Raw genomic sequence first — 64,730 nt, forward strand, 5'->3', positions numbered from 1 at the left:
AAGGAAATCCTTGTACATTGTTGGTGGGAATGCAGACTGTTGCAGCCACTGTGGAAAACAGTATGAAGTTTCCTCAGAAAACTAAAAATGAAACTGCCATTTGGCCTAGCAATACCACTGCTGGGATTATATCCTAAGAACCCTGAAACACCAATCCATAGAACCTATGCACCCCAATGTTCATAGCAGCACAATTTACAATAGCCAAGTGCTGAAAGCAACCTAAGGGCCCATCAGTAGATGAATGGATCAAAAAACTATGGTACTTTTACACAGTGAAATATTACACAGCAGAAAGAAAGAAGGGGCTCATACCCTTTGCAACAGCATGGATGGAACTGGAGAGCATCATGCTAAGTGAAATAAGCCAGGTAGTGAAAGACAAATACCATATGATCTCACCTTTAAGTGGAACCTAATCAACAAAACAAAGAAGCAAGCAAAATATAACCAGAGGCAGTGAAATTAAGAACAAATAGACAGTAACCAGAGGACACATGGGAGGGGATAATGAGATGAAAAGTGTGAAGGGTTTTCAGGAACAGCTGTAAATGACAAATGGACAAAAATGAATGGGGTATGGAATCAGTGGAGGGAAGTGGGGATGTCTGGGGTGGGGGGGAGAGGTGGGGGGGAAAGGCAGACAAATGTATTTGAACAACAATAAAATTTAAAAACATGGAAAAAATATAAATTCTGTGTTCCAAAAAATAAAAATAATAAAAATAAAATTTTAAAAAGACTAACAAAATTAACAAGTCTCTAGTAAAACAAATGTTACAAAAACAAGTCGGAAATAAATATTATGAATAGAAAGTTGACATAACTACAATAAAGTAGACATTTAAAATAAAAGAATATCTATTGCCATATACCAATAGATTTGAAAACTTAGATAAAAGAGAAAAATTCTTAGAAAAATATAATGTTCTAAAATTGATGCAAAAATAAAATTTCTGAATATTTCTATAAATCTCAAATAAATTGAAGAAGCAGTTAAAAATCTTCCCATTCAGTGAAAAAGAGTGCGGGGAGAAACATAAAATTTTATACACATGTTCTACCAAACATTCAAAGAAGTTATTATTTTAATTGTATATAAAATTAATAGGGGGGATATTCCCTCTTCTTTTATACTCCCTTATTTATTCTAGGAAGCTATTATAACTTAAGTCCAAAAAAGACTTGGAGACACAATAAAGAAAAACTATATGCCTATTTCACTCATGCATATTTATTCAGAAATTCTAAGCAAAATATTAGCAAATTCTAACAGTATATAAAAAAGATAATACACCAATGACTAAGTCATCAGGTTTATCCAAGAATGCAAAGTATTTTAATATTAGAAGATATTTAATGTTATTTACTCATCAATGGCTTAAAGAATAAAAACATACTATCATTCTAATTTATTATACAAAATGGTACAGAAGATTTAAAAAGGCACCAAAATAAAATTCTGGAGTTGAAAACTAAACTGAAATAAATAATCTCATGGCTTTAACAGCCATTAATACATAGCTGCTGGAGAAATTAATAAACTGAATTACAGTTAAAAATAAATGAATAAATATTCACTTATGTACATACATACAACCCCAAAGAAGCATGAAAGAAAAACACAGAAGAGAGGAGACATAAAGAATACATTGAGGTCTAACATACATTTAACTAGAGCCCTTGAAAAGTGAGAAAATGGAACTGAAGCAGTATGTGACAAGATAATGGCTCCAATTATTCTGAAACCAATTGAAGGGCTTAAATTAAGTTTCAAAAATCTCAACAAATCCCCGGCAAGATAAATAGTGCCTCTATACACAGGCACCTCAAAGCATTTCCAATCCACGCTACACTCCTGACTTGCCTGGGAAGGTCACTCGACCGGTCTGCGCCTTAGTGTTGTTAATACACAATCATAACAAAATACAACCTATTTTGTAGAGATGATAAAATGATTAAATGAGATAGCACGTGAGAAGTGCTTAATATGTTGCCTGATGCATACTTTTCTGTAATTGGTTGTAAATATTGGCTATTCTCATTTATCAACACTTTCCATACCAGGTTGAAATCCTGTTTACCTGGCTGTTAAGGCGGCTAAAGCAAGTTGTCTCCAAACACCACTGCACCCTTTTGCACCCCAGCAGTGGGCGCACCTTAGGAGATACAGACATCTAGAAAGGGAAATTCCTCACCCTCCCTCATTACACCAGGCACTGGGCTGGGAGTGGTAAGGAGGATCCTCAAGCTCCACCCTCACCCTCCCTGACCACACCCAGTCACGCCCACTCCTAAGGGCCTGAAGCGCAGTTGCCTAGCAGTGTGTGTTGCGCTGTAGCCCAGGCAGGCGGCCCAGCCATGCCTAAGAATGCAGTGGTCACCTTGCGCTATGGCCCATACAGCGCAGTTGGCCTGTCTGTGGAGCACCGCACGTTCCGCCTGGAGGGCCTGCAAGGTGGGCAGCCAAGCGCCAAAGGGCCACCAACACCAACCTGCGTGTGCCCAGGTATACCCTAGCCTCTGAGCATTTGTGCAGGGTGTGCCTTCTGTCTAGACCTTCTTCTGTTCTCAGGCCCAGACCCACCTCTTTTGAAAAATCTCCTCTGAGCCCTCACCACCCTGGGATGATTGAGCATCTTTCTCTGGCTCCCTCTGATTCAATATAAGAGTGGGAACAAAACAAACGTGTGAGCCCACTGGGTGCTAGGAAGTTTACACAAGTTATCCGGTTAGAAAGGTTAGAAAGGATTACACACTAAGCTTTACACTGTGGGAAACTCAGGATCAGGAATAGTAAGTGACTTTTTCAAGGTCATATTGCTGGCTGGAGAGTGGTGGGATGTCTGTCCCCTGATCATTCGTTAACAACCTTTTTTAAAAATATATATATTTATCTCTAGAGAGGAAGGAAAGGAGAGAAGGGGAGAAATATCGATGTATGGTTGCCTCTCATGAGTCCCCTGCTGGGAACTGGCCTGCAACCCGGACATGTGCCCTGACTGGGAATGGAACCACGATCGTGTGGTTCACAGGCCTGTGCTTAATCCACTGAGCTACACCAGCCAGGGCTGTAGCAACCTTTTTATGAGCAGCTAATATGTGCCAAACACTCCTCCAGTTACCTGGGACATACTAGTGAACAAAGATACATGTCCTTGAAGTGACCTTCTTATTGTTAACTACTAATGGACAGTATTGCTAAGACTCTGATAGAGAAACATAGTCATAGTGGGCCCCACAACTGGCCATAATTGGAGGAGGAGGGGAAAGATCTGGAAAGGTTTCTTACATTTGAGTTCAACTTTTAAAGAGTAAGCAAGCAGTAATTAACCAGGTAAAGAGAAGAAAGAGCATTCTAACTGAAGGAACTGATATCTGCAAAGGCTGCAAGCATGAACAAATGATGTGTTTGTTGAACTGATGGGAAGATGAGATTGGAGAGGTAGACAGGAACCAGATCCTGCAGGGCCATATGAAAGTTTTTTGTGTTTTTTTTTTAATTTTTATTTATTTATTTATTTATTATTTAGAGGGGAAGGGAAGGAGAAAGAGAGAGAGAAACATCAATGTGTGGTTGCCTCTCAAGGACCCCACACTGGGACCTGGCCTGAAACTCAGGTGTGTGCCCTGACTGGGAATTGAACCAGTGACTATTTGGTTCCCAGGCCTGTGCTCAGTCCACAGAGCCACACCAGCCAAAGCAGCCATATAGAAGTTTTAAGCAGGGGGATAAAACTGTGGCTGCTATGAGAACAGATTAGAAATGGTCAAGAATGAAAGCATGGAGACAAGTCAGGGAGATATAATAGTAGCTTGTACCAGGATAGCCATAAAAGGGTGGTAGATGAAAGTAAAATAATGTATTCCCACACTGACTGGTCTAGCTCAGTGGATTGAAAGGGTTGCGAACAAAAGCGTTGCCAGTTTGATTTCCAGACAGGGCACATGCCTGGGTTGCAGTCCAGGTCCCCAGCATAGGGCACACGAGAGGTAACCACACATTTATGTTTTTTCTCCCTCTCTTTCTCTCTCCCTTCCTGTCTCTCTAAAAATAAGAATAAAAATGTTTAAATGGTACTTCCTAAAAAAATACAGAGTAGAGGCAAGGGTCAAGAGGCTTCTCTCTGGCCCTGGCTGGTGTAGCTCAGTGGATTGGGTGTGGGTCTGGGTTGCAGGCCAGTTCCCGGCAGGGGACACACAAGAGGGAACCATACATTGAAATTTCTCTCCCTCTCTCCTTCCCTTCCCCTCTAAAGATAAATAAATTAAAAAATTTTAAAAAGAAGCTTCTCTCTGGATCCAGTCAACTCTGGCTTGAGTCAAGTGCTGATGGATGTAAGTGCTCTATACTAAAACTGAGAACACTAAGGATGTTCAATTGGAGGAGCATGCTCCATTTTTGAAATTATTAAATTTCAAGTGCTTTCAGTTATGTAGGTGGAGCTGCTTAGCTCTATTGTTCTGGAGTTCAGAGAAAAAAATCTGCCCTGAAGATAGGAAGGTATGAGTCATTGACTTGGGGAGGACATATAGAAGAAGAAGAGAGCCTGAGACTGAGTCTTCATGAACTCCATTATCTGACCTAAACCCAGAATTTTCCAGGCAAAATACCTTGGGAGTGCAGAAAACACAAAATTAACAATCAGGGAAGCCTTCCAAGAGAAGGTAGCATTTGAGTTCTATTTAGTTTAGAGTGTGGGGAGGATTTCAGTCATCAGAAAAAAATGTTTTCTCTGAGAGAAGAAATGATTGAGACGTTTCTGTTGTAAATAGCTCAGTATTATTTGGTAATCCTTAAAATGTTTTGAAGCCTTGGCTAAGGACACTGCCTAAATAACTGATTTTTTACTTCTTTGCCATCTGATGAACTAGGCCTATCCACAAAACCTTGACCTCATAACCACTTTTAGTAAAATAATGAGACTAAGCAACTGCAGCAGTTTTAGTAGATCTAGCTTCCAGTCAAGATGGTGGTGTAAGTAAACACAGTACTCAGAAACTTCCACAACCACATCAAAATTACAATTAACTACAGAAGAACCATTATTTAGAACTGCCTAAAATATAGCTGAACAAAGCCCTATAACTAAGGTATAAAAGATAAACCTCAGAATAAACACTAGAACTGGTAAGAGAGATAGAGATGCAGAACAGGCTGGTCCCACACATACACATAGCAGTTAAAAATCATGAGGACTATCTCAGATGCTGAGGTCCTCCCATGGGTCCAGTCCCACACCAGAACCCCTAACCCAGGGTTCCAGTGCCAGGAAGAGAAGTCTCCAAAACTTCTGGCTGTAAGAACCATCCAGGATTGTAGCTCAGTGAGATAGAGGGCTTCTGGAGTCCCAACCTCTTAAAAGGCCTGCACATGGACTTACTCAGTCTCAGTTGCTCTGAGTTCCAGCACTGGGGCAGCAGCTTGAAAGGCATTAGGGACTTAAGGGAGAAAGTGAATTGTCTATCTTCAGGTCGAAGACTGGGGCGGCAGCTTTCTCCCAAACAGAAGTGCTAGCAGAGGCCATTGTTCTTTTGCTAAATATTCCATCCACAAAACTGGCAGGCAGTGCTATATTTGAGTCTCCAACAACCTGGCTAACAATGTACATCCCACCATAGTGATTTCCTGAGACCCTGCCCCACCCAACTTGTGGTACAACTAAGACCTTTCCAGGGGCTTTCCATACAAACAACCTGTCTTGGCTCATGCTGCTGACTTTCCTAAAAGCTCTCAAACAAGAAGCACCTTGCCTCTGTGTACCCTGTACTTCTTGCTAAGTGGCATCAAGCCCAGCACTAACAGCAGTTAGGCATGGTTCACAGCTTGACCTGTCCTGCACAAGTAGCAGCCATCTGCAGGTTGCTTTATAGCTCATGCTGGGTGGCCCCAGACAGAAAAGAAGTGGCAATTGATCTTGGCCTGTATCTCCCAGAGGCAGTGCACCCAGTGAATGGCTTCAGACCATGCCAAAGTACCACCCAACCACCCAATGAACAATACACTCCAGGGGTAGACTCAAGGTACTTGAGTACTGGTAAAGTAAGTTCTGTTCCATGAGGTAGGTCCTGCACTGCTAATTCTCCACACTGGTTACAGCCAGTCCTCACAGGCCTGGTGGTAAATCTATGCCACTGACATGACAACAGCAATCAAGGCTCAACAACAACAGGAGAGTATACATAGCCCACACTGGGGGCTTATCTGGAGCACCCAGCTCAGATAAGGTGACTGGGCAGGCTGCATGACACCTACTACAAAAAGCCACTCTACCAAGCCTAGGAGACATAGCAGCTCTATTTAATACAGATAAACAAACACAGGGATGCTTCCAAAATGAGCAGACAAAAGAACATGTCCCAAATGAAAGAAAAGAACAAAACTCCAGAAAAAGAACTAAACAAAATAGAGACAAGCAATCTACCAGATACAGAGTTCAAAACACTGATTATAAGGATGCTCAACTTAGCTCAGTGGATTGAACACAGGCCTGCGAACCAGAGGATCGCAGTTCGATTCCCAGTCAGGGCACATGCCTGGGTTGCAGGCAAGTTCCCTGCAGGCCAACTCCCAGCAGGGGATGCATGAAAGGCAACCATACATTGATGTTTCTCTCCCTTTCCTTCCCCTCTAAAGATAAATAAATAAATCTAAACAAATAAAATCTTTAAAAAAAAGGATGCTCAACTTAGGGAAACAGTAGAAGGATTTAGTGAGAACTTTAACAAAAGAAACTAGAAAAGAAGGAACAAACAACATCCAAAGTGTGTAGAAGGAAGGAAATAATAAAGAATAGAATGTAAATAAGTCTTAAAAATACAATAGAAAAAAATCAATGAAACCAAGAGCTGATTCTTTTAAAAAAATAAACAAATTGAGAAACTTTAGCCAAATTCACCAAGAAAAAAAAAAGAAAGGGCCAAAATAAATAAAATCAGAAATGAAAGAGGATAAGTGAAAACTGACCCACAGAAATACAAAAGATTATGAGGAAATACTATAAACTACTGTATTCCAACAAATTGGACAGCCTGGAAAAAATGGATAATTTTCTAGAAACAAACAATCTTCAAAGACTGAATTAAGAAGAAAAAGAAAATCTGAAGAGACTGATAAATACTAGCAAAATCAAATCAAGTAGTCAGAAAAGTCCCAACAAACAAAAGACCTGGACCAGGTAGCTTTAATGGCAAATTTTACAAAAGCATTCTAAAAAATTGGAGAGGAAGGAAAACTCCCAAACTCATTTTACAAGGCCAGCATTACACTGATACCAAAACCAGACAAAGACACTACAAAAAAAGAAAACTATAAGCCATTATCCCATATGAACACAAATGTAGAAACCCTCAGCAAAATATTAGCAAACTAAATTCAGCAAAACATTAAAAAGATCACACATTATGATGAAGTAGGATTTATTCCTGGGATGCAAGATTGGTTCAATATCTACAAATCAAGTAACACAAACAAAATGAAGACTAAAAACCATATGATCATATCAATAGATGCAGGAACAGCATTTTACAAAATCCAACATCTATGATAAAAAAAATAAACCTTACCAAAGTCAGAATACAGGGAACATTCCTCAACGTAGTAAAGGCCATATACACAAACCTACAGCTAACATTGTACTCAACAGTGAAATTTTGAAAGATTTCCTTTAAGACTGGGAACAGGACAAAGGTGGTAAAAGACCAAACTATAAGACATTGAAGAAAGAAGTTAAAGAAAATACAAATACATGGAAGAACATATTATGCTCATGGATAGGAAGAATAAACATTGTTAAAATGTCCATACTACCCAAAGCAATCTACAGATTCAATGCAATCCTTATCAAAATACCAATGGCATTTTTTAAAAGAACTAGAACAAGTCATAAATATGGAACTACAAAAGACCTGGAATAACTAAAGCGATGTTGAGATAAAAGAACAAAATTGGAGGTATAATACTACCTGATATCTAACTACACCATGAAGCTATGGTAATCAAAACAGCATAATACTGGAGCACAGACAAATAGATAAACAGAACAAAATACAGAGCCCAGGAATAAACCCACATCTGTCTGCCACACTAGTTAATGACAAAAGCAACACAAATATACAAGATAAGACAGTCTCTTCATTAAATGGTGTTGGGGAAACTGGACAGATGTATGCCAAAAAGGAATTAGAGTACTTTCTTACACCGTATACCAAAATAAACTCAAAATGGATTGAAGACTTAAATGTAAGTTCTGGAACCATAAAACTCCTAGAAGAAAACAAGGGCAATAACACCTTGACATGTTTTTAGCAATATTTTTTTAATATTTTTCCTCAGGCAAGGAAAACAAAAGAAAAAATAAACAAATGGGACTACATCAAACTAAAAAGCTTTTGTACAGAAAAGGAAACCCAAATGATACATCTGATAAAAAGCTAATATCTAAAATATATAAGGAAATCATGACTTCACACACACACACACACACACACACACACACATACATAAGCAATTGAAAAATTGTTTTCAATTTTTTGGGCAGAGTATCTGAATAAGCATTTCTCCAAAGAGGACATGCAGATGGCCAATAGACATAAGAAAAGATGTTTAACATGACTTTAGTTTGTAGAGAATTAAATGTAGAGAACTTCAAATTAAAATCACAATAAGATATCATCTTACACCTGTCAGAATGACTATCATCACTAATCAACAAACAACTAGTGTTAGTGAGATTGTAAACTGGTGCAGCTACTATGGGGAGTCCTCAAAAATTTGAAAATAGAACTACCATATGACCCAGGAATTCCACTTAAGTACTTTTCCAACAAATTGATAGCTGCCAGATAGAAGGTGGTTTATGGGGATGGGTAAAAAGGGTGAAGATTAAGCAGTACAAACTGGCAATTATAAAAATAGTCACAGGGATGTAAAGCACAACATAGGGAATATAGTTAATTGTATTGTAATAACTACATATGATGCCAGGTAGGTACTACCTGGGAGATCATGTTGTAAGTTATATAATCGTCTAACCTCTACACTGTTCAACTGAAACTAATATAAAATAATAATGTAAACTTTAATTGAAAAATAAAATTTAAAAACATATATTCTTATGAATATTTAGTTTTTTTCAGTATACTTTGTTAAAGAGACTGTTCTTTATCCATTGAATTGTCCTGGCACTCATGTCAAAAATCAATTGCCCATAGTTGTGATGGTTTATTTCTGGACTGTCAATTCTATTCCACTGGTCTATATGTTTATCCTATGACTGTACCACACTCTTTTGATTATGTATCTTTGAGTAAGTTTTGAAATGAGGACGTGTAAGTTCTCTGACTTTATTCTTTCTTGATTGCTTGAGTTATTCTGGTCCCTTGAAATTCTGTGTAATTCTTAGGAGTTTTTCTATTGCTGAAAAATACAGCATTGGAATTTTGAGAGAAATTTTATTAAATTTGTATAGTGCTTTGAGAAGAACAGTTGACCCTTGAACAATGCAAGGGTTAGTGGTACTGATGCACCACACTGTCAAAAATGCAAGTATAAATTTTTAATCCTCCAAAATTTAGTCATTCATCAGTATTTGTGAGGGATTTTTCCCAGAACACACCCCTACCCTGGCATGGATACCAAAATCACAGATGTTGAAGTTTCTTATATAAAATATTATGGAATAATGCATACAGACTGCCCTCCACATCTTCCGATTTCCAACTACATATAGAAAATACTATTTTTGATCCTCAGTTGGTTGAATCAGGAGATGCTATGGAGGGCTGATTATATTTATTGAAAAAATAACAGTGTACAAGTGGGCCCCTACAGTTCAAACTTGTGTTGTTTAAGGGTCAAATGTATAGTCATCTTAACAATGCTGTCTTACAATCCATGCACATGGGCTATCTTTTCATTTATTTAGGTCTTAAACTTTTTTTTTTTAGCAATTAGCAATTTAGTAGTTTTCAGTGTATGAAATTTGCAATTTGTTAAATCTTTTACTAAGTGCTTTGTTTTTTTTAGATGCTACTGTAATTGAACTCATTTTCTCAATTACCTTTTCGGATTGTTCATTGTTAGCATAGAGAAATACAACTGATGTGTGTGTTGATTTTGTATCCTTAAACTTCGCTGTTTTGTTCATTAGCTCAAACGGTGTTCTGTGGACTAAAGATTTTCTAGTCTGCAAATAGAGGTAATTTTACTTCTTTCTTTCCATTTTAGATGCTTTTTATTTTTTCTTGCCCAATTTCTCTAGCTAGAACTTATACTATGTTGAGTAGAAGGGGCAAAAACAGGCCACTTTTTCCTGACTTTGTCCTGAAAATCTTGTCCTGTTCCAGATTTTAGGTTAAAAACTTTTGACCTTTCTCCATTGAATGTCATGTCAGCTGTGATGTTTCATATGTGGTCTTTATCATAATAAGAAAGTTTTCTACTATTCTGTTTGTTAAGTATTTTTAATACAAAAATATAGTTTTCAAGAGCTTTCTCTGAGTCAACTGAGATAAATATGGGGTTTTGTATCCTTCATTCTATTAATGAGGTATATTATATTTATTGATTTTCATATATTGAACCAAGCTTGCACCTCTTGGTTATGGTGCACATACTTTTTCTACACTAGTGAATTCAATCCTCTAGTTTTCTGTTGGGGATTTTGCATCAATATTCATGAGGAATATTGTTCAGTAGTTTTCCTATAGTGCCATTTTCTGGCTTTTTTAAAAGTATATTTTATTGATTATGCTATTACAGTTTTCCCAATTTTTTTCTCCCCTTTATCCCTCCTAACCTGTGCACACCCTCCACCTTCCAGTATTCCCTTTGCCCCTGCTTAGTTCATGTCCAGGGGTTGTACATATAAATTATTTGGCTTCTCTGTTTCCTATACTCTTCTTAACCTACCCCCATCCATTTTATGCCTACCAATTACGCTTCTTATTCTCTATACCTTTCCTCCCCTTTCTTCCTCTCCTCTTTCACACTAAAAACCCTCCATGTGATCTCCATTTCTATGGCTTTGTTCCTATTCTAGTTGATTTCTCAGTTTGTATTTGTTTTTGTTTTAGGTTCCATTGTTGATAGTTGTGAATTTGTTATCATTTTACTGTTCATAGTTTTTTATTTAATTATTGTTCAAGTACAGTTTTCTGTTTTTTACTCCCATCTCAGCCCACCCCCCCAGTGCTCCCCACCTCTCTCCCATTTCCACCTGTGCTAGTTTTTGTCCATGTGTCCTTTATACTTGTTCTTGTGAATCCTTAGTTTTTGATCTTCTTCTTTTCCTTAAATAAGTCCCTTTAACATTTCATATAATAAGGGTTTGGTGATGATGAACTCCTCTACCTTGACCTTTTCTGGGAAATACCTTATCTGACCTTCTACTCTAAATGATAGCTTTGCTGGATAGAGTCATCTTGAATGTAGGTCCTTGCTTTTCATGACCTCAAATACTTCTTTTCAGCCCTTTCTTGCCTGCAGGGTTTCTTTTGAGAAATGAGCTGAGTCTTATGGGAACTCTTTGATAGGTAACTCTCTCCTCTTGCTGCTTTCAAGATTTTCTCTTTATCTTTAATCTTGGGTAACTTAATGATGATGTGTCTTGGTGTGTTCCTCCTTGAGTCTAATTTCTTTAAGACTCTCTGAGCTTCCTGGACTTTCTTCCAGAAATTTATGGCTGTAAAGGCCTACAGCCATAGGCCTTTTCTAGACTGGAAATAGACTTCCAGTCTATTTCCTTTGCCAGATTGGAGAAGTTTTCCTTCACTATTTTTTTCAAATAAGTTTTTAATTTCTTGCTCTTCCCCTTCATCTGGCACCCCTATGATTTGGATATTAGAGCACTTAATGTTGTCCCATAGGTTCCTAAGCCTCTCCTAATTTTTTTGAATTCTTGTTTCTTCATTCTATTTCAGGTGAATGTTTATTTCTTTCTTCTGTTCCAAATCATTGATTTGAGTCCCAGTTTTCTTCCCTTCGCTGTTGGTTCCCTGAATATTTTGCTTTATTTCACTTTGGGTAGCCTTCATTTCTTCCTTCATTTTGTGACCAAACTCAATCCTGATTACTAGTGTTTTGAACCCTGCATTAGATAGGTTGTCTATCTCCTCATCACTTAGCTCTTTTTCTGGAGTTTTGATCTGTTTTTTCATTTGGGCCATATTTCTTGGTCTCAGTGCACCTGTTGTATTGTAAGGGGGCAGAGACTTTGGTATTCGCCAGGGTGGGGCAACCCTCTTTGCTGCCCTGTGGCACAGTCTGTGGGGGAGGCATCAGAGAGGGAACAATGCTGCTGGCTCACTCTTCTCTAGCCCCACTTTCCAACTAACTCTCCTGTGAGACTGGGAGTTTTGACCACCAATGCAACCCCCACAGTCTTTTACGCCTAGCTTTGAGTCTTTACTTTCCCATTCAGCCTGCCCTGCCTTGCCCCTGCAGTTTGCAGCCTTGCCATCCATCCTCTCTGCTCAGCTGTCTATCTCCTGTCTCCTATCTCTACCCCTCCTACTGGTCTGGGAGAATGTTGTTTTTTTTTTTTTAACTCCTTGGGTGTTAGAGTTCCCTGCCGTTTGATTTTTTAGCATTTTTGGTTGTTTATTGTTTTTAATTGGTTGTTATCTCTCTTTTGGCTGTGCGAGGAATTGAAGTGTTTCTACCTACACCTCCATCTTGGCTGGAACCCATTGTCTGGCTTTGAGGTCAGCATAATGCTGGCCTCATAGAATGAGTTTGAACATGTCTCCCCCCTCTTCAATTTCTGGAAGAGTTTCAGAAAGATTGGCATTAATTCTCCTTTAAGTGTTTGGTAGAATTCACAAGGAAAGCCCTGTGGTTCTGAGCATTTCTTGGTTGGAAGGTTTCAATCCCCTTACTAGTTATTGGTCTGTTCAGATTTTTTATTTCTTCTTAAGTTTGTTTTGGTAGTTCTGTACTTCTAGGAATGTGTCCATTTATCTAGGTTAGCCAATTTGTTGATGTATAGGAGTTAATACTATTTTCTTACAATCCTTTTTATGGATATATTTTTTAAAATCCTATCTATTTCTGTAAAGTTAGTTGTAATGTACCCTTTTTCATTTATCATTTCAGTTATTTTAAGTCTTCTCTCTTTTCTCCTTAGTCAATATAGCTTAAGGTTTGTCAATCTGTTGATCCTTTTAAAGAACCAACTTTTGATTTTGTTGGGGTTTTTTTCCATTTTTCTATTTTCTATTATTTTGTATTTTGGTCTAAGTTTTCTTGTTATTTTCTCCTCTTAGTTTTGGGTTTGGTTTGCTCTTGTTTTTCTAGTTCCCCTAGCTGTACAATAAGATCATTGATTTGAGATCCTTTTTAGTGTAGGCCTTTACAGCCATAAATTTCCCTCAGAGCACTTTCACTGCATCCTGTATTTTAATAGGTTGTGTTTTAATTTTCAATTTCTCAAGATATTTTCCAATTTCCCTTGTGATTTCTCCTTTGACACATTGGTTGCTTATGAGTGTGTTGTTTAATTTCTAAACATTTTTAATTTTTTTCCAAATTTCCTTCTGCTATTGCTATATAGTTGTATTCCTTCATGAGGAGAAATGATAGTTCGTAGATATTATTTTAAAATTTATTTAGATTTGTTTTGTGGTCTAAAATATGACCATTTCTATAAAATGTTTCATATGCACTTGAGTAGAATATATACTCTGCCTTTGGTGGAATGTTTTATATATGTATGTTAGGTCTAGTTGGTTTATAATGCTAGTTAAGTCTATTATTATTATTATTATTATTATTATTATTGTTGTATTTTTAGAGAGAGGGGAAGAGAGGGAGAAAAACATCAATGTGAGAGAGAGACATTAATTGGTTGCCTCTCATACATTCCCAGACTGGGACTGAACCCACAACCTAGGCATGTGCCCTGATGGTAATCAAACTAGTGACCTTCTGCTTTGCAGGATGACACCTAACAAACCGAGTAAAGCTGGTTGTGGCAAGTCCTCCATTTTATTTTTATTGCTTGTATTTTTATATTGTTGTTCAAATACAGCAGTCTGCATTTCCTTCCCATGACTCCCCCTTGTCCTACCCATCCCCACCTCCCACCCTCTACCCTGCCCCCTTTGGCTTTGTCTATGTGTCCTTTATACATGTTCCTTGATGACCCTTCCCCTATTTTCCCCCATTATCCCTCTCCTCTACTTATTGTCAGTTTATTCTTTATTTTAATGTATCTGGTTATATTTTTCTTGTTTGCTTGTTTTGTTGATTATGTTCCTGTTAAAGGTGAGATCATATGGTATTTGTCCTTCAACACCTGGCTTATTTCACTCAGCATAATGCTGTCCAGTTCCATGCATGCCGTTGCAAGGAGTAGGAGCTCCTTCTTTATTTCTGCTGCATAGTATAGTATTCCATTGTGTAAATGTACCATAGTTTTTGATCCACTCATTTACTGATAGGCACTTAGGTTGCTCTATTTTCTTATTGATAGGTCTGTATAGAGGTTGTACCCATTATTGAAAATGATGTATCAAAGTCTCCAGCTGTTATTATACAACTATTTCCCCTTTAATTCTGCCAATTTTTGATTTATGTATTTTATGGTTCTGTCAGTTGTATACAGATATATAATTGTTAATATCCTTCATAGAGTACAGCTTTTATTAATATATAATATCCTTCTGTGATTCTTATAAACTTTTGACCTAAAATCTAATTTGTCTGGAATAATATAGATAATCTGTTTCTCTTTGCCTGTCATTTGCATAAAATATTTTTCCATTCTTTCCATTTAAACCACTTAGTATTTTTGTATCTAGAGTGAGTCTCTGGTAGACAATATATAAATAAATTCTGTTTTTTAATTCATTATGCCAATGTCTGCCTTTAATTAAAGAGGTTAATCTATTTACTAGTAAGTAATTACTACTAAGGAGATACCAACTTTTGCCATTTAGTTATTTGTTATCTGTATTTCATACCTCATTTTTGCCCCTCAATTTCTTCATTACTGTCTTTTTAAATAATTTACTTGATTTTTTGTAATGTACTATTTTTATTCTCTTCTCCTTTTCAATATATTTCTAATTATTTTTATTTTATTTTATTTTTTACATTTTCTTATTGTTGTTCAAGTACAGTTGTCTCCATTCCCCCCACCACTACCATTCCTCCCACTCCAGCTGTCCCCACATCCCACCTTCAATCTTTCCCACTTTGGCTTTGTCCATGTGTCCTTTATACATGTTCCTGAAAACCCCTTCCCCATTTCCCACCTTTAACCCTTCCTTCCTCCTCACTGATTACTGTCAGTTTTTAATTTCACTGTTTCTGATTCTATTTTGTTTGCTTGCTTGTTTTGTTGATTAGATTCCACTTACAGGTGAGATCATATGGTATTTGTGTCTCACCACCTGGCTTATTTCACTTAGCATGGTGTTCTCCAGTTCCAGGCATGCTGTCACAAAGGGTAGGAGTTCTTTCTTTCTCTCTTTCTCTCTTTCTTTCTGCTGCATAGTATTCAATCATGTAAATGTACCATCGTTTTATGATCCACTCATTTACCGAGGGGCCCTTAGGATGTTTCCAGCACTTGGCTATTGTTAATTGTACTGCTATGGACACTGGCATGCACAGGTTATTTTGCATTGGTGTTTCACGGTTCTTTGGGTGTAATCCCAGCAGTGGAATTGGGTCAAAAGGCAGTTCTAGTTTTAGTTTTCTGAGCAAATTCCATACTAATTTCCATAGTGGCTGCACCAGTCCACATTCCCACCAACAGTGTGCACTGGGGTTTTCTTTTCTCCACATTCTCTCCAACACTTGTTTGTTGCTTTGCTTATGATAGCCACTCTGACCAGTGTGAAGTGGTATCTCATTGTGGTTTTAATTTCTATCTCTCTAATGGCTAGTGATACTGAGTGTCTTTTCACATGTCTCTGGGCCCTTTCAATGTCCTCCCTGGAGAAGTGTCCGTGCAAGTCTTTTGCCCATTTTTTAATTGGGATTTTTGTCTTCCTGGAGTGGAGTTGTGTGAGTTGTTTACATATTTTGGAGATCAAACCCTTGTCTAAGTTGTCTACGGGCAAATATATTTTCCCACATAGTTGATTGTCTTTTCATTTTAATGCTCTTTAGCCATGCAGAAGCTTTTTTTTTTTCTGAGATCCCATTTGTTTATTCCTTCCTTTATGTCCCTTGCTCTAGGGGACATATCAGTGAAAATATTGCTGCATGGAATATCTGAGATTTTCCTTCTTTTTGCATGTAGCTGCCCAGTTTTCCCAACACCATTTGTTGAAGAGGCTATTTTTACTCCATTTTATGTTACTGCCCCCTTTGTTGAATATTAGTTGCCCGTAGAGACTTGGGTTTATTTCTGGGCTCTCTGTTCTGTTCCATTGGTCTATGTGCCTGTTTTTAATGCCAGTACCAGGCTGTTTTGATTACAGTGGCCTGGTAATACAGTTTGACATCAGGTATTGTGATCCTTTCTACTTTGTTCTTCTTTCTCAGAATTACTGCAGCTACTCAGTGTTGTTTATGGTTCCATATACATTTTTGAAATGTTCATTCTATATCTATGAAATACGTCATTGGTACTCTAATAAGGATTGCATTGAATCTATAACTTGCTTTGGGTAGTATGGGCATCCCAATGATGTTAATTCTTCAATCCATGAACATGGTACATGCTTCCATTTGTTTGTGTCTTCCTTAATTTCTTTCTTCAGTGTTGTGTAGTTTTCTGAGTACAGGTCTTTTACCTCCTTGGTTAGATTTATTCCTAGGTACATTTATTCCTAGGTACATTCCTAGGTCACTTTTCTTGTTGCTATACAAAATGGGATTTTTTCCTGATATCTGTTTCAGATATTTTTTGTGGTTACCTTGGGAATAGCGATAAACGATCTAACCTTATGAAAATCTAGTTTAAATAATACCAAGTTAGTTTGCATTTGTGTACAAAACATCTGTTCCTATACACATCCATCATTCTCCACAATGTTATCACTATCTTCATTCATTGTGTGCCCATTGACTCAGATTCATAATTATAGTATGTATGTATCTTTACATCTTTTGCCTTTTAAGCACATAAAGAAAAAAGGAGGAGTTTTGAACCAAAAGTCCAACAATGGTTGATTTTATGTTTGTCACTGTAGCTACCTTTATCACTGTCCTTCCATTCTTTTTATGGCTTCATGATTCTCTCTAGTGATCTTTCATTTTAGCCTGAGTGACTTCTTTAGCCTTTCTTGTAAGGCAGGTTTACTAGCAACAAATTATGTCAGCTTTTATTTATCTGGAAATGTCTTATTTTCCCTTTATTCTTGAAAGATAGATTTGACAATCATAGAATTCTTTGACAGTTTTGATGGTTAGTTTTCTTTCTGTCACCTCTTGGCTAGGCAATGGTGCACAGTTGTTGGATTAAACACAAGTCTAGATGTTGCTACAAAGGTATTTTTTAGGTGTGCTTAGCATTTACAATCAGTAGAGTACATAAAACAGATTACCATTCATGTGAGTGGGACTTTAATAAGTTGGAGGCCTTAATAGAAAAAAAAACTAAGGGTACCCAAAGAAGAAAGAATTTTCCTCAAGACAGCAACATAAACCCCCTGCTTGTGTATCTAGCCTACCTGACCTATGGAAATCATAATAAAATTCTGCAACATTAACTCTCACCTAAATTGCCATTTTTTCAGACTTCAGATTCAACAGCCCTCACAAATATATGAGCCAAGGCTTTAAAATAAATATCTCCATTTCCCCATAACCCCTCTCTCTCCTCTTTCTCTTTCTGTCTTCGTCTCTATATGTAACCGACTGATTTTATTTCTCTGGAAAGCTCTGATCGATACGAGTTTGTTTTTGCAGTACTTTAAACATGTCATTACACTGCCTTCTGGCCTTCATAGTTTCTGATGAGAAATCATTTAACTGTTAATCTTATTGAGGAGCTTTTGTGCATAACAAGTCAGTTTTGTTTTGCTCCTTTCAAGATTCTTTCTTGGTCTTTGTTTACAATTTGACTATAATATGTCTCAGTGTGGATCTCTTTGAATTGATCTTTTTGGGGCTTAGTTTAGCTTCTTGAATATGTATCTTTACATCTTTCACCAAATTTTGGAAGTTTCCAACCATTATTCCTTCAAATACTCTATCTTCCCCTGCCTCTTTTTTCCTTCTGAGATTACCATTGTAAATATGTTGGTACATTCACTTTTTACAAAATTCTTTGTTTTTTATGTTCCTCAGACTCAATAATTTTAATTGTCCTATTTTCAAGTTTATCGATTCTTTCTTTTTTGTAATTTTAAGCTGAAATTTATATTTTAAATAAAAATTTACAGTAACAGATGTTTACAAAAGCATCACTCAGGAATACATCTTAAAATAATATTACATGCTTTATTTACTTAGAAGTTACAGGCAAAGACAAAATAAATAGCTGTCATTTATAAATGCAAATTTCTTCCTTTGAGCAAAAGAAAGCTCATGTTAAATGTCAGACTGAAAACCAGTGAGACACAATCATGCAGTGACAGCTCATCACCTCCCTGAATGAGGAAGCCTGGAACTCAACCTCCTGGCCTGGGAATTGTTCTGCTTCTCCTCTCTGGCCTTTAGTTTCTCTGAGCACCAAGGGAAAACTTGGTGATTTCTAAAGTCCTGTGTGTCATGATCCTTTCATTTCAGAGAACAGTACAAAATTATCACAGTATTCTATCCCTTTATCATAAAGCTCAACAGAAAATAAGATCCTCCAAAGTTTTACTACAAAGGGTACTATGATTTTTATTGCAACTCTCACTATTTTTGGAAAGCATCCATCTTAGAAGTTTCTGATTTGGTTCACTTGGCAATTCCTGCCTTGGAAACATCCTCCATGCACAACAGTACATAGGAAGAAATAAGCAGTCTTTTTTGTGAAACTGTTATCTATGCTCCTGATAAGACTGGGCTGTGTGTGTGCTCAGGCCCAGACCATTTGTAATTACAGAGTGCCCAGCTGATTCATTTACTGTTTCTTTCTTTACATGTCACTGTTTACCATATAAGTTATATTTTAATATGTTCCTATTGAATTTCTTCAATTCATGTTGCTCTCAGTTTGATCAATACTTTGAGGTTTTCAGCTAACAGCTCTTCAGATATTTTGCTGGTATGTGAGGCTCAGGTTGCAGAGACAATAGGAAGCTACATCTGCTGGTGGACAAGCTGCCTTTCAGCACATTATAAGACTTCTGACTTCTTCTCCCTCTATTAATGTTGCACTTCATCTTAAAAGAGTCAACTTAGTTTGCTCACACTCTCAAGTAAAATATTTAATTTCTTTGTCAATATTAAACATAATTTTTTACAACAAAGACATGCTAAGGACAAACACTGCAAAACCATGCACTTAGACAAATGATTTTTTAAAAAGTTGATTTATCTCCAAATACCAATTCTAAAATCAAGGTCTTCAAGCCTTTTACAATGCACATGGATCTCTAAATTCTAGGATACATTATTCCACATCATTATTTTTATAGTTTGAAAAAACTAAAATGCATACTCTTAAATGACAGCATATCAATATCAATGAAATGTATTACTGTGTCAACCGATGGTGTTGGTGACAATTCAACACCAAGAGGAATCCCCAGTTTGGGGTGTGGTGAAGAAAAGTTTGTTTAGTACAAAACAGCTCAATTGTGATGCAGTATGTCTGTGAAGACAGCACAGCTGTGAGGTGGCCTGAAGGCAAGGCTCCTCTGGGCTAGACAGCTCTGCTCTAGTTCTTGTTGTTTTGCTCTCCCTGTGCTGGTCTGTTTTGCTTTGCTCTGGAAAGCCCAGCTTAGTACGTATCTTCTTTCTGAGGGTCAACAACTTGCAATGTTTAACTTTCTCCATAATTACTTGAAAATTCATAGCATTAATAAAACTTGCTAATTTTGAAACCTTACAATTTGCAATAACATTGATGAATCCAGAGGGTATTATGCTAGATGAAATAAGTCAGACAAAAACAAAGTTACCTTTTTCTTTATTCAGCATTCATTTGTTTGTCACTTTTTACTATTCTCCAAAGTTCCGAGAAAGTTGGTTCTGACAATTTTGGTGTTTGTTTGGTTTTTTTTTTGGGGGGGGGTGTTTCTGTGGATGAACGGGAGTTTCGATCTGCCCACTCCACTGTTTTGCTGATGCTTTTTAGTTGTTTCATACTACTGCCATAATCGGCATGATTGTATAGCATTCAACTAGATCATTTACACACCAAGAATTACATTAAAGCAGAATGTATAAATGAACATTTTGGTATAATATATAATTTACAATATTAAGGGGGAAAGACTTCGCATTTAATTTTACACAAATCCTGTTGGCTCTGCTGGCCACCTCTCCCTGGTCAACTGTCTTCTGCTTGCATTCTTGGCATTGTTGGCAGAGACATGGCATGAGCAGAGACTAAACACAAGGCTCTGAAGTCCCATTGATCTAATTTTATATTGGTGTTCATCCTGTAATAGCTGTGTGACCAAAGTCAAGATTAAGTTAGTTTACCTTTCTGAGCCTCCATTTACTTATGGTAAAATGCGACAAAATCTCTACTTTACTACTATAAAATTCCAATCAGAAAATGCATGTAGAATTATGAACACCGTACCTGCACGTAGTAAATGCCCAGTGACCATTGGTTCTTATAGTTCTAGGAGAGGAAGTTCACTAGAAAGTGGAAAAGAGAGTAGCTTGATACATGTGGGCAAGCAGAAAGCAGTTGGTGCTACCTGGAGGAGGGTGTGCAACAAGGGAGAACCAGGCCATTTTACTCCTGGCAAAAGGGATCTAGAAAAGTTTTTTGAGCTAAAGAGTAATGAGATCAAGGATATGCTTTAAGGGGCCAATTCTGAAGAAAGAGTTTTGGAGAGGAGAAGTAGGAGGAAATGAATTACTAAGAAATATTAAGAGGTTAGAAATTATGTTTTGATGCACTTCCAGTCAAGATGGCAACATAGGTAAACATGGCTCACATCCTCGAACAACCACATCAAAATTACAACTAAACTATAGAACAACCATCATTCAGAACTTTTAAAAATTTAGCTGAATGGAAGCAACTACAGAATAAAAGAAGAAACCACATCAAGATTGGTAAGAGGGGTGGAGACACTGAACAGGTTGATCCCACACCATGTGTAGCAGATAAAAATCAGCAGGGCTATCTCCAATCAGCCCCATACCATGCTCCTCAGCCCAGGGTCCCAGTGCCAGGAAGGTGAGTCTCCATAACTTCTGGCTGTAAAAACTAACAGGGACTGAGACTGTGGAAGACAGAAACTGCTGGAATCTTAGGCAGTTCCTCTTAAAGGGCCCACACACAGACTTCCTCGGACTTACTCCTTCTGAGCCCCAGCTCTGGGGCAGTAGATTGAAAGTCATCAGAGAAATTTAGGGAGGAAATGAATTCTCCAGCTCCAAGGTGAGAGCTGGGGTGTAGTTTTCTTCCAGGAAGAAGTGCTGGAAGAGGCCATTGTTCCTTTTCTAAGCCCTCCTTCTACAGAGCCAGCAAAGTGGGTGCCATTTCTGAGACTCCAACAATCTGCCTCACACTGTGTGCCCCACTTTGGAATTCTCTGCCCCTGCCTCATCCAATTTTTAGGCCTACCCAACCTGTTTCCATTGGCTTTTCCATATGAATGACTTGTCTTGGCTCATGGTTCAGATTTTCCTAAATTGTCTCAAACAAACAGCATGTGGCTTCAGCAAGCTCTGTACCTCCCACTAAGTTGCCCCAGGCCCAACACTAGCAGCATCCAGGCTTTGTTCACAGCTTGGCCTCTTCTGGGGAACACCAAGCACAGCACAAGCAGTAGTCATCTGCAGATTACTTTGTAACTAGTGTTGTGTGACCAGTGGCTGACCTTGGATGGGCCACCAGCTATCAAGGCTCAACTATAAGAGGAGTGTGTACTCAGCCCACATGAAGGGCACACCTCAAGTACCCAGCTTGGGTGATAGGGGAGGCTATGCCACTGGACCCTATAAGGCATGAACTACATTAGGCCACCCTACCAAGCCTGGGTGACATAGTAGCTCTACCACACACATAAAAAAATGTAAAGAAGATGACAAAGTGAGGAGACAAAGAAACATGGCAAATGAAAAAAACAAAACAATACTCCAGAAAAAGAACTAAACAAAATGTAGATAAACAATATATCAGAGGTAGAATTCAAAACACTGGTTATAAGAATGCTCAGGGACCTTACTGAAGGTTGCAACAGCATAAAAAAAATGAGTCAAAAACAAAGAATACACTAATTGAAATAAGTGTATCAACACTTATAGAAATCAACAGTAGAATGGATCAAGCCAAGAATAAAATCAACAATTTGGAATATCAGGAAGCAAAAAACATCCAATCAGAACAGCAAAAAAAATCTAAAAAATTAGGATAGTGTAAGGAAAATCTGGGATAACTGCAGGCATCTCATTTGCACCATGGGGGTGCCAGAAGAAGAGAAAGAGCAAGAATCAGAAATCTATATGAAAAAATAATGAAAGAAAACTTCCCCAACTTGGTGAAGAAAATAGAAATACAAGTCCAGGAACCACAGAGAGTCCCAAACAAGATGGATGCAAAAAGGCCCACTCCAAGACACATCATAATTAAAATGCCGAAGCTCAAATACAAAGGATCTTAAACAGAGCAAGAAAAAAGCAGTTGGTTATCTACATGGGAATTTTCATGAGACTGTCAGCTGATTTCTCAAAAGAAACTTTGCATGCTAGAAGGGATTAGCAACAAATATTCAAAGTGAAGGAAAGCAAGGACCAACAAGCAAGCTTACTCTACCCAGCAGTTATCATTCAGAATCAAAGGATAGGTAAAGAGTTTCCCAGACAAGAAAAAGCTAAAGGAGTTCATCATCACCAAACCTGTATTACAGGAAATGTTAAAGGGTTGTCTTTAAGAAGAAGATAAAAAATATGAACAGTAAAATGGCAATAAATACACATCTATCAACAATTGAATTTAAAAAAATAAATAAGCAAGCAGAACAAGTACAGGATCATAGATACAGCTAATGTTTTGATGAATGCCAAATTTGCCGGTTGGGGGGGTGGCACTGGGGAGATGGGTGAAATATGTGAAGGGGTTAAGTAGTACAAATTGATAGTTACAGAATAGTTGTGGGATGTAAAGTACAGAATAGTGAATAGAGTAACCAAAGAACATGTATGCAGGATCTATGGATATGGGCAACAGTATGAGGATTGACTGAGGGAGTGGGGGAGCTGAGTAGGCAGCAACAAAGTGGCAAAACTTGGGACAAATGTAACAGCATAAACAATAAAATGTAATATACAACAGCAACAAAAAATTACATTCTGGATATCAGGGGAAAGATTAAGGCAGATTTGAGTAAGAAATAGTTATACCTTTAAATGATATCTCTGTGTTGATGATCCCAAATTTATGTCTCCAATCAGGACCTCTCGATGTCATTGAGATATTTAGTAGGCATCTCAGACTAATATATCCAAAATTTCTGAACTAGCCTCCTACTACTCATCCCCAAACCAGCCCCTCCTGTGTTCTTTCCATCTCAGTCATAGCAGTTCCATCCTTTCAGTTACTCAAGTCAAAAACCTTGCAGGCATCTTTCTCTCCTCTCTTTTTCTCACACTTCCCATTTAATCAAGCAGAACATCCTATTGGTTCTATCTTCAAAGCATACAGACAGAATCCAATCACTTGTTACTCTTTCTACCACCTCCCTCCAAGCCACCATCATCTCCTGCCTGGATCAAGGCCTTGGCCTCTTACTTAGCTCCCTGTGACCACTCTTGTCCCTCAAAATCTGTTTCTGACATCAAAGCCAGGTGGTGGCATTTAACTTGAGTCAGAGCATGGCCTGTGCCTCTGAGAACATTCTGGTGACTCCTGGATCACTAAACGTGGAAACCAAACGCTTAAAGTGACCTACCACACTCTTACTTACTTCCCTGATCTCATTTCCTTTCCTCACAATTTACCCATTTCTCTTATTCCCTCTGCTCCAGCCACACTGGCTTCTTCATGGGCTCTTGCACACATTTACTGCCCTTGCACCTCTGGGCTAGGCAGTTGCTACACCTGGAATGCTCTTTCCCCAGATTCCATTGTGGCTTCACTATTCACTCTCTCTCTCTCAGCCTTTGGGTTTTTCTCAAAAGTCACTTTCAAGCTCTTCCTTGAGCTTCACCATTGGAAGTGTAAACACTCCCCATGCCTCCTTCTTCTTTATTTCCCTTTTCTCTCTTTCCGGCCTTCTTAGTGCTCACAAATATCTAACATAACATATATTTCACCTACCTACCTTGCTATTCTCTTCTACTGAGACATAGGTTTCAAGTAAGCAAGAATTCTTTTATTTTTTATTTTCTTTTATTTTTATTGATTTTTAGTGTATAGCTTAGTGGTTAAACAATCATATAATTTAAATAACGTTCCCCTTGATATTTACAGTACCATAACTGGAACCATACATAGTTATCACAATATTATTGACTATATTTTTTATGCATTACTTACTTCCCCACACCTATTTTGTAACTACAAATGTGTGCTTCCTACTCCCTTCACTTCTTTCACCCAGTGCCCCAACATCCCCACTCCTCTGGCAACCATCAATCTCTTCTCTGAATCTGTGAGTCTGTCTAAATTTTTTTTATTCAGTTATTTGGTTCTTTAGATTCCACATATAAGTGAAGTTGTATACTATTTGCATTTCTCTGACTGATCTATTTCACTGAACATAATACCCTCTAGGTCCATCCATGCTGCCACAAATAGTAAGATTTCATTATTTTTGTGGCCTATTAATATTCCATTGAAGATATGTACCACTTTTTTTATCCAATTGTCTGTCAATAGACACTTTTGGTTGCTTCCAATGTTACTGTGAATAACATTGCAGTGGGAGCATAGCAGTGCATCCATTCTTTCTAATTAGTGTTTTGAGTTTCTTTAGATGTATTCCCAGAAATTGAATCACTGGGTCAAAAGGTAGTTCAATTTTTAATTTTTTAAGGAAACTAATTACTGTTTTCCATAGTGGCCACAGCAATCTGCATTCCCACCAATAATGCACTAGGGTTCCTTGTTCTCCACATCCTTGCCAAGACATGTCATTTGTGAATTTGTTGATGATAGCCACTCTGACAGGTGTGAGATGATATCTTCTTGTGGTTTTAATTGGTATTTGTCTGATAATTAGTGATGTTGAGCACCTTTTTATATGTCTATTGGCCATTTGTAAATCCTTTTTGGAGAAGTGTCTATTCAGATCCTCTGCCCATTTTTTAATTGGATTGCTTGAGAGGGGGTTGGTGTTTAATAGTATAAGTTCTTTATAAACTTTGGATATTAATCCTTTATCTGATGTATCATTGGCTAATATGTTCTCCTATTTAGTGGCTTGTCTCTTGATTTTTTGAAGATTTCTTTTGCTATACAAAAACTTTTTAGTTTGATGTAATGCTATGTACTTATTTATTTATTTTGTTTTCCTTGCCCAAGAAGATATAACAGAAAAAAAAACATTGCTATGAGAAATGTCCAAGATTTTACTGCTCAAGGTTTCTTCTAGGATTTTCATGTTTTAGAGTCTTACATTAAAGTCTTTAATCTATTTGAGTTATTCATTTATATGATACAAGAAAGTTGTCTAGTTTTATTTTTTGCAAGTATCTGTCCAATTTTCCCAACACCATTCATTGAATAGACTACCTTTACCCTGTTGTATGTTCTTGCCTTCTTTGTCAAATATTAATGGACCATATAGACATGGGTTTATTTGTGGGCTCTCTGTTCTGTTCTGTTGATATACATGTCTGTTTTTATGCCAGTGGCATGCTGTTTTGATTACTATGGACTTGTAGTATAGTTTTACATTAGGTAGTATGATAGCCTCAACTTTGGTAGTTTTCTTTTTTCAATATAGCTGAGGCCGCTTTGGGATTTTATGGTTCCACAAAAATTTTTGGATCATTTGTTCTGCAAAATATAGCATTCATATTTTGAGAGAGATTTCATTGAATCTACAGATTGCTTTAGGTAGATAGTATACACATTTTAATAATGTTAATTCTGTCTATCCATGGAACATGGTATAAGCTTCCATTTGTTTGTATTTTATTTGATATTTTTCTTCATTACCTGGTAGTTTTCCAAGCAGAGGCCTTTTACATGCTTGGTTAAACTTATTTCTAAGAATTTTATTTTATTTTATTTTATTTTATTTTATTTTATTTTATTTTATTTTGATGCAATTGTAAATGAGATTGTTTTCTTTTTAAACTTTATTTAATCTTTGTTATATTTTTCAAATACCATTTAATCATCTTATAATCCTATCTGCCCAGCAACCACCATATTGTTGTCCATATCCATGAGTCCATTTTCCTTTTTGCTCAATCCTTCCACACCTTAACATCCCCCCCAATAGCTGTCATCCTGTTCTCCATCTATGATTTGTTTTCTTAGTTTCACTTTCTGATACTTCATTATTCTTATAGAAAAATGCAACTGAGGACTTCCAGCCAAGATGGACATGTAAGTAGATACACTTTGCCTGCATACACAACCAAAGAAGAACAACAACAAATTTAAAAACAAAAAAAAAAATAAGCAGAATTGCCAGAAAGTTGAATTGTATAGAACTCTGACAACCAAGGACTTAAAGAAGAAACATCCATTCAGACAGGCAGGAGGGGCAGAGACAGGCAGCCAGGGCAGAGAGGACTCATGGCAAGATGGTGGCTGGAGGACAAGGTGGTTCCACATATGACTGCAGATAAAGTGGGAGGAACAACTGGGCAGCAGGACAGATGGCTCAACCCAAGGTTCTAGCATAGGGAAATAAAGCCCCAAAACTTCTGACTGAAAAAACCTGTGGGGGTTGTGGTGGGGAGAGAAACTCCCAACCTCAAAGGAGAGTTCATTGGAGAGACCCACAGGGTACTAGAATGTACACAAACCCACACACCCAGGAATCAGCACCACAAGGGCCCAGTTTGCTTGTACATAGCAGGAAAAGTAACTGAAAGCCAGCCAACAGCTGAGCAAGCAGCATTGTCCCCACTTGGACCCTTCCCCTATATACAACACCACAAAGCAGTAACACCCCTCGCAAATACCTAAGGCTCTGCCCCTCACTACATAATAGGAGTGCTGAAGCAAATATATATGTATATATATACATATATACATATATATACATATATATACATATATATACACACATATATATGTGTGTATATGTATACATATATGTATACATATATGTATATGTGTGTATATATATGTATATATGTGTGTGTATATATGTATATATATACATACTTATATATATGTATAGATAGATAGATAGATGCATAGATATAGAGAGATATATATAATATATATATCCCAAATGAAAAAAACAGTTCAAAGCTCCAGAAAAAATACAATTAAGCAATGAAGAGATAGCCAACCTATCATATGCAGAGTTCAAAACACTGGTAATCAGGATGCTCACAGAAGTGGTTGAGTATGGTTACAAAATAGAGGAAGAAGTAAAGGCTATGCAAGTGAAATAAAGGGACATGTACAGGGAACCAACAATGAAGGGAAGGAAATAGGGACTCAAATCAACCATTTGGAGCAGAAGAAAGAAGTAAACACCTCAACCAGAACAGAATGAAGAAACATGAATTAAAAAAAAAAAGAGTGGCTTAGGAACCTATGGGACAAATTTAAACACTTCGATGTCCTAATCATAGGGGTGCTAGAAGGAGAACAACAACAAGAAATTTAAAACTTATTTAAAAACATAATGAAGGAAAACTTCCCCAATGTGTTAGAGGAAATAGACTTCCAGGAAGCTCAGAGAGTTCTCCCAAAAAATTGGACCTGAGGAAGAACACACCAAGGCACATCATCCTTAAGTTACCCAAGATTAAAGATAAGGAGAGAGTCTCAAAAGCAGCAAGAGAATAGGAGACAGTTACCCACAAAGGAGATCCCATTAGACTATCAACTGATTTCTCAAAAGGAACCTTGCAGGCAAGAAGGAGCTGAAAAGAAGTATTCTAAGTCATGAAAGGCAAGAACATACATCGAAGGTGCCTCTATCCAGCAAAGCTGTCATTTAGAATGGAAGGGCAGATAAAGTGCTTCCCAGATAAGGTCAAGTTAAAGGAGTTCATTATCACCAAGCACTTTTTATTTGAAATGGTAAAGGGGCTTATCTAAGAAAAAGAAGATAAAAAATAAGAACAGTAAAATGACAACAAACTCACAACTATCAACAACCAAGCCTAAAAAAGAAAAAACAAACTAAGCAAACAACTAGAAGAGGAACAAAATCACAGAAATGGAGATCACATGTAGGGTTATCAGTGGGGGTGGGGGAAGAATTGGAAAAAAGGTACAGAGAATAAGAAGCATAAATGGTAGGTACAAAATAGACAGGGGGATGTTAAGAATAGTATGAGAAATGGAGAAGCCAAAAAACTTTTATGTATGACAAATGGACATGAACTAAGGTGGGAGAATGCTGGTGGGAGAGTCGATGCAGGCCAGAGGGGAATAAAGGGGAGAATAAATGGGAAAACTGTAATAGCATAATCGATAAAATAATTTTAAAAAGAAAAAAATGTGGCAGAAAGAAAGAAGGAGCTCCTACCCTTTGCGACAGCATGAATGGAACTGGAAAGCATTATGCTAAGTGAAATGAGCCAAGTGATGAAAGACAAATACCATGTGACCTCACCTTTAACAGGAATCTAATCAACAAAACAAACAAACAAGGAAAATATAACCAAAGACATGGAAATAGAGAACAGGCTGACAGTGACCAGAGAAAAGAGGAGAAGAAATTTCGGGGGAAGAAGAAAAAGGACTGAAGAAACTAGAATAAAGGACACATGGACAATAACAAGGGGGTGGAGACAGGAGGGAGGTGGTGAGGCCGGGGGGGTGGGCTGGGATAGGGGTAAAGAACAGAAAACTGTACTTTAACAACAATTAAAATAAGTAAAATATAAAAATAAATAAAGTATATGCAACTGATTTCTGAATATTAATTTTGTATCCTTCTTCTTTTCAGTTCTCACAATTTTATTTTCTTTTATTTTTAAGCATTTTTAAATTTAATTATTGTCCAAGTACAGTTTTCTGTCTTTTACTCCCATCCCAGCCCTGCCAAGTGCTCCCAACCTCCCTTCAATTTCCATCCCCCTTAGTTTTTGTACACGTGTCCTTTATACTTCTTCCTGTGAATCCTTCCCCTCTTTTCCCTGAAATTCTCTCCCCTCTCCCCTCTGGTCCCTGTCAGCCTATTCTGTATTTCAGTGTCTTTGGTTATATTCTGCTTGCTTGTTTGTTTTGTTGTTTAGGTTCCTGTTAAAAGGTAAGATCATATGGTATTTGTTTTTCAATGTCTGGCGTATTCCACTCAGCATAATGCTTTCCACTTCCATCCATACTGTTGCAAAGGGTAGTAGCTCCTTCATTCTTTCTGCTGTGTAAAATTTTATTGTGTAAATGTACCATAGTTTTTTGGTTCATTCATTTACTGATGGGCACCTAGTTTGCTTCCAACACTTGGCTATCATAAATTGTGCTGCTATGAACATTGGGGTACATAAGTTCTTTTGGATTGGTGGTTTAAGGTTCTTAGGATATACTCCTAACAGTGGAATTGCTGGGTCAGAAGGCATATCCATTTTTAGTTTTCTGAGAAAATTCCATACTGTTTTTCATAATGGTTGTACCAGTCTGCAATCCCAACAGTGAACCAGTGTTCCCTTTTCCCCACAACCTCTCCAACATTATTAGTTGTTTGTTGCTTTGTTTATGATGGCCATTCTGACCAGTGGAAAGTGGTATCTCATTATGGGTTTTTTTTGTACTTTTTAACTTAATTCTTGTTCAAGTACAGTTTTCTGTCTTATATTCCAAGCCCTGCCCGCCCCCCCGCAGTGCTCCCCACCTCCCTCCCATTTCCACCCCCACCTTAGTTATTGTCCATGTATTCTTTATACTTGTTTATGTGAGTCCTTCCCCTTTTCCCCTGTGATTCTCTCCACTCTCCCCTCTGGTCCCTGTCAGCCTGTTCCTATTTCAGTGTCTTTGGTCATATTTTGCTTGCTTGTTTTTAATTTGCATCTCTCTGATAGCTAGCAATATTGAGCATCTTTTCATGTGTCTCTAGATCCTCTGTATGTCCTCCTTGGAGAAGTGTCTGTTCAAGTCCTTTGCCTATTTTTTAATTGGGTTGCTTGTCTTCTTAGAGTGGAGTTCTGTAAGGTTTTCGTATATTTTGGAGATTAAACCCTTGTCTGAGGTATCATTGGCAAATATGTTTTCCCGTACAATTGGTTCTCTTTTTATTTTAATACTGTTTTCTTTAGCCATGCAGAAGCTTTTAACTTTGATGAGATCCCATTTGTTTATTCTTTCCTTTATGTCCCTTGCTCTAGGGGACATACCAGTGAAAATATTGCTGCATGAAATATCTGAGATTTTCCTGCTAATGTTCTCTTGTAGGACTTTAATGGTGTCACGGCTTCTATTTAAGTCTTTTATTCATCTTGAATTTATTTTGGTGTATGGTGTAAGTTGGTGCTCAAGTTTCATTTTTTTTGCATGTAGCTGTCCAGTTCTCCCAACACCATTTGTTGAAGAGGCTATCTTTACCCTATTTTATATTACTGCCCCCTTTGTCGAATATTAACTGACTGTAGACAGTTGGGTTTATTTCTGGGCTCTCTGTTCTATTCCATTGGTCTATGTGCCTGTTTTTATGCCAGTACCAGGCTGTTTTGATTACAGTGGCCTTGTAATACAGTTTGATATCAGGTATTGTGATCCCTCCTACTTTGTTTTTCTTTCTCAAAACTGCAGCTGCTATTCGGGGTCATTTATGGTTCCATATAAATTTTTGAAGTGTTTGTTCTATGTCTGTGAAATATGCCATTGGTACTTTAATAGGTATTGCATTAAATCTGAAAATTGCTTTGGGTAGTATGGACATTTTAATGATGTTAATTCTTCCTATCCATGAACATGGTATATGTTTCCATTTGTTTGTGTCTTCCTTGATTTCTTTCTTCAGTGTTGTGTAGTTTTCGGCATACAGGTCTTTTACCTCCTTGGTTAGGCTTATTTCTAGGTACTTTATTTTTCGTTTTGCTATATCGAATGAAACCTTTTTCTTGATTTCTGCTTCTGCTGTTTCATTGTTGGTATACAAAAATGCCTTTGATTTCTAGATATTGACTTTGTAACCTGCTGTTTTGCCAAATTCATTTATTAGTTGGAGCAGTTTTTTGGTGGAGTCTATAGGATTTTCCATGTACACTATCATGTCATCTGCAAAAAATGCCAGTTTTGTTTCCTCCTTTCCAATTTGGATGCCTTTTATTTCCTTTTCTTGTCTGATTGCTGTAGCTAAAACTTCCAATATTATATTGAATAGAAGTGGTGCAAGTGGACAATCTTGACTTGCTCCTGATCTTAGTGGAAAAGATTTTAGTTTTTGCCCATTGAGTATGATGTTGGCTGTAGGTCTCTCATATATGACCTTTATTATATTGAGGAATGCTCCCTCTGTTCCCACTTTGCTGAGTGTTTTTATTATAAATGGGTGTTGTACCTTACCAAAAGCTTTTTCCGCATCTATTGATATGATCATGTGATATTTGTCTTTGCTTTTGTTTATGTGATGTATTACATTTACTGATTTGTGAATATTGAACCATCCTTGCATCCCTGGGATGAATCCCACTTGGTCATGGTGTATGACTTTTTGACGTATTGTTGGGTGTGATTTCCCAATATGTTGTGGAGGATTTTAGCGTCTGTGTTCATAGGCAATATTGCCCTGAAGTGTTCTTTCTTTGTGGGGTCTTTATCTGGTCTATATTAGGATAATGCTGGCTTCATAAAAAGAATTTGGGAGTCTTCCATCCTTTTGGATTTTTTGGAATAATCTGTGAAGAATAGGGGTTAGCTCTTCGTTAAATGCTTTGTAGAATTCTCCTGTGAAATCTTCTGGTCCAGGGATTTTGTGTGATGGGAGTTTTTTTTTATTACTGCTTCAATGTCATCGGCTGTTATTGATCTACTCAAGCTTTCTGCTTCTTCATTGAGTTTTGGAAGATTATATTTTTCTAGAAATTTGTCCATTTCACCTAGGTTTTCAAATTTCTTGGCAAACAGTTCTTCATAGTAATTTCTTACAATTCCTTCTATTTCTGCAGTGCCAGTTGTAATCTCTCCTCTTTCATTTCTGGTTGTGTTTAGTTGGGTCCTCTCTCTTCTTTTCTTGATGAGCCTACTTAATGGCTTGCCAATTTTGTTTATCTTTTCAAAAAATCAGCTCCTGGATTCATTGATCCTTAGAATTGTGCTTTTAGTCTCTATGTCATTTAATTCTGCTCTGATCTTGGTGATTTCCTTCCTTGTACTTGCTCTGGGCTGTCTTTGTTGTTGTTCTTCAAGTTCTTACAGGCATCGGGTTGGGTTGTTTGTTTGAAATGTTTCTATTTTCTTTAGGTAAGCCTGTATTGCCATGAACTTCCCTCTCAGGACTGCCTTTGCCTTGTCCCATAAGTTTTGGGTTGTTGTGAGTTCATTTTCATTTGTTTCCAGAAACTTTTTGATTTCTTCCTTAATTTCATTCTTGACCCATTTGCTATTTAGTAGCATGCCATTCAATCTCCATGATTTTGGGTGTTTTGGTTTTTTTCCTTTGGGGTTGGTTTCCAGTTCCAGTCCATTGTGGTCAAAGAAAATGCTTGGCATGATTTCAGTTTTCTTGAATTTGTTGAGGCTTGTTTTGTGTCCTATCATGTAGTCTACCTTTGCAACTGTTCCATGTGCATTTGAAAAGAGTGTCTATTTAGCTTCTTTAGGATGAAGGGCTCTCTATATATATCAGGTAAGTCTATTTCATCTAGAGCATTGTTTAATGTCACAATATCTTTGTTGCTATTTTGTTTGAAAGACCTGTCCATTTTTGACAGTGGGTTGTTAAAATCCTTCACTATAATGGTGTTGCTGTCAATATCTCTCTTAAAGTCCTCTAAGATTTCTTTATATATTTGGGTGCTCCTATATTGGGTTCATATATATTTATGATGTTAATGTCTTTGTGGTGGATTCTTTCCTTGAGTATTATGAAGTGACCTTCTGGGTCTCTCTTAATGGCCTGTATTTTGAAGTCTATTTTTTTCTGATATGAGTATTGTTACCCCAGTTTTTTTCTCCTCCGTTTGCTTGGAAAATTTGTTTCCAGTCCTTCACTTTTAGTCTGTGTAGGTCTTTTGTCCTGAGGTGGGTCTCTTGTAGGCAGCAAATGTGTGGGTCATGCTTTCTTATCCATTCAGCTATTCTATGTCATTTGATTGAAATATTTAATCCATTTATGTTTAAGGTTATTGTTGATAGATACTTATCCATTGCCATTTTTTGTACCTGTGTTCCTCTCTGTCTCCTCCTTTTTCTTCCTTTTTCTTAAAGCAGTCCTTTTAGCATATCTTCAAGAGCTGGTTTGGTGGAGGTTTATTCTTTTAGATTTCTTTTTTCTTGGAAGCTCTTTATTTGGCCTTCTATCTTGATTGACAGCCTTGCTGGGTAAAGTAGCCTTGGTTGCAGGCCTCTGGTTCTCATTACTTGGAATATTTCTTGCCATTCTCTTCTTGCTTGGAATATTTCCATTGAGAAGTCAGTAGCTAACCTTATTGGGGCTCCCTTGTATGTTACTTCCTTTTTCTCCCTTCCGCCTTTAAGATTCTGTCTTTGTCTTGGAATTTTGTCATTTTAATGATGATGTGTCTTTAAGTGGGCCTCTTTGAGTTTCTCTTGATTGGGACTCTCTGTGTTTCCTGGATTTGTGTGACTTTTTCTCTCATCAAATTAGGAAAGTTTTCCCTCATTCCTTTTTCAAATAGGTTTTCTGTCTTTTGCTCTTCTCCTCTTTCTGGTATCCCTATTATTTGGATATTATTACATTTCATATTGTTCTGCATTTCTCTTAATCCCTCTTCATTCTTTCTGAGACTCTTTTCCTTTTCTTGCTCTTTCTGGGTATTTTATTCTACTTTTTCCTCCAGTTCACTGCTATAATCATCTGCTTCATTGATCCTGCTCGTGATTCCTTCTACTGTGTTCTCAGTTCAGAAATTATATTCTTCATTTCCTCTTGGACTTTGATGATAGTTTCTATTTCCTTTTTCATGTTGGTATAGTTTGTGGAGAGTTCATTGTAGCTCCCCTGTAGTTTCTGGTAGCTCATTGTAAGGTCTGAATTTCCTGATAACCAGTGCTTTGAATTCAATATCTGGTAGTTGACTTGCCTCTTTCATCTTACATTCTTTCTGAGGCTTCCTTTTTTCTTTCATTTGGGGATTGTTTCTTTGTCTTCCCATTGTTTGTGAGACTCTTCTTGTTAGCCTCAGCTTCTAAAAATTGATCTGTTCTGACTCCCTGGGTTTATGGTGTGAACTTCTGTGGTGGAATGCCTGTGAAATTCAGTGGTGTAGTCTCCTTCAGGTTTCCTGATGTTCTCCGCTTCCACCTCGTCCTTTTTTTTTGTGATCCATTGGAGGGCGAGGCAAAATGGTTTATGTCCTCTCTCCCACGGACCCTGCAGCAGGCCCAAAGCTCCCAAAGACTCTGCTGTAGACCCACTGGGCACTCCCAAAGAGTCACTGGCAGACGCACCAGGTGCTGGGCACCGGCCAAAGCTGCTGCTGCTCTTGTTTTTGCTCCAGTCCCTGAGACCCTACTGACCTGCATCTGTCTCCTTACCATCTGGTTTTTCCATGTCCGTTACAATTTCTGGTCTCTTAGTTTCATATATGCTGGGGACTGTTGGCTATTTGTGCTGTTCCTCCATAGATCAGCCAGGATTCTCTCCCATGTCTATGGGAAATGGAATATGCTCCTTCCTACTCTATCGCCATCTTCCCTCCCCTGTATCCTTCTTTACTGAATTTATTTTTCAGTTCTATCAATTATTTGGTGTTCTTAAGGTTCTCTGTGTACTGTAACACATCATCTGTAAATAGCTTTATTTCTTCCTTTCCAATTTGGATGACTTTTATTTCTTCCTCTTATCTGATTGCTGTGGATAAAACTTTCAGTACTATGTTGAATAAGAATGATGAAAGCAAACATTCCTATCTTCTTCCTGATCCTAAGGGAACCAACTGATTTTAGATTTTTCCCTTTCAGTATAATGTTAGTTGTGGGTTTGTCATATATGGTCTTTATTATGTTGAGTTGTGTTCTTTCTATTCCCACTTTGCTAAGAGTTGTTATCATAAATGAATGCTGGATTTAATCAAATACTATTTCTGTATCTATTGATATGATGGTGTGATTTTTATCTTTTCTTTTTTTACATGGTTAATTGATTTGCACATATTGTACACACTTTGCATCCCAAGAAAAAACTCCACTTGATCATAGTGTATGATCTTCTTAATATATTGCTGTATTTGGTTTGGTAATATTTTGTTGAGGATTTTTTCATCTATGTTTACCAGGGATGTTGGCTTATAATTTTCTTTCTTTGTAGTGCTTTTGTGTGGTTTTAGAATTAGGATAATGCTGGCCTTGTAAAATGAGCTTGGGAGTCTTTTCTCTCTTGAATTTTTTGAAATAGTTTGAGAAGGATGGTTGTTAGTTCTTTGAATGTTTGATAAACATTCACCTGTGAAGTTGTCCAGGCCAGGACTTTTGATTCTCATTTTGATTTCATTAATTACAATCAGGCTGCTAAGGTTTTCTGATTTCTCTCGAGTCAGTATTAGAAGATTTTATGTTTGTAGTAATTTATCCATTTGATCCAGGTTGTCCATTTGTTGGCATATAATTGCGTATATTATTTTCTTAGAACCCGTGTATTTCTTTGATGTCAGTTGTTACTTATCCTTTTTAATTTCTGGTTTTATTTACTTGGTTCCTCGTTTTTTTCTTGGTGAGTGTGGTTAAATGTTTGTTGATCTTATTTATGATTTCAAAGAACCAGATCTTGGTTTCGTTGAATTTTTGTATTTTTTTAGACTTTATTTTAACTCCGATCTTTATTCCCTTTCTTCTATTCACTTTGGGATTTGTATGGTTTTCTTTTTCTATTTCCTTGCGATTAGATTCATTTGCGATTTTTCTAGTTTCTTAAGATAGTCCTATAATACTATGAATTTCCCTATGAGGGTTGCTTTCACTGTGTCCTATAGATTTGGGGTTGTTGTATTCTCAATTTCATTTGTTTCCAGATATCTTTTGATTTCTTCCTTGATCTCATTGGTAACTCATTAATTGTTTAGCAACATGTTACATAGCTTCCATGTGTTTGTGTGTTTTTAAATTTTTTTCTTGTAATTGATTTCCAGTTTCTTACCATTATGGTCAAAGAAGATGTTTGATGTGTCAATCCTCTTAAATTTACTGCAACTTGTGGTCTATCCTCAAAAACGTTCCATGTGCATTTGAAAAGAATGTATATTCTGCTGCTTTGAGATGAAATGCTCTGAAAATATAAGTTAAGTCTATTTGATTTGTTAGGTCATTTAAGGCTGCTATTTCCTTGTTGATTTCCTGCCTGGAATATCTCTCCATTGATGTCAGTAGTGTGTTAAAACCTCCTACTAAGAATGTATTACTATTGATCTCTAAGGGAATAGGGCTTCTTAACTGTTTTGTTCTCTGCTGTGTCCCAATGTCTGGAACTGTGCCTGGTATATCTTTGGAACTGATAAATATTTATTAAAATGAACCTACATGGAGCCAAATGCTAGAATCTGAGGAGGTGAGAGTGCAGAGAAGGAGGAAAAATAGAACCAGGCAGACAGCAGGACATTGGTAATGGTTTCTCAGAGGGGTGCAGAGATAAGAGAGAACCTGAAGGCAAAGGAAGCAAGTGAAATGAGAATTTCCAGGCACTAAAAGGAAATAGGCACCAAACCGTTAAGTAGGAGCTTTCTTTAGAAAAAGATGAATTTATTGTTGATGAAGGACCTAGAAAAAAAGTGTTCTCAAAGTCTTATGATGGGAGGGTAAACTGACACAGTAACTTTGGAGGACAACTTGTCAGTGTTTTAAAATTTAATTATATGTCGTAGAATTCAGCTATGCCATTTCTCAATTGCTCACATACACACCCACATACACACAGAGACTTGGAAATTTACATGGAGACTCTCCCTCCACATTTCTTGGTTACACTGAAAAACTAGAAACAACTAGAAAATGGCTGAGTAAATTTTACAGTACATCTTTCACATGAAATGCAATGCAATCCTAAGAACCCTAAAACACCAATCCCAACGAACCTATGCACCCCAATGTTCATAGCAGCACAATTTACAATAGCCAAGAGTTGGAAGCAACCTAGGTGCCCATCAGTAAATGAATGGATCAAAAAACTATGGTACATATACACAATGGAATTTTATGCAGCAGAAAGAAAGAAGGGGCTCCTACCTTTTGCAACAACATGGATGGAACTGGAAAGCATTATGCTGAGTGAAATAAGCCAGGTGTTGAAGGACAAATACCATATGATCTCACCTCTAACAGGAAGCTAAACAACAAAACAAATAAGCAAGCAAAATATAACCAAAGACACTGAAATAGAGAACAGGCTGACAGTGACCAGAGGGGAGAGGGGAGGGAATTTCAGGGGAAATAAGGGAGGGATTTAGAGGAACCTATATAAAGGATACATGGACAACAACTGAGAAAGGTGGAAATGGCAGGGAGGGGGGAGGATGGGGGGTGGGATGGGATGGGAGTAATAGACTGAAAACTGTACTTTAAAAATAATTAAATAAAAAAATTGAAAAAAAAAAGAAATGCAATGCAGCAGCGCTATGTATATTGATAGAGCTAAATTCTCATGACATGATGTTAACGGAATAAAGCATGTTCCTGAATTTTATGCACACTGTGATCCCACTTACACTGAAAATGACAAAGGAAAGGGAGGAAGAAGAATTATGAGTGATTTAAAATTTTTTGTGAATTCCTATAATTTTTAAGGATTTTTATAAGTGGAAACTAAGCAACAAAACAAACAAGCAAAATATAACCAGAGATATTGAAATAAAGAACGAACTGACAGTAACCAGAGGGGCCAGGGAGCAGATAATGTGGGAAATAAGGGGAGCAGTTGTTAAGGAGCATGTATAAAGGACACATGGACAAAGCCAAAGGCAGATAGAATCAAGGATGGGAGGTAGAGATGGGCAGTGAGGCGGGGAGTGGTAGAGGGAATATGGAAACAACTGTACTTATACAACAATAAAAAAATTTAACTAAAAAATATCATGTGTCTACATTGCATTTATTATCTGATAAAATTTTAGAGTAAAATTGTTTTAAAGCAATAAAGGAGATGGGTCAGAGAGCATCCATCTCCTGAGGTGTAAGAAAGAACTGGGTGAGCCCTCAACTGTGCTGATGGTCCTTCACCTCTGAGAACACAGGTTCAGGGAAAAGTAGGCTGTAAGTGCAGGAGGTAAAGGAGTGGGCAAAGCAAGCAAAGAGCATAGGCAGCTCCTCCCACCATAGAGGAGGAGAGGAATATTTTGAGATCAAGGGGAGAATTTTTATGGTTGAAGGAGTCTTGAGTAATCAGTAGGTGGTTGATTTTTAAAGTTAGCCTTGTATATTCCTGAATAATAATTTATATTATACTGGCAGCCAACATTTACTGAGGGCTCGTGACAAATGCCTGAGTGTTAAGAGAAGCAAAGCAGGGAACATATGCTTTACCCTCTCTGTTCCACACTTCCATACCACTGTAGACCAAATAATATCATCACACCAAACAGAGAGTGGTGCATTTTCAGATACATCTCATCTTTAAAAACCTGCATCTGAACTCCGTGGGGTTTTTTTTTTCAATCATAGCTCTTTATCATTTCCCGAAGCCATGCTGGTTTTGAAAATATGTTTAATCTTCTCTGAATTTACTGTGCCTCAAGCAATCTGAACACTTTTATTCTTTCTTCATTATCCATGAATTATAGTTGCTTAACAAAAATGTCTCTACTATGTCCTCAATACTTATTAAACTAAACTAATGCTTAACAAAAAGTTCTAAGTAATTCCCCTGGCCATGTTGTTCCTGGCCTCCTTTAACTTAAGTCTTCCAAATGACCCACAAAAGGGAATTAGAAGGAATGGAAACTGACCCATAAGAATAGAGTCTGCCTTATTTAGTTAGGATGCTCTGTTTGACAGTCTCCATACCTAGCTGTGCATTAGCTACATACATTGGTCACCGCCTTACATCTGTACAAAGCAGAAAAGGAGGAAGTGCTTGCCTGTCTGTGTGCTTTGACTTCCTAACCAGCAGCATTTAAATCATTCACAGATGGTGCATATTTCTCCTAGCACTGAGAAGACGGAGGCTTTCCTTTGTCCCTTCAGTTTACCCAAATCCCACTAGAAAAATGAGGTGCCACTTCAAAGAAGCAGGCATTCTGTGGGTGGCCTTACAGCTTCTGGTTGATTTATGCTGGAATTTAGCCACTGCCTTTGCAAAGACTTTGTTGCATAGAGTATATTTATCTGACCTTTCTTTGAAGAGACAATCTTATGGCAGCTCATAGGAACAAATGGGTCTTCCATGTAGAGACGTTGGCATTTGGATGAGCTGCAGGAATTCCAGTGTTTCTTCGAATTTGATCCCTTAAGCCTGCACTGGCCACCCTACTGCTGGGCTCAACACAGCTGATGAGAAGGGATGGGCATCCTGAGGGTGATATACAATCTAGAATTTGAGGTGGCTTATCACTTTAATAACAATCAGACTTAGGTCACTCAGGGTCCAAAGGTGTCATTGGAGGTGCCCAATGATGTTATGAGCTTGTTTATTTACTGAGCTTTATTAACACCTGGCACCTAGGGAAACACGGGAGCGTTGTGGTCAGTGAGGAAGACAGATACGCTTGAAGGACCCAAGAGCCCATGTTTTTCAAAGGCAAAGTGAGGAGTTATTTGTTCCCTTAAGAGGAACAAATAACTTGTTCCACTTTCATCTTGGTGGAGTTCAATGGCTCAGGCAGACCCCCATTATTTGGCACCCCTACTTCCACAGGGCAGGCTGACTATTTGATGGATCTAATCTGATTTTTTAGGTATACCTTGCTATGAAAGAGTTCTGCTATTCACATAAAACAAATCCCAAACTCACATGCTGCATGAGGCTTGATCAGATGGGGCCCTGGAGGAAAGGGTCAGGGCAACTATACAGCACATACCTTCCTGGAGTCTCCTACAGAGCCCTGCCTCACTTACACTGCATTAATTGTGACCAGCCCTAGACAGTACCTGCACCCTCCTTTCCAGAGATCTCAGGCCTTACCACCTAGTCCCCAGAGATGGGGTGTAAAGGGAGAGTAGAGAAGCTGTTTTGGTCATGCTTTTTTTCCCCTATCATATTAAACTACATTTCCCGGGAACATCTTAAGACAAGGATATCCAAGGTCATGGAGGCTGCATTACCTCCTCTCTACCCACTTGGAGCTTTCCCACTTCTAGCTACACCTCCCCTCTCTGGAGAGGGTGCTGTTTGTTCCTAGAAATTCCTGCCTATAGAGATTTATGCTTCCTAGGTGAACCATGGGCCACTCCAAACTGGGTGGTCTGCTTCATTTAAACAAGTCACCTGTCCATGCCCAGTGTTTCCCTCCAAAGATGTCTAAGAACAAGACATTTAAATGGGATACAATAACATAAATTTGTCAAAGGAAAGGATGCAGGTGTTCTGTAGAGACTGGTGTTAGCTGACATAAGTAAAGTCAATTAGGGACACCACTGGGTGCCCAAGGAGTGCTATCTTGTTAATGGAGATCCTCGCTGAGTTACTTTCTGAAGTTTCTTTCCAGAAGTGAAATTAAAATCACGCAATTAAAATGTTCACAGTTGGGGTTTGATGTTCTTAAACTGATTGAAAGATGAAGTGGACATGCCAACATTTTGAAAAGGCAATTGTCTCTGTAATTAAATGCAATTAACTGATAACCATTTGCTTTTCTCCACATAAGACTGATTGAAATGCTAAAAATTGAAAAACATGTTCCCATCTGATTTCTCTTTCCATCCTAACCAAAAATTTACCAATACATGAAAACTGCCTAGGGAGGTGCTTTAGCACATCAACTCTACATCCAATGTTAGAGGTGAACACATCAAGAAAGTTAGAGAGACACAAGTTGGAAAAAGGAGAGCTTTAGGCTGCTCAATGCACATAATTTCTCCTAAGCCCATATACTCTTGCATTTTTCCAATAGAAAATAAACCTAACAATTTTTCTGTAGCCGATCTCTAAGAGAGGAGCCATGCAATGTGATAACCAAAATACAGTTTCCAAATGTGAGAATAAAAGTTGAGTTCACTCTAAGAAGACAAGCAACCCAACTAAAAAATGGGCAAAGGACTTGAACAGACACTTCTCCAAGGAGAACATACAGAAGACCCAGAGACACAAAAGATGCTCAATATTCCTAGTTATCAGAGAGATACAAATGAAAACCACAATGAGATACCACTTCACACTGGTCAGAATGGCCATTATAAGCAAAGCAACAAACAAGTGTTGGAGAGGAGGTGGAGAAAGGGGAACCTTAGTGCACTGTTGGTGGAAATGCAGACTGGCGTAGCCACTGTGGAAAATATGGAATTTGCTCAGAAAACTAAAAACTGCCTTTTGACCCAGCAATTCCACACCTAGGATTTTATCCTAAGAACCGTGAAACACCAATCTAAAAGAACCTATGTACCACAGTGTTCATAGCAGCACAATTTACAATAGCCAAGTGCTGAGAGCAGCCTAAGGGCCCATCAGTAAATGAGTGAATAAAAAAGTGTGGTACATTTACACAATAGAATACTGTGCAGCAGAAAGAAAGGAGCTCCTACCCTTTGCAACAGCATGGATGGAACTGGAGAGCATCATGCTAAGTGAAATAAGCCAGGTGGTGAAAGACAAATACCATATGACCTCACCATTAAGTGGAACCTAATCAACAGGATAAACAAGCAAGCAAAATATAATCAGAGTCATTGAAATTGAGAACAGGCTGACAGTGACCAGAGGGGAGGTGGGAATGGATAATGGGGGAAAGGGTTTTCAGGAACAACTATAAAGGACACATGGACAAAACCAAGGGGATTGATAGAAGCAAGGGAGGGAAGTGGGTTTGGCTGGGGTGGGGGTTGTTGGAAGTGGGGGGTGGTGGTAAATGCAGACAACTGTAATTAAACAACAATAAAATAATTTTTTAAAAGCTTGAGTTCATTATCTTTCTTAAAAACATTTTTTTCTAATTATAGAAAAGTCTGGAAAAAGATGAAAGAATAAAGAGAAAAAATTTTGTTATAATCACCACAGAGAGATTATCACTGAGCATTTTCTTTCTTTTCTATTACACATGCATATTTTAATTAATATTGAATATATATTTTATTTTTAGTCTGATTTTTGCTTATTATATTTTTCTTGCTATTAAAAATTCATAAAGCCCTGGCTGGTGTAGCTCAGTGGATTGAGCACAGGCCTGCGAACCAGAGGATCGGGATTTGATTCCCAGTCAGGGCATATTCCTAGGTTGCAGGCTGGTTCCCTGCAGGCCAACTCCCAGCAGGGGATGCACAAAAGGCAACCATACATTGATGTTTCTCTCCCTCTCTCCTTCCCCTCTAAAGATAAATAAATAAATAAATAAAATCTTTAAAAAAAATTCATAAATGCTTTTTGAAATATCCAATTAAAATCTCATCATATGGACTGACTACTATTTACTTGATCATCCTCTTCGTATTGGGCATATAAGTTATTCACAGTATTTTTCTATTATAAAACTACAGAATGAAATATATTATTCTAAAAAAATCTGCCTATATTTTAGATTTTTTCCTTAGGAAGCTTTCTTATAAGTGAAATTTCCTGGGACAGACATTAGAATCATTTTTTAATTCAAATTTTTTGAATCTTCTAAGAGTATTTTCATGTACTGTCAAATTGCCCTCCAGAAAGGTGACCAATTTATATTTTCATCAGCAGGGTAAGAAGTTACCCCGTTTCACAAATTCCCTACAACATTGAATATTGTCTCTATAAGAAAAATGTCAAACTCTTTCTAGAGAAAGCTCATATTTTCACAGATCATGGGTCTGGAGCAAATTGAAACCAATCTTGAAATGCTAGGTCTCTGGCTATGTTTCTCAGCAAGAGTGAGGGCGCATGGAGGCCAGCACCAGGTTGGTGCCCACCAGGGCAGTTGAATTGCTGTCATGAGCAACTGGAGAGCAATACAGCTGCTGTCATCCACAAAGACATCTGCATATCATATTAATATAGAGCCTTTAAACGTTATAGCAGGAAGACTCTATATAAGTTGCTATAAAAGTTGCTATAACTTTTAAAGCCATACAAACAAGAGTGCTAAACTGTGAACTTAAAAGTAGATGTGTAAATATTTTTAATCCATATTACTTGGAAAATAAAATAACAACCACAAAAAATAAAATTTAAAAAATATAGAGAGTCTGCTCCACTGTCACTCATATCCGTTTCTATCTTTTCCAGCTGTGCTGGCTGACGATGGACATGAGGTCATTCTAGAGAAGATAGAAGACTGGAATGTGGTAGAAATCAAGGTGAATGAAGAAGTTGTCTTCCACTGCAACATCAAAGACTTGGAATTTGGTAGAGCCTTCCTACCTGGATTTTGCTTTCTCTCAAGTGTCCTCAGTTTCTAGTTGAAGGGGTCAGTGTGTCATGTCCAGATTCCAATTTGGTCTCTTTCTGAATCTTAAATTCTTACTTAAAGCCCTGTGTTTTGCAACATGTGAATGGGCACATCCTAAATTACACACGGTAAAGTACTTAATGCTCTAGGCTTCTTCCCAAAACGCTGGGAACAGAAAAGTGACAGAAAATGAAGTTTGAGTTCTAGACTTTAAATGATATGATGGGAATTTAGGGATAATAGGTTTAGGGCGATTTTGCATTTTAATGTGTTTTATTATTGGCTGCCTTCAAAACAGTTTTTGTTTCATTTGATTAGCCCATCTAGCTTCATAAGACAGAGTTGGTATTCCAGTAGTATATGGTGCCATCTGCAACATTCTAAGGATTTCTTTGCCCTGGTGAGTTGCTGGCCTAGCAGGCTTGGCACCAGGCATGCCTCATGCTGCTCAGAAGTAAAGCTTTTGCAATCTACTAATACTCTATTAAAGGCTAGTTAATCATTAACATGCCTGTGCTCTTTGAAAACATTCACCCAAGTGGAAGCCATATGTGTGTCTTATTTGGCATTGAATTGTATGTAAAGCTGGCCACAAGAAAATTTTATTTATTTCCCTAGGAGGTGATGGTAAACTAGACCCTCTGTGCCAACAGGCCAGAGTAGCTGTGCTAAATGCCTACTGATCTCGTTGGAACAGGCATCTCAAGTCAAAAGAACAGCAACTGCCTTCGTGGTTCAGTGATGCAAACAAAGCAGGCTCCACAGTCAGAACAAGGCAACACCAGTCTGTCCTTCAGCTTACACAGTATAAAATTTCTCACCCAACAGCAAGAAAATGGGACCCACAGAAACAATGCAACCTCATCGTTTGCAACCTCATCATTTACAGTTTCTTTCCACCTAAATCCATAGGGAGGGCCCTCCAATATCAGGTACATGTTGAGCTGAAGGAAATAATAAAGTGCAACCTAATAACAAAGCTCCATCTCTTATTAATAACGCATAGCTGCCAGAAGCATCTGAGATTTCATTTTATTGTTAGCAAAGAGCTACGAATAGGTAAAATTGAAGATGAGCAGAAAGGGAAAACAGTGGCCTTTGAAAAACTGAACCAAAAGAATCTATGCACCCTAATGTTCATAGCAGCACAATTTACAATAGCCAAGTGCTGGAAGCAACCTAGGTGCCCAGCAGTAAATGAATGAATCCAAAAACTGTGGTACATTTACACAGTGGAATTCTACACAGCAGAAAGAAAGAAGGAGCTCTTGCCCTTTGCCACAGCATGAATGGAACTGGAAAGCATTATGCTAAACGAAATAAGCCAGGCGGTGAAAAACAAATACCATATGATCTCACCTTTAACAGGATCCTAATCAACAAAATGAACAAAGAAGCAAAATATAACCAAAGACACTGAAATAGAGAACAGACTGACAGTGACCAGAGGGGAGAGGGGAGGGAATGGGGGAAACGGGGAAGGGTTTACAGAAACTGGTATAAAGGACACATGGACAAAAACTAGGGGGTGTGGAAATGGCAGGGAGATGGGGAGGGATGAGTGGGTGGGCTGGGATTGGAGTAAAAGACAGACAACTATTTGAACAGCTATTAAAATAAAAATGAAAAGAAGAAATAAAAATTAAAGGAAAGAAAAACTGAACCAAAGTTAATGTCAATATTTGGAAATCTGGCTAATCTACACATTTATATCTTGTTCCCAATGGAATACTATTTAAAATACTAATAGACAATTACTTGAATTCAAATTATCAGGTATCCTTTTTGAAAACAAGAAAATTGTCTGTCTTATTTTGCATTGGCCAGTGCAACATGCTGTTCAGAAAGGGGCCCAAAAGAAGCCAGGGCAGAAGGGTCAAGTGTCTCTCTTGTCCCCCTGAAGGCAAAGACATGGAGTTAAAGAAGGGTTTTAGTGATGGTCAGTATAAAACCCAGCCATGTCAAAATGATGCTCTTTTTACTTTCAGGTCTATGTACCACATTACAGCATATATTCTTCACTATACAGTAAAAAGAGAGGAGAAATGCAGATATTAATGTAATGACATTAAATGTGAAATTGTGGGAAGAAAGAATCATACCTTTGAGAAGATGCATGGAAGACTCGGCTAGTGTTAAAAGAAGGGCTTTCAGAGTTTCATAAGGTGGCTACTGGCTCTGAGCTTGTACCCCTTAGGGGAGTGACAACCCTACTTCCTGTGGCTTTCCAGAACCTGGGGAACTATCCTTTCCATTGCTGCAGGCAGACTCAGACCCTCTGCCTCCTCCCCAAACTTGAAAGGCATCTATAACTTGATGAAAATACTTGTTCTTTCTCACATGTGATAAAATAGGGATATGATTTTCATTTTCAGCACAAACTTCACTTACCAGACTTCAGTCGGAGATAAGGAATAACTTAGGATGGTTTGGAAATATTTAATCATCCTTACTGGGAACCTGAGGCTAAAAAAATTCTCCTCCCTTGTGTCTGGTGCCAGTTTTCACACATCTTTAGTGACCCTAGAATTAATCTCCTTTTCTCAAAGGCCAGTAAATTATCAATGTAGCCTTCTATCTTTGTTTTCATATAAACATTTACTACAAAAGAAATGTATTTTTATTACAGTAAATTGTAAAAATAAGGTAAGAATAAAGTATAAATTTGATAATATTTTGCTGCATTTCAATTTGGGTTTTTCTATTTACTATATCTAAATATATACAAAGAGATAAATATGTAGAAGTTAATATCACCAATTTGGGATCATGTTGTATGTACCAAATTATCTTTTTTTAACTTAAGATTTTTACGTTGAGCTCTTTACTGTGACTGTCTAAGAAGTCTATCTGATATCAGGAAATTTCTTCCTATTTTAACAGTGATTCCTACTTTCACTGCCAAAATTTTATCTGCTGAGAAATAAAATTGCAAGCTTTCAAATCTGCAGTTGGTACTATAACTTCAGCTCCAAAGACAGTGAACCCTCCTTAGACTCCGGGACATGAATGATGAACTGGCAAAAGTACTCCCCATGACAGCCGCCCTGCCCTCCTCCTGCACAGACCCCCTCAGCCTGCATTTGTTGCCCTCAGGGAAGCTTCCCACTTCCACCAGGCCTACTCTTCTTCCCTCCAAGAACAGAGCAGAAGGACAGATGAGATGAGATTGCACATGGATTCTAAGAAAGATCAGAGTGCATAACGCTTCTGGCAGATGCTGTATTCAGGACATTGTGTTCCAGTTTAAATCAAAGTTAAATAGTGTTTGATTATACATCCTCATTACTTGAAAAAGTTACAGGGTTACCTCAGGGTGATGGCTTAGAGATGTGGGTGGGATGGGTAAAGGGAGGAGGACTGCAGGACTCTCATTTCTTCCATACTGTATGTGTTTTCAGTCATGGAATTGATTTTTACTTGCATGGGGGTGATATTTTTCAAATAAACATTTAAAATAAAATCAATTAAGCCTAGAGTAAAACTGGAATTTGACTTTGTGATTATCTGTCTATATGACCTAACCCTTCTCTGTCATAGAGTAGGAAGAGCTTTCTCTTTGAAAATGCAAAATATAAACAGAGACATTGAAATAAAGAACAGAATTATAGTAACCAGGGAGGAGGGGGTGGGGATAATGGGAAAAAGGGGAAGGGTCATCAAGGAACATACATAGAAGACACATGGACAAAACCAAAGAGGGTAGGATAGGGGATAGCAGGTGGGAGTGGGTGGGGCAGGGGAGGGGTGGGAGGAAATGGATACAACCATTCTTATAACAACTGTTCTTATATAACAGTTGTAAGGACAACTGTTCTTATAATAATTGTTATTCTTTAACAACAAATTTTTAAAAGAAATTTGTAAATAAACAAGGTAATAATTTCTGAGTCTAAAGAAATGTACCACTTCTGGTCAAGATGGTGGTATAGGCAGACATGGCTCACCTTCTCACACAACCACATCAAAATTACAACTGAGACATAGAACAACCAGCACTCAGAACCATCAGAAATTGAGTTTAATGGAAGTCTGACAACTACGGAATTAAAGAAACCACATCCATACAGACTGGTAGGAAAAGCATAGAAGTGGAATGGGCTGGTCCCACACCCGCATGTGATGGATAAAAATTCGGGAGAGATATCTCAGGAGCAAGAAGTCCCAGCCACACACCAGTCCCCCAAGACCAGGGTTCCAGTGCCAGGAAGATAAGTCTACACAACTTCTGGCTGCAAAACCAGCAGGGATTGAGTCAGTGGAAGAAACTTCTAGAGCCCCAAGTAGTTCCTCTTAAAGAACCCACATATACACTTATCTACTCAGACTCACTCCTTCTGAGCTCCAGCACTGGGGTAGCAGCTTGAAAGGCACCAGTAACATACTGGGAGAAATCAAAGTGTTTGGCATCAAGGTGACCACAGGCCATTGACACTTTTCTAAACCCTCCCCTCACAGAGAAAAAGAGCCAGCAAGCTGGTACTATATCTAAGTCTCCATCAACCTAGCTACTACTGTTTGACCTGCCATGGAGATCCCCAGAGACTCTACCCAACCCAGCTTACCAATGACACACTGCATTTCCATATGAATGGCTGGTCTTGGCTCATAGTGCACAACTTCCTAAATCCTCTCAAACAAGTAACAGCTGGTCTCAGTGAGCCTCAGGCCCAGAACTAGCAGCACCAGCCCAGATTCACAGTTTGGCTTTGCTTGGGAATCCCTAAGCCCAGCCCAAGTAGCAGCCATCTCAGATTGCTTTATAGCTCAGGCAGGGTAGATCTGGGAAAAACATAGATGGGGGCTGACCTTGACCTGCACCACCCAGGGCCAGCGTACGCAGAAATGCCAGGGCCAGCGTACCCAGTGGACAGCTACAGACCACGTCCTAGCACCACCACCTTGACCATGGAGCATAGAGGTTGGTGGTAAGTGGTCACAGCCAATACTTGTAGCTAAATGCCCTAGATAGATCTCTCCCATTGATCTGCCAACAGTGCTCAAGTCTCAACTACAAGCAGAGGGTATACTCAGCCCACATGAAGGGCATACCTCAAGTACCCAGCTTGAGTGATAGAGGAGGCTGTGCCACTAGACCCTACAGAACACCTACTTTATTAGGCCTCACTACCAAGACACAGAGTCAAAGCAGCTCTACCTAAAACATAGAAACAAACACAGGGAGGCTACCAAAATGAAGAGACAAAGAAACATGGCCCAACTAAAGGAACAGATCAAAACTCCAGAAAAAAAAAAACTAAACAAAATGGAGCTCAGCAATTTATTACATGCAGAGTTCAAAACACTGTTTATAAGGATTCTCAAGGAACTTAGTGAGGACCTCAGCAGCATAAAAAAGATCCAGTCAGAAATGAAGGATACACTAATTGAAAGAAAGAACAATTTACCAGGAAACAACAGTAGAGTGGATGAAGCTGAGAATCAAATCAATGATTTGGAATATAAGGAAGCAGAAAACAACCAATCAGAACAACATTAAGAAAAAAGAATACAAAAAACTGAGGCTAGTATAAGCAGCCCCTGGGACAACTATCTTGTTTGGGGCTCTACCCCACAACATATCATAATTAAAATGCCAAATGTTAAAGATAAAAAGAGAATCTTAAAAGCAGCAAGAGGAAAAAAGTTAATTACCTACAGGGGAGTGCCCATAGACTGTCAGCTGATTTCTCAAAAGATACTTTGCAGGCTAGAAGAAATTGGAAAGAAATATTGGAAGTCATGAAAAGCAGGGACCTATAACCAAGATTGCTCTACCCAGCTATCATTCAGAGTCAAAAGGCAGATAAAGAGGTTCCCAGACAAAAAAAAAAAAAAAAAAAAAAAAAAAAAAAAAAACAACTAGAGTTCATCATCACCAAAGCATTTTATATGAAATGTTAAAAAGACTTATTTGACAAAAAGAATATAAAAAATATAAAAAATAATTGCTGAAAATACTTATCTATCTACTGTTGAATCTTAAAAAAAATTAACCAAATAAGAAGAACAGAGACAGAATCATGGATATAGACAGCATTTTAAATATATATATTTTATTAATTATGCTATTACAGTTGTCTCACTTCCCCCCTTTATCCCCCTCTGCCGTGCACACCCTTCGCACCCGCATTCACCTCTTTTAGTTTATGCCAATGGGTCATACATGTAAGTTCTCTGACTTCTACATTTCCTATACTATTCTTACCCACCCCCTGTCTATTTCTACCTACTATTTATTCTACTTACTCTCTGTACATTTTACCCATCTCTCCCCTTCTCTCTCCCCACTGGTAACCCTCCATGTGATCTCCATTTCTGTGATTCTGTTCCTGCTCTAGTTGTTTGCTTAGTTTGTTTTTGTTTTAGGTGTGGTTGTTAATAACTGTGAGTTTGTTGCCATTTTACTGTTCATAATTTTTATCTTCTTTTTCTTAGATAAGTCCTTTTAACATTTCAGATAGTAAGGGCTGGGTGATGATGAACTTCTTTAATTTGACTTTATCTGAGAAGAACTTTGTCTGCCCTTCTATTCTAAATGAAAGCTTTGCTGAATAGAGTAATCTTGGATGTAGCTCCTTGCCTTTCATGACTTGGAATACTTCTTTCCAGCCCCTTCTTGCCTGTAAGGTCTCTTTTGAGAAATCAGCTGACAGTCTTATGGTAACTCCTTTGTAGGTAACTGTCTCCTTATCTCTTGCTACTTCTAAGATTCTCTCCTTCATTTTGATCTTGGTTAATGTTATTATGATGTGTCTTGGTGTGTTCCTCCTTGGGTCCAACTTCTTTAAAACTCTGAGCTTCCTGGACTTCCTGGAAGTCTATTTCCTTTGCCAGATTGGAGAAGTCCTTCTTCATTATTTGTTCAAATATGTTTTCCACTTCTTGCTCTTTCTCTTCTCCTCCTGGCACCCTTATGATTCATATGTAAAAATGTTTAAAGATGTTCTGGAGGTTCCTGAACCTCTCTTCATTTTTTTGAATTCTTGTTTCTTTCTTAATTCTGTTCTGGTTGAATGCTTATTTCTTCTTTCTGCAACAAACCATTGATTTGAGTCCTGGTTTTCTTCCCATCACTGTTGGTTTCCTGTAGATTTTTCTTTATTTCACATAATGTGACCTTCATTGCCGCCTGGCTCTTTTTTATGATTTTGAAGTACCCACTGAGTTCCTGGAGTATTGTGCAAACCAGTGGTTTCAACTTTGCATCTTATAGGTTGGCTATCTCTTTGTTGCTTAGTTGTATTTTTTTTTTTTGAGCTTTGCACTGTTCTTTCATTTGGGTAATTTTTTTTTGTCTCTGCCTGCCTGTTACATAGTAAGGGGCAGAGCCTTAGGTATTCACCAGGGCACGGTAACCGACTTTGCTGCATTGTGATGCTGTTTGTGGGGGATGGGTTGGAGAGGGAACAGTGCCACTTGCTCTGCTCTCTGCTGGCTTTCAGTCACTTCCCTGACTACCCACAATCAAATTAAACCCTTCTGGTCCTGATTCCCTGATGAGTGGATTTGTGTACATTCTAGAACCTTGTGGGTCTCTCCAACGAACTGTCCTGTGAAGCTGAGAGTTTCTCCCACTGCTGCCTCAACCCCTACAGGTGTTTCCACTTAGAGACTTTAAGGCCTTATTTCCTGGTACTGGAACCCTGGATTGTGCAGTCTGCCTTGCTCCCTAGTTGTTCCTCCCAGTTTATCTGCACGTGAATGTGGGACTGCCCAGTCCACCAGCTGCCACCTTGCCTGTTCCACCAGCTGCTGCCTAGTCTGACCCCTCCTCCAACCACTGCCTTGCTGGGAGTCCTCTCTACCTGGCTGCACATCTCTGCTTCTCCTACTGATCTGGATGAATGTTTCCTCTTTAACTCCTTTGTTGTCAGACTTCCATACAGTTCAATTTTCTGTCGGTTCTGGTTGTTTTTTTATTTTAAATTTGTTGTTGTCCTTTTTTTGGTTGTGCAAGGAGGCACAGTGTGTCTACCTATGCCTCCGCCTTGGCTGGAAGTCCCAGAGAGTGTTTTTGCTGGTTGCCAGGTGGGAGGGGTGTGGGGGGGAATGGGTGAAGAGGTGAGGTTATGAAGAGTAGAAATAGGTAATTACAGAATAGTCTTGGACATATAAAGTACAGTATAGGAAACTGAGTAGCCAAAGAACATATGCATTACCCACAGATATGAGCAATGATGAGGGGATTGCCTGAGGGAGTCAGGAGTGCTGGCTGGAGGGTGATAAAGGGAGGAAAATGGGGACAACTGCAATAGCATAATCAATAAAATATAATTTTAAAAAGCTAAAAAGAGAGAAGGAAGGAAGGGAGAGAAAAGAAAGAAATGTGCCCACAACCTTCTACTCTACCTTCCTCTGGCCTATGTAGCCTTGCACAAGTCTTCCTGCAGAGAAAGAGAAAATACAGCTTACTGATGCATGCACTGGCTCACAGTGCCCGCAGCATCATGGATGAGACACGAGACAAATTCACACAGACTACCGAGTCCTGTGAAGGAAAAGGGATGGCCTGGCTAATCCCTCAAGGGGGGACTGACTCGGAGTGGCCTGGCAACTCTCTCAAGGGGAGAGAATTGCCTAGACTCCCTTGCCTAGACAGGCTTTCACTGGTTTTTTTGCACAGGAGTTCAGGTACAACTTATTAATCATTGTCAGGCAGTAAACAGTAGATAGTAAACAAAAACCATTAGGGCCTTTTCTAAGTCAGGGTCTATCAGCTAAAAGCCTACGAACTTATGTTCTGCCCAAGCCTTTATAATTTAACTAAAAGCATTCTTAGCAAAGCAGGCTTCACAAGATTGGTAGGAATTCTTTCTTATGCCAGATCACCTTAGATCCCGCTCTAGCCAGGCAAAGGGCTGCACTGCCTTCCCGATCACAGGTTTTCAGGCTTAAGTAGATTAAAGCCAGGAAGCACTTCTCCCAGAGGACATGGGGCTGGGTTATGTCAGAATAGCTGGGGAGGGTGGGGAGCGAGGGTCCATCACTCCCTCTTTGTTGTAGCCCCCCGAGTCCTTCCATGATGGACTCCCAAATGATCATGTCTGGCTTAGGTCCCCCCCCTGCCCCCGAGGGGTTGTACCCATCATTGACTATCAACCATGCACTGGGGGCAGGGGAGTAAGTAAAGGCAGTGTTCAATACCAGAGACAAGCTTTGTCTCTGTGGCTTGCATTCTGGAGGTTGTTCACTCATCCTTATCTATAGGAGGTTTACAGCTCCTGAAACCAGGCAGGGCAGTTTCCAACAAGTTACTCTCAATTGAAGGCAAAAGATAGACATTCATATACCTTTTAACCCTCTTAAAAATGCCACTTAATTAAATAAAATTTTAACTTTTATAAAATGCCAATTTTATTGTTATTGGAACATGTAAAGAATGTGTCTTTTTAGAACAACTCATTGGTTTTTAAATAAAATTTTGAACCCCTAAGTTTTTTTTCATCTAGTTTTTAAATGTTTAAACATTGGAAATTTTTAAGGGCCTCTCTGGGCTTGCTGCCTGATGCCTCACTGGCTATACCTGCTCTTTTGGTTCACCTTTTAAGGATTCACCTTAAAAACATTAAAAATATTTGTGGCAAGGCCATATATATATAAGAAAACTATATTTAAAAATCAGTTTCCAATGTAAGCTACTGGAACATTTGAATACTCGGAGAATGAAGAGGACCTCAAAGGATACTACATACCCTTGGAAGCAAAAGCTATAAACCCATGGATACATATCCCAAGCAAAGTAATACTGGAATTTTGTACTCAGATGTACCTGCATGAGACAATCAGCCCTAGCTTGTAGGTTTTATGGGCACCTTGAGGGAGAAAAGCTCAGGTGACAACAGATATATATCCTGTGGTACCAAGCTTCCAGGAGAAACACAAAGTTGTCCAAATCCAGATGCAAGACAAGAAAATGTTAGCCTGGGTAGGTGGCGTAGGCATGGAGATATTTTTTTCCCAAATGGCATGAACATTTCATGGAAAAAAGTGTATTTTTGGTTATTTGGATAGCAGTATGATCAGGAGCTCCAGTCTAGTTGTGAGCTGAGCTCTGACTAAGGAGGGGACCCGATTCTCTTCTCTGTGGGCCAGAGGTCCTTTCCTCATCTCTGAGGTCACAGACTCAGGAAGAGGCAGGCTGAATGGTACTATACTGGTGAAAGGAAACATCATAATGACAATTGTGGCAGGGGGACACTGGGGGAGTAGGGTGGGATGGCCTTGCAAAGCACATATCCTCCTCCTGCTGCTGTGCAGGAGGCGAGACTGATAATATCAGTCTTCTGAATTTTTCCAGAAAAGCTGGATATCTAGATTTTTATTTGAAACTTTTGATTTTATAGTGCTGGCTCAAGATTTTTAAAAAATACAATATTAATCACAAAACAAAAACACCACATCTGGCCCATTAGCCGGACAATCATCTGTTCCTGTTTGTCCAGGACCACTCTTGCTTACTCCATTGGTTGGGACATGGTTATCCCCATAAATGACAAGGCCACCCTTTCATGAGGCCCATAGCCCTCTTGTCCACAATGCTGATGTGTGTCAGCTACTCTTTGTCCTAGTGAAACAACTTGACCCAGCCATTTGGTTATGCACATAACAAGCAAAAACTGTTTGCAGATCTGTGACATGAAGACATTTGGGAACCTAAGCCCTAACCAGGCTTATTGTTTTCTGTGACAAAGTACCAGAGGGCCTAGATCTAGGCAGAGCTGTGTCTCCAAGATCACACTTCCTGATAGGAATGGTCCTTCTCTAAGTGAGACTTTGGACTGCCTTTACCCACATAGTTATAGACCTTTTCAAAAATGTATGTTCCTGTTTGAGTGGCTCTTCAAAAGAGGCCAAGCTAAGACCCAGAAGACTACAGAAGAATGGTAAGCCCCAATGCCCTCTTCACACAGGAGTAATAAGATGGGAGAAGCTCAGGAAAGCCTGTATTACTGATGTCCCCAATATATAACATTTAAGACCAAAAATGTCTGACTCCAAGGAATGCTCTGATGTTGCAGTATCTTGTAGGAAGATTCTGGGACCCATTCACATATTCTTATTTAATGAGTCTGAGATGGGATTCAGGAATTTGCATTTTAATATGTGCTTCAGTTGATTCCCATCATGTAGCCCATGTTACTCTGAGAAAAGTGGTTTTAGGGTGTTAGGGTAAGACCACATTACTATAGGGAGAGGTAGGGATTTCCCTGTGAAGGTGATGGAGGTATTCTCCCTCAGTCATCCTGGGTAGGGCTTGGAAGATTATTCCTAGACAAGTGAGATGGAATGTTTCTTCCCTCTGGACTCCATGTCCTTGCATCTGGATCCAAAGAGTCTAGGAGGGCTTGGAAATCCCCTTAGGATATGAGAGGTCTCCAAAATATGGATGTTGGGGGTTAGGTGGGAAAGTGTTCTGTGGCTGGTACCCAATGAGTGTGACCAGTGATCCCAGAGGTTCCAGCAAGCTCTTGATATCTAAACTGTGATGTGGGGACATAAGGGATTTTTCTTTAAGGTCTACATCTACTCCTTAGCTGGAGGGAAGAACAAGGAGGAAGGTAAAATACCCATAAGGTGAGCACAGCAGCAGCAGAAACCTTAGAAGACAATGACCCTGGAACCTGCTGGAGGTGACTCCAGGCAATGTGGACAAAGACCTCCCAGAGGTCCAGAGCAGTGTGTAAGACCACAGAGGTACACCTCCCCCAACACTCCTGTCCATAGATGGAGGCACATAGAAGGGTATGGACTTGTCCTTAACCATGCAGGAGGACATATCTGAACAAATTTGGACTTTCATTGCTAATTTTTCCTATGTACCTATGAACCCAGAATAGTCAGGTAGAATTGGGGTTATATATGTGAAAATTATTGGCCTTTCTATAAATATCTATAAAACATGTACTCTTACAATAGTAGGTCTTTTACTTTGGATAAAAGTCAATCCTCATGAGCAGAAGATGGCTGAGAAGGAGGACACACCTCCCCAAGGATGGATCTGATTTTGGCTTCGTTTGACATGCAGACACCTTCTGTGCAGAGTAAGATGATGTACTCCTCCTCCCCACGGGGTGAAGCTGCAGCTAAGTGAAGCAATGTGAGCATATTTTGAATGAGAAAAACCAAGCTGAGAACTATAGCTATAATTTTTTAGGAAGTGCTTCTTTATCCCTTAACTTATTTTAAACTTAAGAGTTTATTTATGAACTACTATAACTACTGTGCTACAAGTTGGTCCCCAAATTTATTATGGCTTTACATTTCTTTTAAGTCCTACCACTGACCTAGACCTTATTCCACACACAGAACCTAGTTACCCCAAATTTCTCACTGTCCTCAACATAAGTTATATGTCTTCAATCTTTCTTTTTTTCTGGCTTTCTCATGCTGCTTTTTCATCCTGGGATGTCTGTGCTGTGTCCTCTAGCTGACAAAATCTTACTTAGCCTTTGTTTCCCCAGCCACTTATCAGGCCCTCTTCATAGTGGTTAGAAATGAGAAGTTGTAATGGTCAATGCTTATGTGCCAGCTTGACTGAGTGAGACATGTGCTACCCAGATGTCTGCTTAAACTTTATCTTGGGTGTGTCTATGAGAGTGTTGGTGGAAGCAATTAACATTTGAATCTGTAGACTAAGGGAAACAAGATTGCTCTCCCCAATGTGGCTGAGCCTTGTGCAGCTGGCCCAGAGCTGGAAGAGAACAAAAGGCAGAGTGAAGGAGAATTTACTTTCTCTGACTGACTCTTTTTGAGCTGGGACCTTGGTTATCCCTGCACTCAGACTGGAACTTTCACCATCAATCAATTCTCCTGGTTCTCAGGCCTTTGCATCTGGACTGAAAATGACAGCACTTGCTGTCCTGAGTATCCAGCTTGTAGATGGCAGATTGTGAGACTTCTCAGCCTCAATAATTGTGTGAGCCAATTTTTTATAATAAATTTATATATATATAATCACATGAATAAATATGTAACATGTGTATGTATACACAAACATAAATGCACATATATTTGTAATATTTGTGTATTTAGTGTGTGTATATATATATAGATAGATAAGTAAATAAATAGATTTATTATAAGGAATTGGCTCATGTTATTACAGAAACTAAGAGTCCCACAGTCTGCCATCTACATGCTGAAGATAGATATATATGCGTTCTGTCCAAAAGGTATTCAGCCATGTACTATGAAAAATAAAGACATTTATTGAAGAATATACAAGGTACAAGAAACATTGCACATGGGACAATGATGCCTCAGTCCCCTTCAAAGTAGGCACCTTGGGACCTCACAGTTTTAACAGTTGCCATTAGTTGCCCTATTGTATTTTCCTGAATCTCATCAATGTTCTGAAATATCTTTTAGTTTTTGGAAAAGCCAGAAGTCACAGGGCACCAAATTTAGGTTGCAGTGGGGCTGAATCATCTAGATGATTTGATGTTTCACAAAAAGACTCTGTGTGAGAAGTGATGCATGAGTAGGTGCATTGTCATGATGAAGCTGCCAGTCACCAGTTGCCCATAGCTGGGGCCTTCTGAGTCATCTGAATAGTTTCTGTGAAGAAATGGTCAAGCCTCATACAAACTTTGATGAAGATTTGTTGCTCCACTCACTCAGCCATTTTGAATGCAATGACCATACAGTACAAATACTCAACAACATCTACTTTTCCCACTGACTAGTTTAGTGAAGTCATCATTGTTCACACATGTACATTCCAGTCCACTCTCCTTGGCTGCCAATTACATCGATGTTATACAAACCACTTTTTGTATGTTAACAATGGCTGGACTTTTTCTAGACAAACTCACATGTCCTGTTATTCTGCTTCTCTGGAGAACACTGACTAACACAAAAGTCTAGATTGTATTCTCTTCAGTCACCAGCAACCCTGACTCCATCTACCTCACTGGTCCATCATCTTAGCATGGAGCTTCCTGATCCATATGGCTACTAAGTTACAGCCATCAGGTTTGTGTTGCAAGCAACCAGAAAAAGAAAGAGGCAAAAAGGTGGGGGGGTCCCATTTTCTTTAAGAAGAATTCTCAGAAACCCCACACGATCCTCCATTTACATGGTCAAAAATACCTACAACTGGGATTGGGAAATTAAGATGTTTGGTCAAGCAGCCATGTGCAGTAAAATATCTTATTTCTAAAAATGATGGGAAGAGCAGCTAATGGGAGGTTATTAGAAGCCTTAGACACATGCTAGCAAAAAGTAGATGCTCACAGGATGTCTGATAGATGTATGTACTAAAGGGGATTCAGTCATTACCAAAGGCTTATGAGACCTGAATGGTTTTATGAACCAATGTCACTCCAACAAATTCAATTTAAGAATTAATTAACTAATTAGAAACAAAAGAAAAAAGTGGGTTTTAAATTTATTTTTTATTTAAGTATAGGTGGTATACAATTTTATGTTGGTTATGTTAGTTTCAGGTGTGCAATAGTGATTCAACATTTTTATACCTTACAATATGATCACACCACTTATTCTAGTAATCATTTATCACTGTGCAAAGTTACCACAATATTGACTATATTCCCCTTCTCCTTATACGAAGGGTTGCAAGCAAAGGCCCACCAGCCGAATCTGGCCCTCCACCTTGTTTTATCTGGACTGGCACCTTGTTTCTACCTGGTGGCAGCACTGAACTCTCACTTAACTGTTAAGGAGCAATTAAATTTATACAGTCCTAAAATTACATTCAGCCCTTTGAAGGCAACCACAAGGATGACATGGCCCACCATGAAAATGAGTTTGACACCCCTGCCTTACACCCATCCCTCTACCCCTCCCTTCAGGTAACCATCACTTTGGTTTCTGTTTCTATTAGTTTGTTTTAGTTTTGTTTGTTTCAGAGAGTGAAGCAACTTGCCCTTGGCCAAAAGGCAGCTGGGGAGTAGAGTCAGGACTCAAACCCAGTCTGGTTTCCAACCCAAATTAAGTGAAAAACCAGTAAGGACAAGTCCTGTGTTGATGGATAAAGGCTGTGGAGGTGGCCAAGAACACTCAAATGCACTTCATTAGACATAGGGAAGGTGTCAGAACATGTTAGGGCTTTTGGCAAAAGGGCAGAAATATATGTTGTGGAGGTTTTCCTGAGAAAAATTGTAACAGTGACGTATTTGGGGAAATTGCCCCAGTTCCCAATTTGTTGTTTCGTTGTCACCATGGTTGTACTGCTTTCCAGACAGCTTACTTGCTCGGAACATAAGTTATGCCTATCCCGGTATGCACAGTCACAGGGTGGATGAAGCTTTTGATGTTCAAAGCACATGTTTCAACAGGCTGTAAGATTCCAGCTAACATGCACCCTTTCCTGAACAAGACAACATTGCACACACATATGTATGAGAAAATACTTTAAAGGTTTGGTTGTTCAAGCAGAAGCATGTGTCATTTCATGGACAGACCATAACAAGGGAGGGAGGGAGGGAGGAGGGAGGGAGGGAGGGAGGGAAGAAAGATAAAGGTTTTCTTTGTCAGCAATGCAATATGCAGTTCAAGGTGTAGATTGGAGCCAGGGTATAAATACTAACCACTTTGTTCTGACTACAACCTATATGGCTGAAAAATTACTCCCTCCCAATTCTCAGATATCTCATCTATAAAGTGGGGATAGTAATAAGACCTTACTCATGGCACTGTTATCGTCAGCAGATGTGGGGCCTGGCCCAGAGTAGGTATGCCTAGGACCAGCTGGTAGTGGATGAGTTCTTGACTTTCACAGGAAAGATTTGACAAGACAAGTCCAGGTGACTATGATGACACATTTATTTTTTAATTTATCTTCTTTTTTATTGAATCTATTGGGGTTACATTGGTCAACAAAACTACATAGGTAACAGGTGTACAATTCTATTATATGCCATCTGTATTTTGAATTGTGTGTTCACCACCCAAAGTTAAGTAACTTTCCATCACTATTTATCCCCTCCTCTGTCCTCTTCTACTTCCCCTAACCCCTCTTTCTCCTCTGATAATCACCATACTGTTGTCTGTGTCTATGAGGGTTTTTAATGATTATGCTATTGATTATACTTTATTGATTATGCTATACAGTTGTTCCAAATTTTTCTCACCTTTATACCCCTTCCACTTTGCACCGTCCACTCTCTAGCATTCCCCCTCCCTTTAGATGATGTCCATGGGTTGTACATATAAATTCTTTGGCTTCTCTATTTTCTATACTAGTATTAATTTCCCCCTGTCTATTTTATGCCTACCAATTATGATTCTTATTCTCTGTACCTTTTCCTCCCCATCCTCCCCCCAATCCTTCCCCACTGATAACCCTCCATATGATCCTCATTTCTGTGATTCTGTTCCTGTTCTATCTGTTTACTTAGTTTGTTTTGTTTTTGTTTTTGTTTTTTAGGTTAAGTTGTTGATAGTTATAAGTTTGTTGTCATTTTACTGTTCATAGATTTTTTTTCTATTTCTTAGATAAGTCCCATTAACATTTCATATAATAAGGGCTTGGTGGTGATGAACTCCTTTAACAAGATCTTATCTGGGAAGCATATTCCATTCTAAGTGATAGCTTTGCTGGATAGAATAATCTTGGATGTAGGTCCTTGCCTTTCATTACTTGAAATACTTCTTTCCAGGCCCTTCTCGCCTGCATGGTTTCTTTTGAGAAATCAGCTGACACTCTGATGGGGACTCCTTTGTAAGTAACTTCATCCTTTCCTCTTGCTGCTTTTAAGATTCTCTCCTTATCGTTAACCTTGGGTGATGTACCTTGATTTGTTCCTCCTTGGGTCCAATTTCTCTGAGATTCTCTGGGCTTCCCAGATTTCCTGGAAGTCTATTTCCTTTGCCAGATTGGAGAAGTTTTTCTTCACTATTTTTCCAAATAAGTTTTTAATTTCTTGCTCTTCCCCTTCTTCTGGCACCCCAATGGTTCAGATGTTAGAGCACTTACAGTTGTCCCATAGGTCCCTAAGCCTCTCCTCATTTTTTTGAATTCTTTTTTCTTCATTCTGTCCCAGTTGGATGTTTATTTCTTCTTTTTTCCAAATCATTGATTTGAGTTCCGGCTTCCTTCCCTTCTGTTGGTTGGTTTCCTTTCTTTCCCAACTGTTGGTTCCCTGTATATTTTGCTTTATTTTATTTTGGGTAGCCTTCGTTTCTTCATTCATTTGGTGACTAAGTTCAATCCTAATTACCAGTATTTTGAATTCTGCATCAGATAAGTTGTCTATCTCCTCATCACTTAGCTCTTTTTCTGGAGTTTTGATCTGTGCTTTCATATGGGCCATACTTCTTTGTCTCAGTGCAACTATTATGTTGTAAGGGCAGAGCCTTAGGTATTCATCAGGGCAGGGCAACCCTCTTTGCTGCCCTGTGGCACTGTCTGTGGGGGTTGGGTCCAAGAGAGAACCAATGCTGCTCGCTCCTCCACTCCAGTTTCAACAAACTCTCTTGTGAGACTTGGAGTTTCTCCCAATTTTGCAATCCCTATAGTATTTTATAGCTAGAGATTTTGACTATTTAGTTTCTTGGTCAGCTATTCCTTCCTTGCCTTCATGGTCCTCAGCCTTGCCATGGGTCATCTCAGCCCAGCTGCCTGTTGCTGCCCCTGCTACCAGGTGGCTGAATGTTTCTTTAACTCCTTGGTTGTCAGAGTTCCACACAGTTTGATTTTCTGGCAGTTCTAGTTGCTTATTGTTTTTAAATTGTTTGTTATCCTTCTTTTGGTTGTGCAAGGAGGCAAAGCATTTCTACCTATGCCTCTGTCTTGGCTGAAACTTCCTGATGGTACATTTATTAAAGAGAGGACAATAAAACAAAGAAGGGCTTAACATAGAAGAAGCAACAGGAGAGCCTAGGCTGGTCTGCTTTAGCTCACTGGGAAGTCAGAGAAAAGGGGGCCTTGGAGAAAGGTTTAGGTGATTAGCCTGGGACAAGCTGCCACTGCCCATTGCTCCCCTGATTTCAAGTCTCAGGGACCTTTAGAGTTTAGGAGGTGCTCACCTGTGGGGGAGGAAGTAAAGGAAGAGGGGGAAAAGGGAATGGTGTAGGCTGCTCCCCAGAGAGAGAGAGAGAGCAATGTGCACTGGGTCCTTTGTTGTGAGGCTTTTATTTCTTTCTTGCAGGCAGGAATCTTAGGGGAGGTTGCAGGGGGAGGGTTTCAGAAGAATAGTCATTAGTTTTCCAGATGCGCTCTTTCAGGGTTGTGGTCTCCACTGATTGGTCAGTGCCAGGGCAGGGAATCTTTAGTTATTATAGTTGCTCCTAGTGTCACCACCTGGTTTGCTATTTTTCTAGGCTTGGAGCTGAAATACAACTGAGGCCTAGATGTTATCTCTAGGGAAGTGATTTCCTGTATCTGGCTGTAAATCGCTCGACCACTGTGTCCAAGTATCTGTCTCATTCCTCTTGCCAAGGAATTTTCCTACCTTCTTACTATCCTGTCTCATTAGGAGAATAAAAATTAGGCAATACAATAAGCGGAGCCCAGATCCTGGCACACTGTTAAGCCATCAATAGTGTTGGCAATTATTATGCTTTATTATTATCCTGAGTGTCTTCATTTTTACTCAAAGGACATATATTACATTTACCATCCAGGAAAATGTAAAGTTTGGTTTTCATGTTCCTTCACAATAAGCAGCAGCATGTGTTTCCTTTGGCCTTTCTTTGAGTCCAACGGTTCTGAGAAGGAAATGACCACAGGGTATTTTCATTTTGACTTTAGCTGAAAGAAGAGGTGACAAATAGCTCAGGGAGTCAGATAATTTGTAACACAGCTCAACTCTGGCCTCTAATTGTTGATAACACCCTCTTGTTATGAAAGTTTCCTTGGATTGTCAAAGAAAAAAATAGTTCACATAATCTCCTCTCACTCCCCATGTATAGAGAAAACACAATGATCCCCAATTGGATTCATATTGAACAATCTGCTCAGACACTAAATGATGACCATGGACTGAGCACTGTGCCAGGTACTCTCCCTGCACTGTGTCACATACTTCTCAGGCAACCTGATAAAGAAGCACTTGCATCCAGAGGCAGTGTGGTTCAGTGGCTCAGGAGGACTCCAACCAACAGGATGTGAATCCCAGTTATGTGACCTTATAAAAGTTGCTCAACCACTCTAAGCCTTAGCGTTTTAATCAGCAGCATAAAGATAATTTATGTCTCATGGAATGTGGTAAGGATTTGGAGGTCTTGAAGAGACCAAGAACAGTGACCGATACATAGTAAATACTTGAAAGTACGTGATAAATATTGTTATTGGTGTTCTCACAACTACTTAGTGGCAGAGCATATAGAGTGGGAATATATAGTTTTGTTTTTTGTTTTTGCCCAACATGCATGTTCCCATATTTTGAAAGCAATACCCCAATTTTATTTTGGACTTCCTTCTCCATGCATTTCATACAGTCTTGGAGAGGCTATCAATTAAATTATTCCAGAAAATATGATTGGCCCAACAAATGCCAGGCATTCTTTCTGGGAATTTGACTCTTAAAGATACTGACAAGCCCTGGCCAGTGTGGCTCAGTTGATTGGAGTGTCATCCCATTCACCAAAAGTTTATGGGTTCGATTCCCTGTCAGGGCACATATCTAGGTTGTGGGTTCAATTCCTAGTCAGGGTGTGTGCAAGAGGCAATCAAGCAAGGTTTCTCTCTCACATTAATCTCCTCTTTCTCTGTTCCTTCCTCTCTCTAAAATCAATAAACATAATTTTAAAAACTTTAATTAAAAAGAAGATAGTGACAAAATGACTGAACCTGCTTTGAAATCTAGGAATTAGATCCAGGAACAGCATGAACCAGACTCTCTATTAGTTTCCACCACCCAGATCCCCATACCTATTCTGGTCACATCCCTCCACACTATGAGCCCCTCCCAGGCTCCCTATGTGCATATTCCAGAGGTCATTCTGTGGCTTACAATGAAAGAACACTAAGATATCCTTCAAGAAATCTTCCTATTTCAGAATAGCCCTTTGCTCCAAATACATAACAATGACAGAAAAAAATTTAAAAGAGGACCACTCTAAGATATACTCAGCTCAAAAAAGAAAAAAAGATAAATATGTTTGGAGCCATAAACCAGATAGCAACACAACACTTGTCACAGAAAGCACAAACCTGCTGAGCATTGTAGCCCAAAACAGGCAATATTCCTGGGGACCTGGCTTTTTTACAGGTAAGAGGACTAATAATTTTCCATGTGATGTGGAGGAAGGGATCCAGTTCTCTGATTTGAGTCAGGTGTTTGGATTTGAATGCCCTGGTAGGGAAATAAGACTAAAATAAACTCTGACCCATTGCCAGAAGGACCAGTTCACTTGAGATTCTGGATCACAAAAGAATTAAGCCTGCCTGCTGGCTTCTTGTCTGAGCCTAGGATTTCTCTATTACCAAATAATAGGATCTGTAAAACTCCATTATAATGCTTAGTCCTAGGCAGAAGTAGATGTGGCTTACTGTAAAATGAGAAACTGAGGGACAAAGCAGAAAAGAGAAGAGAAAAAAATAGAACAACACAAAACAAAAGCCCTAAAATATCCTACTCAAAATAAACCAGCAAATTAATATTGCAAAAAATAAGGGAGGTCCCAGAAAAGAAAAAAACTGAAGGACTTTGTCACCACCAAACCAGTATTACATGAAATGTTAGAGGGAGTTCTCTATGAAGAAGAAAAATAAAATGTATGAATAATAAAATGGCAATAACTATGTATCTATCAAAAATCACTTTAAATGTCAATGAATTAACTATACCAATCAAAAGATATAGGGTGCTAAATAATAAAACAAGACTCATACATATGTTTCCTATAAGAGACTCCACTTCAAATTTAAAGACAACACAGAATAAAAGTAAAAGAATGGAAAAATGTATTTCATGCATTAAATAAAAATGAAAAAGAAAGCTGAGGTAGCAATACTTATAGCACATAAAATAGGCTTTAAAAC

At 38.6% G+C, this 64,730-nt stretch overlaps 1 protein-coding gene across 1 annotated transcript; it reads left to right on the forward strand.

Annotated features, from left to right (window-relative positions):
* Nucleotides 1-2,361: 2,361 nt before the first annotated feature.
* On the forward strand, nt 2,362-44,460 carry CUNH10orf53 (chromosome unknown C10orf53 homolog). Its single transcript, XM_037056652.1, has 3 exons — nt 2,362-2,458; nt 43,615-43,734; nt 44,396-44,460. Exons 1-3 carry the CDS (start codon nt 2,362-2,364, stop codon nt 44,458-44,460), a joined length of 282 nt encoding a protein of 93 aa, XP_036912547.1.
* The last annotated feature ends 20,270 nt before the right edge of the window (nt 44,461-64,730 follow it).

Source organism: Sturnira hondurensis, unplaced genomic scaffold (assembly GCF_014824575.4).
Source record: "Sturnira hondurensis isolate 20B ecotype Veracruz unplaced genomic scaffold, ASM1482457v3 Scaffold0009125, whole genome shotgun sequence".
Lineage (NCBI taxonomy): Eukaryota > Metazoa > Chordata > Mammalia > Chiroptera > Phyllostomidae > Sturnira > Sturnira hondurensis.

Bases quoted from the DNA above. Each gene is read 5' to 3' on its own strand.
- CUNH10orf53 (XM_037056652.1), top strand. From the start codon at position 2,362: ATGCCTAAGAATGCAGTGGTCACCTTGCGCTATGGCCCATACAGCGCA. The intron at 2,459-43,614 runs GTGGGCAGCCAA...TATCTTTTCCAG, and splicing joins CCGCCTGGAGGGCCTGCAAG to CTGTGCTGGCTGACGATGGA. The intron at 43,735-44,395 runs GTAGAGCCTTCC...TTATTTCCCTAG, and splicing joins CATCAAAGACTTGGAATTTG to GAGGTGATGGTAAACTAGAC.